Below are 50541 nucleotides of genomic sequence, written 5' to 3'. Positions count from 1 at the left end.
CTCTGGATACATACATCATATCATAAAGGATATTTTCATATTCTCAATTCAATTATGAATATCAAATGCAAGTTCTAATGGCTTTTATTTCAAGTACATAGATGGATTTCAACCCTTTGGAACAAGTATTATATTGATAGATTCAAATACATTCAAGATTTGGGCCAAAGATACATGAAATGAATTGAAGAAGCATAATTTTAGCTTCATCCCTGTTTTAAAACAGAAAATTCCAGCCCATAATCAAGCTCAAAATGAGTGCATAAACTCATGAAAAAGCTCCTCTAATCATTAATAAACAAAGTCCTAATGAAAAGAGGTCATTTTCTTCCATTACAACCACATAAATCTCTTGTTTGCTCATAAAAATGGACAATAACAGCGGGCTGCCATGTTTATGACTGGTTATTTTAGCCCATAACAGCCCATATACCTTCAAAATCCTCACCCTTTGCTTGCCCCAAAGTCACTCAAGTACTTGGGTACAAGTCGGGCTTCATTGGACCAAGAATGAGGTAGACAAAATGAGAGAAGTCGTGCATAAGAGCAAGCTGAATACTTTTCTCTCAGATTTTTCCCTTTTAAAGACTGTTTCAACATGCATTTTCGTCAGACCAAATGGGCAGAGAAGTGGAGCTCTCACCGTGTCTACATTTTCAGCTTCTGGGTCTGTTGATCTTCAGTTTGCATGCTCCAAAGCATGCACCATAGCTTCAGCTTTCTCCAGTTATGCTCAGACTATGCAGCTCGCATTTTGCACCGAAAAATGCGGGCTGCTCCTTGCTCAGTCCCAGGTCACTTTTTGACCTACCCAGGTCACTTGCTAGTCACTTAAGTCTATTACTTCAGGTCCCTGTGAACTTAGTGGACTTCTGGCAACTTTTGGCATTTTTCTTGAGTTCTGACCATATTTTTGCACCTGAATCAATGTGATTTATCCTGCAGACTGTCAATTACTTCCAGTTGACCAAGTTGTAGATTCCCATAGACTTATTTTTCATCAATATACATGGTATAACTGAAAATTATATGCTAAATACAAAAGAACTTATGTAACTAAGTTGGTTATTGGATAACAATGTCTGAATTTTGTATGCAAATTCCTCATATAACTCCCAGTGAAGTTCTTCTATGTTCATAAGAATCCCATGATTTATATTATGAACAGTAAACTCTTTGACAATGTGAAGGTGGGTGCAACATCCTGTGCGTTGTGATTGCAGGACGTAGCAGGATAGAACACAGGAATAGTGTACTATCCTTGGGTGGTAGACATTGGGCCTAGGCGATGAGGACGGTGTAGTGTTCATGGCCATTCGTGCGGTGCGTGCCCCAATTGATTGCCATGGTTTTAAGGTAGAGTGTACGAGGGAATTGTGTGAATGGGTCAGGGTGACAGGTCTAACCATAGGTGTGACAAACTCCGTAGGTCTGTCCTGCCCTTGATGTGCCCTGAACTATTGTGGGGGGTGCTAGGGGGCTAGGGGACTAGGAGCGGAGTCAGCCGACCAAGGGCACTGGACGCACCTAATTTGAGGGCCCCTAGGTGCGGTGCTGTGATCATGGGTGCTTATTATTATTATTATTATTTTGTTCTTTTGTTTTCTTCTCTTTTCTTTTCTTTCCGTCCCTTTTTTTTTTGTCACAGTACAACCATTGCGATATGCGGAGGCTATGAGCCTTTCAATGGGTCGGGACATGTCAAGCCTCAGAGGCTCAGGAATTGGATATGACTGCGATGATTTTGCCCTAGCCTCGTTGTTAGGGGAGCCGTTGTTGCGATATTGGTGCGATTGCGGTGACACCCGTCGTGAGCTCACTGTAGAGCTTGGCCCAAGAAGAGAGTGTAGCCCATGACTATGCTTTGGTTCGTGTGATGCACTCACAAGGGTGATTTTTCACGTTCAACAGCGTGGCTTTGTTGCGGTTCTTTGTGCGGTTGGTGGTCTTGCGGTGGCCTGGCCGTTGAACACGTTTGCATGAAGACCTGTGTCATCCTGCATCCACTTGTCACTTCGTGAGAGTATATGCTTGCTTGCGTTAAGTACATCGAACAAATGCAATCATGTTAAGACATAATTTTTCAGAATGCTATGATGTCTAGTGTGATGCCTATTCCATTGCTTGTTAAGGTCGCATACATTACGATAGGTAAAGGAAGTGTGTACAAGTGGGAATCTTGCCCCTTTACTCATCAAAAGACAAAAAGTTATGGCATGATGACTTGTCAAGCTACTTGTACATCATAGGGGCTTAGTCGATAGGTACTAGGCGGGGTGAGTCCGGTTGGCTAGGCGACTGGGGCGGTGCTGGTGCGGGACTCCCGTGAGGTTGGGCAGGGAACATGTCGGCCGGGACATGAATGGTGTAGTCCCGGGCCGCCACCGTTTTCCAAAATGCCTTTAAACAATTCATTAAATTCTTCCCCGTCCAGACCGCCCTTTCTTTCCGTGAGCACCTGGTGCCCGAGCGTACGTTGGGGGTCTGTCCAATTGGCGTTGCCACATACTGCGCGTTTCTTTGAGTCTCGACTTTCTTGGCCCGGGGATTCTTTCGGCCTTCGTCCGGGACAGTGTCACTTAGGACCTCGTTTCTTCGCATACCTTTTGAGGGTGGGCACATAGCGCATCGGTGGAGGGGCATGTGCCGCATGTTCCCGTCGTCCACGAAGAGCGTCTCTGTAAGTCAGCTGCCCTAGGTTTTCCATTTTTTTCTTGTAGGGGGACCTGCAATATGCAAACCAAGGGTTAGGCCTTGATACTGAATAAGACCGTTCGCATGGACGGAATTATAGTGTGGGTTATCAAACGCATATGACTAGAAGAGGCGGAGTGGGACGTGCTGTGCTCGTTGTAGCGGGGTGGCCCCCGTGATGATGTTGACTTAGCCGCCCGCCATTAGCAGATCTTGGCGCACGCTGAGTTACACGAACTGGTGGTCATGGGTTTGGGCAGGGCTCATCCTTGGAAGGATAGACCGGAAAGGGAAGAAGGTGTATAGAAGGGGTTGCACCCTGTCTACACCATCATAGTTGTTGGTCAAGGCTTCCTATGGCAGTAATGAGGGTTGCATGCCCTTCACTTGGAGGTGGGGATGGTCACACGACTTTTAAATGTGTGATGAGAGGAGGAATTGAGGGGCTTAGCCTGTCACACCCAACTCTTCTCCCTGCTCTTGACTATCATTGCTTGTGTGTGTTGATATTGTCTATACAGGGTCACACGAAAATCATTGTTTATATATATATATTTACAAATCCATGTCACTTCACGAGGATAGAAACCAATTGTAGAACTCGGGATTGTACTGGAGCGTGGCACATGCATCTAGTACTCGTGGTAGCTTACTCAATACCGATAGATATTTTGCCACATCAAGGAGCATGGACCCTTGCCCGAGTCTACTAGCAACATGTAACTCCTCCTCAGTGAGAACCTTATCAAACAGAGAGTTTTCTTGGCTAGGTTCAGCCAAGTCCGTACCTCGAATGGCAGTTAGCACTCGAAGGGAAGTTGGTGCCACATAGGTTGGGTCTCTTTGAGACCGCCATTTGGCTAATCACTCCTCAGAGACTGTCATGATCTGAGCTCCTCGTTTGGCCATTGCAACGCGGCTTTCACAGCAATGCTATTCAAATTGACTTCGGCCCTTTGACAGTCGCTTTAGTTGCTCTATCTCTAAGAGATTTGGTTGGCACAGCGCATCATTGAATGTGACAGTTAAGCGCAGTTCGTCGGCTTCCTCGCCCGAGATGAGTAGCATGCGTTCATGTAGGAGCCTGTTATAGTGCTCGTCAAGATGTTCTTGCTCTTCCCAAGATAAGGGAAATGGCAAGTATTCTCCAAGCTGCTCTTTAGGGAATGCGTGCATGTCTGCCATGACATAGACATGTGCAAACACCTTGAGCTTGGCATCCAACTCAGTTAAGCATTCGGTGACACTTCTATGTTCAACGAGGGCTTGCTCGGTTGCTATCTCATGCAAGGTTCTAGGAGTTTTCCTGGGCTTTAGCATAGCTGGGGGCTCAGGCCTAGATGAGCAGGATCGGTCAACGCTAGGATGTTTGACGCTCTTGGGGTTTCCATGTTTCTCCTAAGGCTTCATTATTGCATCATGGTTTTCCTTGGATGTGACTAGTATAGGTTTGTCACCCTGTTGTGACAGCGTTACATCCACTCTTGACTGGTCAATGCAAGTTTTATTGTCGGTGGATTGAGTGTTGCAAGCAGCCATTGATGGTAACGACTGCTTTGATTTTTCAGAGCACACAGATATGTCATGTTTCACCGTTATTAGGGGAGGCGTAAATGGGTTCATTGGTGGGTGGACTTGATGTTTTATTCATCAACTCTCCAGCGCTCTTTATCTCAATGTTCTTGGGGTCCACAACCACCTGCAATTATTGTTGTTTTTGTTGTTTTCTTCTCTTTTTCTTGGTCAGGGAAGGTGCATCTCTCAACATCTCAGGACCCTGGACTAGGTCATCCGTTGTTATGCTTGGTTGGGCCTTAGCATTTCCTGTCTCTGGGGTGTCCACATGGGTCGTGGTTGTGGCTTGCTGACTAGCCTCGCCAGGTTGTGAGGGTACAACTGTCTCCCTTTTGGAAGAGTCTAGCTCTTCCGCCAATTTCCATGTGTTTAACTCCTCCAGCCTAGGCTTTAGGCGCTTTGGAAGTGCTGGAGTTGTTAATGAAGTTGGTTGCGACACCTCCTCCACAGGTAAACTACTAAGGACACGTTCCGCAAGGGGCATTGTCATGGCCAAGGGCTGTGACTGCTGTGATCCCTGATTTGAAGTACTAGCAGCTAGTTCAGTGGAGTTGCTATTATTGGTGGATTGTGGTGTCCAGTCCTTAGGGCAATTGGAAGTGGTCGTGTCTTTTGTTGCCCTTAAAGCATTCACTTGCGTAGATCGAGTATCAGTTGAGCTAGCCACGGTGGATTGCACAGGCATGTCCTTAGGTTGAGAGCTAAGGGTGGTGTTGTGTCCTACCTCTTGGACATCAGGAAGCTTTGATGGAGATAGAGATTGGGAGTGAACAGCCGCCATTGACGACCGCTATTGTGCTTCCTGTGTTCGTTTGGAAAAAGAGGATGTAGGAGGTCTAGGACTCATAGGTGGGCCTAGCACTGGCTGAATGATTTGCTCGAGGCCATTAGACAATTGTGCCATTTGCTTTGTTGAGTGATCAGCCTTGCCATGAGCAATGTTGTGCCTATGATGCCTGTTATCCTCTTGGAGAATCAAAGGCCCTCTGGGCACAAATGGCTTTTGTGCATGCTCAATGGCTACATATGACATCTGCTTAGTAAGCATGCTAGGCTGAGGTTCTTTCTTTCAAACACTTGTGTCCGGTCTCTCGCCTCAAGGCCTAGAATTTCTCTTAGATTTCCTCTTGTGCTTTGTTGCTTTTGATGCAATCTTGCCTTCAGCTGATAGAGATGGTTTAGCAGGGGATTTTGGTATCCAAATCCATCGGTTACCTGCGTAATACCCTTGAGCACGTAGCAATGCTTTGGATATCCATCGCAACATTGTGCTGACCCTCCATCGATGCCTTCGTCTGTAAGGCTTGGGCTTCTTTTGGGGTCTTCTATGATATTTGTAAGTCCAAATCCCGTCCCTGGCATTGTCTCTTGACTTTCTTGTTCCAAGCATGGCCTCACTCACTGGTTCTCGTTGTTCGACCTGTGCTTGTATCAATTCCTCCAACAAGTCCTTGCTCTCGTTAGTAAGCTTGACTGTTACGTCAGCACCTTCCTTGCCTTTCCCTTGAGGTTCGATGAGGTCACCCTTGCTAAAGGTTGTGACTATCCTCACACCTGGTAGTGTCAAGTGTATCCTCTGAGCTACATAGTCAGTCTCACATTTGGTCGCCCTTTTGAAGGGTCTTCCCAGGAGGATTTCCTTACCATATTTAGCACTATTTGGAGGAACATGGAATAGGATAGGCAAGCTCTCAGTTTCAATTGTTGCAAGGATATTGCACTTCCCTATGAGTGCTTGTGGAGGTCCCCCATAAGGGCTAAGAGTTGCATTAGTCAGTGTCAGCTCTGGTTGGCCTAGTAGGGTCCATGCCTCATAGATCAAGACATTAAAATCTGCTCCTTCATCAATCAGAGCATCGATAGTATGCTCTCCTTTTGTGGTGAGTTTGACCCTAAGATAAGCAGGTGGTACTATGTCTTCATCTTCCGAGTCCTGGCTTGTAAATTTAAGCCTTTTGACAAATGCCCTTGAGTCCCCAATTGCACGACCAGATGCGAATTCTCCACTAACGTCTTGGCTCGTCAATGCAGTGCTATTCAAGGAGCATCTATTGTCAGGACTGCCATATTTAGTCATTCTCGCTATTGTAGCTTGATGTTGTTACTTTCCGCTTTGACTAGATGCAGTCCGAATGCAACACGTATGTGTTTTTGCAGTTTGGCCTTTTTGCCCTTGTTGGCTAGATTGGCCCATTGAGGTTCTAGGGTCTCTGTTTCTCTCGGTTCGGGTATGGGCCTTTGGTTGCCCTTTTGTCAGTGAGAATCCGTGTCCGTGTAGAGCCATTACCACACTAGGGTCTAATTCGGAGGACCTGTCACTGCGCATTTTTTCTCTCCAACCTACTTGGGGGAGGTGCGGAGGGGGTCCCCCCCGGCCCGTAGGGCCGTTACGGTAAATGCCATCCGTGATTTGAAAGACCGTTTACAGCCAAATTTTGAACTACTTGCTCTAAGTTTCAGCCTAGTGATCGATCTATAATATGGTTTCATCTCTATATGGTCTCTCGGTCAGTTTCACTGTGTTCAGGTTAAAATTTGAAAAAATCTAAATTCGGCCCAACAGGTCCGAATTGCAGGGGCTGAGTGCATGATTCGGTCCCCCGTCCGAGGGCCGAGTAGAAGGGGCCGAACGTAATTGGTCCGAATGTCAAACTCGGCCAGTCCGAGCCTAGATGTCCAAGGGCCGAGTTAATGGGCCAAGGGCCGAATTCCAAGTTAGTCCGAGTGCGCAATTCGGACGGGCCAAGCGGTGGGTGTCCGACTGGTAGTGGCCGAATGGTCTGAGGACCAAGTGGTCGAGGGCCGAGTCGAGTGGTCAAGAGGACCGAGTCGAGTGGTCCGAGGACCGATTCTGGGACTCGGCCCAAAATCGCTGTCACTCGGACATGCCGAGCGCGGCGCGTTTTTTCGTCGGTCCTTACGAAATTCGCCATGCCGAGCTTGGAGGCCTTCCCCCTAGTTAAGCAGCTCCAGATCCGACCTGTTCGTGTAGGGGAAGGTGTAGGATTACCTAGGCTGGGCAAATATCTCTCGGATGACAAGATCGAAGCGGATCCACTCACGAAGCTTTCCTCTTCTCTCCTGCTCTCCTGAAATCCTTTTTTTTCCGCCTTTGCCCTGCGTCTTTTTTATTTCCTTTTGCTTTCCTCGTGTTGGGGTTAACATGTTGTAGGCTATGGTTTTGACATGCTTTGGTGATGGTTCAATATGATTGTGTTGTAGGTGTTGTGGACTACAATTTTAACATGCTTTGGAGATGGACCAACATGGTTGTCTTATAGGCTACGGTTTAGAAATTGTAGGGGACTAAGTTTATGCCCCTCATATCTTGCTCCACTATGCATTATGAAGCAGTTGATGTAGCTTGGGAAAGGTTCTAGGATACTTGCACAAGTTCATCAAGTATGGGCTCATCATCATGATTTGATGCATGGATGTTGTTTAAAAAAAAGGGTGTACCTACACTGAGATCATTAAAAAATTGAAGGTTTTCAATAGGGCCAAGTACATGCATGGAGGTTGTCAATGGATGTACCTACATGCAACATCATTAGTATATGAAATGATCCCATGTGCACTTTCTTAAGAGGCACAAACAAGCATTTAAAGCACTTGCCTTCAAGAACCCCACTATAGATTTCCATGATTTTTGTTGCCAAAGTGGAATACACAAGCCACCAAGAAGCATGAATTTCCAACATCTAGAGCTAATTGATGCGATAGAATTGCAACCATCCCAAAAAGCAACTTACACTTGGCACATTCAATAAAGAGCCTCCTATTGGCACAGGGCTTGACTCGATAGGATCTACATGTCCATGAAAGTGAGTTGTGTGGCCCCTTCTTTCAATCTCAGAGTCCTTCATCACATTCGATCTTTTGACCACTCTCGTGTTCGCTTTACTTTCAAGGCCATAATTGCTATACCACAACCAAGGACTACAAGAAGAACAAAAAATAGTAAAGTAGTCCCTCAAAAATCTGCAAACAGTTTGAGTGGAAGTTGCAAAAGTGGAATTTAAAGGGAAATGGATTATAGAAGGAGAAATTAGTGGAAGCTTCTACTTCAAACAAAGAGGTATAGGGAAACAATCACTATGATAGCTTATGAAAATGAAGTAATCCATACAAATGATGAGGAAATAACTAAATTGTTCACAATACATCTGGTAAAAACATTGGGAGCAGAACCTAGGATAGACAAAGAGTGGAAGAAAGCAACAAATGAGTTGAATGGTGTGCTATAATCAAAATTTTAGCAAACCAAGCTCAACTACTTGACAAGCTTGTCTCAATGGAGGAGCTATGTTAGGTGGTACAACGAATTAAGAAGGGGAAATCCCTTGTCTTGGATGACTTACTAGCTGAATTTTCTTCCAACAGTTTTGGGAGATTGTGCTCTAGGGATACATGTGCAACCTAGAATTAGATTCACCACATTGGTTACTTCACATAAGAATAAAAGCAGGGATGGATGAAACTCATAGAAAGGGCTAATAGGTGGTATCCATCCCAATGGAGACCACTGATCATGTTAAACATTGTTTACAAGGTTGTGGTGAAGCCCATAACTAGAGGGATCAAGTTCCAACTTGCATGAGGGTTCAATCCATGCTAATGTGGGTTCTTGCCAAGAAGCAAGATGTAAGACACAATCATGCACTTTGAAATGATAATGGATTATGTGCTAAGTACATGGCAAAAGTGGATGAATGGTATGTAGTGAACATGGATTTCAAAAAGGCCTTTGATGGCATCACATGGCCCTACGCCTCAAAACCTTATCAGTACTTGGTTTTGGTAATGTCTTCTACAACAACAACAAACACATACTCAAGTCCTACACAAAGGCTTCTAGAGCTTGATGCTCTCTCTCCTACTCCATAAACAATAGGCAAGACATCCTACTCTTTTTCCACTTTGTCTCTAACAAAAAAACAAGTGGCCCCTTTGCTTCCCTTCACAAGTAGGCCCTAAGGTTATTCATAAGCTGGCCTTGTGTTTCCACTTTGCAAGCAAGCATCGTGCTTAATCTACCCATGAGCTTCCAAAACTTAAACATCCATGATATTCCAACCAAAACCAAACAAAATTTTCTTGTTAAGACCTCATTTAGAGCCTTCAATGCCTTCCAAAACCTTTCCAATTTAGGTAACAAAGTCCCCCAAATTTTTGATAACTCCTTGACTTGATGTACCTGTCTAATTTGATTTAAGATTGATTAGTGTAGAATTTGTGCCTCTTTTAGTGATGGACAACATGCAATGAGTGATGTTGCCCTTGATTTCCTCGCTTGAAATCCAAGTTGTTGAATTCATACCAAATAAAAATGATTGAGGGCTAAATAGATTAAGCACAATAGAGGATAGGTGGGCAAGATAGAGGGTTTTTTTTTTTCAACAACAAAAGTATTGTTGGGGGTAAAGGCGCCTCTGCCTGGCCACCTGTGTATTACTACACTTACACTACCCATGCCTACACATTGCAAGCAGTAGGCGCCCATCACTGTCACTTCATTCTTTATTCTTTTAGTGACATTTGAATAAAGGGAAGGCCGGTCACACATTGTCACTGTTGGAGTTCCCACATTATGTGTGTCTCTCTCTCTTGCTCTTGCTCCTTCCACCATATCTCTTGCTCCCGCTCCCTCGTTCTTCCACTTCAAAGCTCACCTCCCTTCAACTAGTATTAGAGCCTTCTTCTTCACAAGCTCAAGCTTGGTCCGGCACACTCTCAGCTCACATTTGAATACCTACAACAATCATCTCTTTGTTGGCAGCCATAACCACTCCGTTTGAGCTTCCTATCAGTTGCATTCTTCTTGGGCACTCTTTGAGCCTTCTTAAGCAAGTTGGAGCAGCCCTCACCCTGCTGATGCAGCATCAGGTTGTGTGAAACATGCCCTTTTTTTAGCAACAACTCACGTTTTTCATCTCCTACGGCATATCTTCTTCATTGGGCAGCTATATAAGCACTTATACACTTGGTTTTGATGCTTGGCATTGATCCTTCCACTCTTGGCATTCGATTTGAGTACTAAGCTTTAGTTTTAGACTATTATAACAATCCACAAACTATCATAAAACATGGCAACACTTATCTTTGATGTCTACACTCATTGCCATTGGTTGGATGATGTTAGGTTATGCCCAGTTGATGCTTATATATTCGGGGATGCTATGTCATTGCTTGGAGTTGATTTTAGACTGATTTAACCACTTCATTTACTCTATTTTTGCTAAGGTTTTCTGGTTGGAAATACAGGGCAGCACTCTATTTCATGCTTCTATGGTTAACATTGTTGGTCTTATGATGCTCGGTTATGTTGTTGTGATGTCTACATGTATGGGAATGCTATGCCCGTGTTATGCATTGGATTTGGAGCTGATTTTGGTACTAAAATAGCTTGGTTGACAATGTATTCGCTGCTATATACAGCAAGGCTGAACCTCTTTTAACAGGGATTTTATATGCCTATTGCTCTTGGCCATGATTCGCGGGTGTTCTATATGCACTACTGATGTGTACCATTGATGCTAGTACATTGGTATATTATATGCCCATGATTTGAGGTGTCTTTGAGCTTGATTTGAGGATTGATTTGCTTAGTTTTGATAATGAATATACTGCTTTAATAACCAAGGCTAAAGCCTATTTGGTCAGTGTGTATGCTCTACCTATTGGTCATGGGTGCTTCCCGAGTGACTGATATGACTACACTGATGTATACGGAGGTTGGCACATGTCCTGTATTGCTCTGGAATGCCTTTTGAGCTTTGATCAAGCTCTATCTTGGTTGGCATTTGATTGACACTGGTCTACAATGGCATGCTTTGTGACAATCGTTATGCCTATGGTTTATGCTTGACCCTTCGGTACATGCTTTGATGCATATGTCAGAAATGCATGCTCCTTACATTGACTGTGTTTGATTGCCACTTGGAGCTTTAGTTGGGCATTCATTTGCATACTTTGGAGCTCTTAGATGCTTATTTGGGTTGCTAGAGATTTGACATTGATTGTTACATGATGTACTAGATGTTATAGGTGATGCTTGTCCCATCCCTTGCTCTGGATGCTCTATTGATATACGGTCTTGGCTCCATGATGCCTTAATGTATTCACATGCTATCTTTGAGCTCGATTGCTCGATTGACATCGGTCTTTATGCTAGCAGGAGCTTCATGCTATCTTTGGATATTGCAGAGCAGCTTGCAGTTTATGCAGTTGAGCTTCTTGAGTAGGTGAGACTAGGATCTCTTACATGTCTATGCTCTTAATAGATACTTGTCTACATTGGATGCTTTTGGGCAGATTTGATCCATCTTCTCTTTGGCAGTCATACTTGACTTTGGATCACTATTAGCTCATTGTTTGCTCTCTTTTTCTCAGTGTTGTGATTTATTATAACAAGTTGTTTTATGCAGACTGTGATGTATTTATTGAGCTCAATCATGTCATTTTGATGTACGTTTGATATTATTTGGTGGACAGCTAGTCATTTTAGCAATTCCTCTTATTTTCAGTTTGTTTTGGTAGTGGTTTTGGCTTGTTTACTACTAATTACATTAGGTTGTTTTATGCATAGTTTGCCTCTGTTTGACTCACTATGGTTGGTCATCTCAAAGATACAGCTTTTTCAACATTGCCAAGTTGGATAGCACTAACTATGGCTACTGGAAGTCTCAAATATGGCAGGTTTTGGTGCAAAAATTGCAAATTAAGCCACTAAGAAATAAAGGTATTAAATCCGAGAACATGGATGATGATGACTAGGCTAATTTGGATGCACTATGTGAGTCCACTATCATTTTATCACTCTTTGAAAGAGGTCCACAATAATGTTTTTGAAGATGAAGATCAGAGTGCATGGAATCTATGGGAGAAGATTCATTAACTTTATGCAAGTAGAGCCCTACTTCACAAATGTATTGGCTTAAACACTTGATGGATCTTCGCATGAAGAAGGAAGGGATCCCATTGTCTGCTCACTTTAGCTAGTTTCATTCTATCATGAAGAATATGCTTCAATAGGGTATTAAGTTTCAGGATAATCTGCATCCTTTGTTTCTTCTTGGCACTTTACATGAGTCTTGGGATGTATTTTGCATTACGATCTATACCAACAAACTTAATGGGCTGAAGTTGAAAGATATAGAGAGTGCTCTTTTGACTGAAGAAATTAAGAGGAAAAACAATGATGCTTCCTACAGTTCACGTGCTTTATCCATTAGAAGTGGCAGAAGTGGCAAGAAAGATAATGATCGTCGTGGAAAGGACTCAAAAGTCTCGATCTAAGTCACGTGGACGCAGCAAGTGCCGTGGACGTAAGTCTAATCTTACATGCCATTATTGTGGGGGAAAGCAGGACACATATGGCTGCAATGCCATAAGATGCACGATGACAATGCAAAGAAAAGGGGAAAGAAAAAGTGGAAGAGAAATCCAATTATCGCAACATTATACTTGTAAAGTCCAGCGTAAAGATCGAGGAGATAAATGTCATGCAGCCTGAGGAGTCTGATGGTGACTACATCTTAGTAGCCTCTTCATGTGATACCTCTCAACTAAGCGAGGTTCAATCTATGCATGCACAGTGTTGGCTCTTGGATTCAAGTGCATCTTTTCATATGACCCCCTACCGTGAGTGGTTCCATACCTATCGCAGTGTATCTAGTACTGTGCGCTTAGGTGATGATTGGTCTCTTGCTATTGTTAGCATTGGTAATGTCACTCTACAGTTTCCCTCTAGTAGCACTTTTGTTATGCATAATGTATGTCATGTACCCGGCCTAACTAAAAGCCTTATGTTTGCTGGGCAGCTTGATGATGTAGGTTATTATATATGCTTTTATGATTCTGCATGGAAGATAACTCATGGTAGGCTTGTTCTTGCAAGAGGTGCCAAGTCTTGGAGCCTCTACCCCTTGGCTGTATCTGGTACTATTGACTATATTTTGTCAATGGGTTCTATCCCACATGTATCTCTCTGGCATGCTCGTCTTGGGCATATGTCACTTAAGGGAATAAAAATGCTTAGTGCTTTTGCAATATCTTCCACCTCTCTTTTGACTACTCGCATTTTGAGTCATGTGATATGACAAGCAGATTGGGAATTCGCATAAAAAGTCTAGTATTCCACCCATTGGTGAACCTTTGGCTCTTGTGCATTCAAATGTATGTGGACCCATGCCTTGTCAGTCATTAGGGGGTGCGAAGTACTTTATCACATTTATTGACGATTATTCACGTAAGGTTTGGGCTTATCCCATAAAGTAGAAATCTGATGTCTTTGTAGTCTTTCAGCGTTGGCTTGCTTTAGCAAAGAACTAGCCTAGGCATAGGTTGAAATGCCTAAGGACCAATAATGGGGGTGAGTATGTCTCATATGCCTTTGAACAATTTTGTGATGAGCGGGGTATTAAGTGTCAATTGACCACCCCTTACACCCCTCCCCAAAATGGTATGGCTAAGCGTATGAATAGAACTATCCAGGAGAGGGTCCATAGTATGCTTAGCCAAGCAGGCTTACCACAAAATTTTTGGGCTGAGATAGTCGCATCTCATTAACAGGTCACCTTGCAGTGGTATTGACTACTAGGTTGCAGAGGAGGTATGGACAGGAAAGCCTCTCTCATATGCTCATTCGTGTGTCTTTGGATGTGAGGCCTTCTACCATGTGCCCAAGGACAAACACAATAAACTAGATCCTAAAAGTTTGAAATGTATTTTCCTTGGCTATGGATATGCAAGTGAGATGGGATATTGTCTTTGGGATCCGTAGGCGCGAAAAGTGATCTACAGCCATGATGTTGTGTTCCATGAGGACAAAATGCATATGTAGCTTGAGAAAGTTGTTAAGATATCTAGGGTTATCTTTCAGGAGGAGCCCCCTACTCCCGCACAACCAGCTAGACAGCCTACACCATCAGTCGATCCTCGTGGCCAGGATGTTAGACATAATGTTAGACAGGATGTTGGATAGGCAGCACAGCCTGCATTAAGGTGTTCTACTAGAGATAGACGACCTCCTGAACGTTATGAGCTCTCCATAAATTATGTCTTGGTTACAGATGCAGGAGAGCCTCTTACCTATCATGAGGCTATGCGTAGGTGTGACAATCACTCGGGGGAGAGGGCTATGCAGTCTGAGATTGACTCGTTGCTTACATAAGAATCGTACATGGGATTCGGTTTTCTTCCCTAGTGGCAAGAGGGCTTTGCCTTGCAAGTGGGTGTACAAGTTGAAAAGTACCCCTAGACACCCCATGCCGGCCTACAAGGCCAGATTGGTAGCAAAGGGTTTTAAGCAAGAGCATGGTGTTGACTTTAATGAGGTCTTCTCTCATGTGGTTAAGATGGCCACCCTATGCTTAGTCTTGGCTTTGGATACACAGCTCGACTTAGACTTTTATCAATTGGATGTCAAGACGTCTTTCTTACATGGGGACTTGCATGATGAGATATACATGGAGCAGCCTAAGGGCTTTGCAGAGCCTAGCAGGGAACACCTAGTGTGTAGATTGAGGAAGAGTCTTTATGTAAGGCTTGAAGCAGGCACCTAGGGAATGGTACCACAAATTTGATGCATTCATGCAGTCATAAGGCTACATCTGTAGTGCTATGGATCCATGCTTGTACACGAAGAAAGCCCGTGATGGTTCATTACTAATTTTGGTACTCTATGTGGATGATATGCTTTTAACAGGAAAAGCTCATGATAAGCTAGATGCTCTTAAAGCTCAGCTCAAGAAGAGCTTTGAGATGAAAGATATGGGGCATACGTCTCATATACTTGGTATGTGCATTACGCGTGATAGGTCTTAGGGACTACTCTATATGTCATAGAATGACTATATTCATAAAGTCCTTGAGCACTTCCAAATGTAGGATACGAAGCCTATTGGTTGTCCATTGCCTTTTCATGTGAAGGTATCGCACGCCGATTGTCCGCAGATAGATGAGCAGAGGGCCAAGATGGCTAAGATTCCCTATGAATTCTTAGTGGATAGTCTTATGTATGCCATGATAGCCACGCGTCCAAATATTGCATTTGCAGTTGGTATTGTGGCATGTTATATGGCTACACCTAGCAAGAGGCATTGTGATGACGTGAAGGATATCATGAGGTACTTGAAGGGCACTGCTGATATGTGCATATGTTATGGCAGCCAAGATACAGGAGTCATGGGATACACTAACTGTGACTATGCAGGACATGCAGATAGTAGGAAGTCCACTTCTGGCTATGTGTTCACTTTTGCTGGAGGTGCTGTATCATGGATGTCTAGGGTGCAGAAATGCACGACCCTTTCTACTATAGCGGTTGAGTATGTTGCAACTACCATTGAGGCTTGCAAGGAGGTTTGGTTGGGTCATTTGGTTATTGACCTTGGTATGCAAAAGCTATCCCTACATTGCATTCAGATTCTATGAGTGCTATCTAGTTAGCCAAGAATCTTGGTCTTCCATGTGAAGACGAAACACATTGAGGTGAGGTATCACTTCATTCGTAAGGTCATTGAGGACAGGTCTGTTGACCTTGTCAAGATCTCAACTGACCAGAATCCTACAGCCTTGCTCACACAAAAAGCCTCTCTATAGAGCACTTTGCCTTCCTTAGGAGGTTGATGGGCTTTGGATGAGATGACATCTTTCCTCATCCTGTTGTATCTATTTATATGTTGTGTAGTCTTTTCTTTTTTCTTTTCACTCCTCACTAAGGCAAATTCGCCTTCAAGTGGAAGGTTGTTGGAAGTAAAGGTGCCTCTACCTAACCGCCTATGTATTACTACACTGATAGTACCCGCGCCTGCACATTGCAAGCGGTAGGCGCCTATCATTACCACTTCATTCTGTATTCTTTCACTGACATTTGAATAAAGGGAAGGCCGGTCATACATTGTGACTATTGGAGTTCCCACATTCTCTCTCTCTCTCTCTCTCTCTCTCTCTCTCTCTCTCTCTCTCTCTCTCTCTCTCTCTCTCTCTCTCTCTCTCTCTCTCTCTCTCTCTCTCCTTCCACCATAGCTCTTACTCTCGCTCGCCCTTCCACTTCAGGGCTCACCTCCCTTTAAGTACAATCAAGATATTGTAAAGAGGTTACGAAACCTTTAAAATGGTTTACGCTCCAATGGAATTTGAAAATGTAGGCCCCTTAAACACTAAGACTTTACCTCAACAAGCCATATGGGTATACCCAAAATCACTCAAGTTGTGACCACAAAAGAGCCAGTATCTTGTATGTTCAAAGTTGAGAGAGTTGTGCTTCATGTGCTAGTATCCCAAGAAACACCAACTTTGAAACCTATAAGTAAGAGAGCAGAAACTACAATTATAGCCAGCGCTACATAACTTGACAACCACAAAGGGACTATACTCAAATAGCAATAATTACTCTAGCACCTCTAACAAGTGTCATGTGATTGCAATGACGAGTTAGAATGAAGCTCGATAGCACCCACCGATCAATCTATCAAATATCTAAAGCATTGGGCAAAAAGATTAGCATTTTGATTGCCAATTGTTTTGCTCATCTAGATACCACATTTCAAATGGTTGCTCGAGCATATGAAATATTCAATCTAGAAATTGCTAATGAACAAAAATTGGTTGAGCTTATCTCCCATTAGAACACCACTTGGGAGGATAGTTAACATATCTTTTGCAAAAGTAAAGTTGTTCAAAGAGATTTATTGACAACACTTCCAAGGAGGAGTGCTAAAGCAATATACTTTGTCACAAAATGGATTCTAGTCATGCAAGAAAATAATCTTGCTGAACTGGTTGAGATCTAGTAAAATTATGACTCGGAGTATCCATTCCTCAAAGTACTATATGATGATTTTCTTGACATTGCTTGTAATGGCACCAACATGAAATAGCAACATGCTATCAAAACCTTGCACCACAATTCTCATGGCTCCTTACCATATCATTCAGAATTGGAGCAACATCCTCTATTGTATAACATGCTTTTGGAAGAAAGACTTTATGCACCAAGCCAACTTGAGGCCCATTTTTGTTGGTAAACATAGTGACTAATCTTTGTAAGCTCCCATGCTAGGCATTTAAATTCGGCACACCTATTATCCACACTTTTTTGAATGGTAGGTTCCCTAGAACACCACCTTAAAATCCACTTCTAAATAAAACATGCCTCCTATACATAAGTAATAAAGCTTTTCCTTGAAAACAACTTGACATACACTTGAAACCCCTTGTACAATTGCAATTAAGAAGTTGTTACTATTGATTGGGGGCGGGAGCAACCAAAATGAACGAATCAACCAACACATAAGTTAGAACTTCATTTCGAGTGCATTACTTCTTATTCATATAATTCTCACAACAATTCATTATTGACTATATATAAATGGTAGGATTCTTAACTCCACCTAAGAAAATCATTGACCCTAAGTTGTACGTAGGAACAAAGATAAGATCATCTTTATGGTGTAATAGTGTAAGAAATATAACTTCTAACCCACCACTTGGGGCTTAGGGGATGTTAAATTCTGACTCATCAAAACTTTTGAGGAGATGGTTAATAAGAATGACTTAGCCAAAAAACTAGTCTATAACTTTATGTAAAAAGTGTGCAGCAGACAACTCTTAACCACATGCTTAAACTTGAATTGAGACTATGAGTCCAATTCAAAAACAAGGATAATAGGCTATTGGGTAAGGGGGATAAAAATTTGGAACTATAACACTCGCATCACATTGGTTGGTAGAACTTGCCTTGGGAATCCAACACCCACTTGCTTGTTCTAAGCATCACCACTTAAATCCCATGGAATGTAAGAGCATAGACGATTAAGTAGCTTCTACGTCTATCTCACAAGGCTATGAGTGTGCAGCAAACAACTCACTTAACCACATGCTTAAACTTGAATTGAGACTATGAGTCCAATTCAAAAACAAGGATAATAGGCTATTGGGTAAGGGGGATAAAAAATTGGAACTATAACACTCGCATCACATTCGCTGGTAGAACTTGCCTTGGGAATCCAACACCCACTTGCTTGTTCTAAGCATCACCACTTAAATCCCATGGAATGTAAGAGCATAGACGATTAAGTAGCTTCTATGTCTATCTCACAAGGCAACTTGATCCACGAGGATCAATGTAAGGCTCCTAATTACCCAACTATGGTTGCTAACAACATTCTAGTGGTCGAGTTAAAAAAGCCACTTGTGTGATTAATCAAAACTCAAAGCAGGTACACACTGCACTTGGTTCAATGATAGTGAGAAATGAGGGAGAGTAGTATATTGATCCCTTTGCCCATAAAATGTAGTCTCACATCAACCCCCTAAAATGATGTTGTGTTGGGTTCTAAGACTTGGATCCTAAGAAAGTTAGCATTCAATTCTAAAACTAGCTATTGAGAAGCCACTCGACTAATTGAGTCCAACCAACCATAGAACAACTCTCATTAGGGAAGTCACCCTCCCACTCCCCACACACACACCGAAAACATCATGGATCCTAACTAGGGTCCTAACACACTTATTTTGGACTTTCAAAATTAGCTTCCTTAAGTAATCCTATAGTACAAGTTTGCTATATGCATTTACATCCCCCAAAAATCTTTGCAATTATTTCATTATTGTTGGGGTTGTATAATTTTTTATTGCTAATATTTATGTTGGATCAACCTTGATGCCTTTGTGATCAAATGATGTAACCCAAAAACTTAAGTTGTGTCACACCCCACTTGTACTTTTAATGTTGGATATTTAGCTTGAATTATTGTGACTCGTGTAATACTTACTCAAGGACTTGCAAATGTTCTTTCCATGCGCTTGTGTTTATTAAGATATCATCAAAGTATATCATTAGCACAACTAGATCATGGAACATATTGTTACCATTCATTGAAATGTACATGTTGGATTTGTTAAACCAAAAGGCATTGCTTTATATTGGAACAATCCCATTGGTGTTCAAAATGTTGTCTTTGGTGCATCCTTTTGATTTAATGGTGTTTGCCAATACTCTGAAGCAAGGTCAATGGATGTGAAATACCTTGAGTTGCCTAATTGATCAAGGAGTTGATCCAACTTGGGTAATGGATAACCATATGGTCGCTTTGTTCAAGGGTTAGTAATCCATAGATAATCTATACTGGCCATTATCTTTCTTGACCAAGTGGGGTCAACTACCCAAGGACTCTTTGATGGTTCAAGTACTCCTCTGTCTAACATGTCTTTCACTACTTTATTAATAAATTGTACTTCCCATGGTAAGCTTCTTCTCATTGGCATTTTGATTGGAGGTGTTGGATATGTTGGAATTTGATGACATATTGGTGCATTGATGACAATTTGCTTGTTTGCATTTGGCAGAACTACTTTAACATTCTTAGGATGTCTTCTTGTCTTTGTTGGATAGACAGTTTGTCTAGTTGTACCTATTGAAAATGATTAGTTTTTGGAAGTATTTGTTAATTGGACATTCTCTACTTGTGATTGCTTTGCTTTCAATCTATTATAATATTTCTTCACCCACATGACCATATTTATTGCAATTAAAACATTTTGGTTTTCCTTGTGAATCATGAACTGGCAATAACCTTTTGTTTGCTACATGTGTGTTCTAAACATCTATGTCCATTAGAGTGGGTCCCTCCATTGTGACCTTTGGCTTTCTTTTTATGTCTACTACTTTAGAATCTTCTATTGCTCCTTCAATCCATTATACTGTCTATATTGCTTCATGGAGTGTTTGAGATCCCCAATCCTATGCTCACCTTGCTATATTGGGACATAAGTGTGGCCAGAAGTAGAACAATTTCATTTATTTTGACATTGTTGGGTCAGCCTGTGTGATTATTTGGTTGAACTTGAAGGCAAATTGTGCTATTGTTTCCTCTCGTAATCAGTCACATCTTCTTAATTGTTTCAACACCGATCGTGAGATGCTTTGATTTGCAAAGTGTCCCAATAATTTGTTTTAACATTATCCAATCTACTTTGATGTGCTCAGGTTGTTGTATGTATTATGTTGTAGCCAAACCTTCAAGAAGGGTTCCAATCTCATTTGTCTTCTAGTCATTTGTCCAATTATGATATCTTGCCAAATTATCAAAATGATCTAGCCATGAGATTACATCTTTTGCTGGTAACGTTGTGAAGAGTCGTAGTCAGACTCTTGTATTTATTACATTGGGCGTGGGTAGTTGTTGCTGTTCCAGAAAGGCTGACATCATATGGTTAGTGGCACTCATCTAGTGAAGCATTGAACTTATAATATGCATCATCTGTTCCATGTATCCCGTTGTTTCTGGCCCCTAGTACATCGGTTCATCATTATGTGGTGATCGTGGTCTTGCCAGACTAAGTGGGGATTGCGACACCATCTCCACCAATGAGGGATGCTTAGATTTGGTGGGCTTAAGTAAGGTGAGAGAGAGAGAGAAGGTTAAGTCATACCCTTACAATATGATCCAAATTTGAAGCCTGCTCGACAAAAAAATAAAGGAAAGAAAAGGGGAATTTTCCAAATGGTGAAGCGGGAAACGCTCAGATTCGGAGATCAAAATACGGCTTTTTAAAGGCGCGTTGGAAATTGTTAAGAAATGCGATATGTTTTTAAAAGCAGGTTGGAAATTGTTCAAAAAAATTGTTTTTTTGCTTGAGCGGGAGACGAAACTCCCTCCCTCTCTCTCTCGCTCTCTCTCTCTCCCTCTCTCTCTCTGTGCGTGTGTCTGTGTGTGTCTCTGTGCACGAGTGTGAGTAAGAAATCTTCAGCATTTGACCATCAGTGGCGTGAAGAGTCATGGTTCGCAGAACACTGATGCATGGAACGGCCCAATGCCGCATGTATCCAAGGGGCCTTCCATGAGAATATCATTCTTATATCAAGATGGCACGGTGATCTAGAGTGCTTTCTGTGCGTGCACACACGCCAGAAGACGGAGACCAAATGGGGATACAGGGTCTCCTGCCGTTGCTGAAGTCTACCACCACGCCTGCTCACATCAAGGACTTTGCCGGCAAGGTCGCCGCGGTGGACACTTACAGCTGGCTCCACAAAGGGGCCATCACCTGCAGCAAAGAACTCTGCCATGGCATCCCCACCACCAAGTATGCTCTCTTCATCCACTTCTATTCTTCTCTCCTTGCGCTTCTGTGTATTCGTCTGAGTTAGTGTGTTTTAGTAGTGTTTGTACATTCTGTGTTTTCTGTTTGCAATTGGAGAAGTTTACAATCTGCTTATTATTCTAATTAGCTATGATCTTATGGTATATTATGACTACATTGAAGTGCAAAGTAGCCCTCTTTATGTGCAATGTGATGCCATCTGCAAATGCAATTCTATTGCATTGCTCGGAAAAACGTATTAGCCTGTTAATGCCTGGTTGGTTAGTTATTATCATCCCCATGTTGAGCATGCAGCTAGCCCACGCCCTCTGTATGTGCAATGTGATACTACCTGCAAATGCAATTCTATTGCATTGCGTAGACAAACACAGTTAGTCTGTTAATGCCTGGTTGGCCACTCATTATCATCCCCACCTTGAGACTGCGGCCAGCCTTCCAGATCCTTTTCTTGTAATTGCAAGATCAATGTTGGCAAGGGCCCTTTCAACACATCACCATTCATATGAAAACATGTGCAGCATGGTTTGGATCCTAATCTTTCAAGGTCTTCAACCTGATTGTTTTCTTCCATGTTCCATTCACCTTGAAAGCTGTTATATGTATTCTTCTGCTCTAACAGGAAATATTAATCACTATGTGTACCTAGCATGCCTCGTTTGTCATTGCACACAATGCGTCTAGGTGTTTGTTTTTGCCAAAATAGTACTATTGGCGGAGCCAGCAAGGCCATTCGGAAGCCATCTAAGCAAACATGCTTTGTAGCACATAAGTGGTTGGCGGGTTCGGTCTCCTCCTCATTGGGCCCATAACACGCTCCGAGATTCAAGGAACGAGAGGGTCCTTGAGGAGTGGCAACCGCAAGATGCACCATGGAGGTTACAACAACACCATGCATATTCTATGGAGCTTGTTTGCTCTAACTACTGCTTGATGTCTCATGTTATGCAAGATAGAGAGCCGATCTCTGTGAAGGAGACTTTACAGTCTAACCATTGGCGAAAATCGATGGAAGTTGAGCTGAAGGCTATTGGGAGGAATGGCACCTGGTACCTTGTGCCTTGTCTCTCTCATAAGAAGGTGATTGGTATCAAATGGATCTTCAAGACCAAGTACCATAGTGATGGCTCTTTGGACAAGCACAAGGCTTGCCTTGTTGCTAAAGGTTTTGCTCAACACCCAGGCATTGATTTCCATGATACTTTTGCCTCCACTACTCGTATGGCAACGATTCATGTCATCCTTGCCTTGGCTGGTCATAGGAGGTAGCCCGTTTTGGATGTGAAGTTAGCCTTCTTGGGAACGGTAACTTGAAGGAGGAGATCTATGTAGAGCAACCTTCTAGCTTTGGATCCTCAAATGGAAAGGTTTACAAGTTGAAGAAGGCCTTGTATGGGTTGAACTTTGCATGCTTGGAATGAGAAGATTGACTTGTTCCTCCAAGAGAAGTTAGAATATCAGCACTCTAGGGCTAATCCGTAGCTTTATGTGCACACTTCCAAGGGTGGTTGTGTATTGTTTGTTTTGTATGTTGATGACTTGATTGACCATGCACAGAAGGTCGCAAAGACAAAGACAACCTTACATCAAAAGTTCAAGATGACAGATTTAAGACTTCTTCATTTCTTTTTGAGCCATGAGATTTATCAAACTTAGAGAGGAATTTTCATCTCCAAGCAAAGATATGTACAAGAGCTCTTGGTGACTTTTGAGATGGAGGATTGCATATCCATTATCAATTGATTGGATTGTTGATTTAGCTCCTCAACACACGGGTTGATCTATGTTTTATTGTAGACCTCTCGGTTGGGTTCACAAGTGAACTTAAGCAGGTGCATTGGCAAGTTGCTCAAAGGATACTACGGTTTTTGAGGGGGACCTCCGACCTAGGGATTTACTATTCCACAAGTACAAGTGCTTCTAATCTTGTCCTTTCAAGTTGGAGTAATTCAAATTGGGCTGGTGATGTGGACCACAGGTGGTCTACTACAGGCTATTGTTTTAGCTTGGGTGCAAGTGTTAGCAAGAAGTAGCCCTGTGGTAGCCCTATCTTCGATCGAGGTGAAGTATTGAGCCACATCTTTTACCACATGTGAGATTGTGTGGCTTCGAAGATTGTTGGAGAAGCTTGGCTACCTCAAGACTCATCCTACTATTCTATGGTGCAACGATGAGAGTTGTATTGCCTTGGTATAAAATCCCATATTCCATGCCCAAAAGAAGCACATAGAGATCCAATACCATTTCATTAGGGAGAAGCTTTTGGATGAGACCATAGATGTTGAGTATTGCAAAACAAAGAACAATCTTGCAGATTTGTTTATGAAGACGCTTTTCCAAGCTCTACTTCAACAACGTTTCAGATCTCTCAGCCTTATGTCTCACTCAAGATTTGAGAGGGAATGTTAAAGATTGTCATCCCTTGGATAGGCATTTTTCTCAATTAGGCTGTGTACATATGTACTTTTCCAATTGGATAGTCATTCGAGAGTGTTTTGGGTGTGTGGAGCAGGTTTACCATCTGCCAATGCTATGTCAACAGCCAGATAGGTAGGGTGCAGTCAAATTGCCACGTGGTAGTCCAGTCAGACAACAATATAGTTGACCAATTTTGCAATACAATCGACTACATTTAATAGAGTTGATCTAATAATTTTTTCCTATTTTCAACAAGCTATAAATAGCTTGATACCAACTCACTCTCCTATACTTGCAATTGTAGATTTCAAGACAGATTGCAATAGATTTTGAGGTGTCCAACAACGAGACATTGTTGAGGTCGAGATACATAGACATACAGATTGCACCCGTGTATATATTTGCATTCCTTTGTATTCAACATACTTCATACAATAGATCTTCTCGTTCTGTTGTGTTTCTCTCTCTCTCTCTCTCTCTCTGTGTCTCTTCTCTCTATGTTCGCCTTGCTCTTTCAATCTTGGTTCCACGCTTCTGGATCGCTCCACTCTGACACTTGTTGCCTTTTGCCTTCAGCCATCAACCACACTCATCTCTCCTTGCTAAACCTTAATCAATGGTTGTCGCCCACATTTTGGAGTTGTCGCCACTACCAAGAGGTGCCACCTTGATCATAAAAGGTTGCTATCAACTTGTTAGACTAAGGACCTTTTGTGGGCATCCCTCATCATTATTGCCTTTCGCCTTCAACCATTAGCCACAATCACCTTCCCTTGTTGCCACACTTTCATTAGTAATTGTCACCCACATTTTGGATCTATCACCCACTACTTGGACATGTCACCATGATTGACAAAGGTTGTTGTAGCTTGTTGGAGCTGCCATAGTGCCTTGAGGACCCATCACTAGCTCTTCCAGGCACATCATTATCATCTAGAGGTGCTGCTTGCATTTTCAACACAACAACTTGCATTTCAACTCACAAGTGGAGAATTGCTTATGTTATCATCATGTACATCCAATTGGACAGTGTTTTAGTTTGCATCACCTATGTTTTGTTGCCTAGAGTCTCGTACAACATGTTACTATGTGAAGGACTATGTTCCACTCCACTACTACCCACATTATTGTCATTCTCAATAGATTGCCATTGCTGCATTTTGGGACCTGTCTAAAGGTCGATACACGCTCGGGGTTATTATTGACATCTCCAACAGCTCACACCTCACCTTTGTCCCAATCCTTGAGACACAAAGATTCAAGGCTCCATGATCTCTTGCTTGAGCCCTTGTTCCTTCAACTATCATGATTCATGAAGACTTTTCCTCTCAAGGCTGAGTTTCAAGCATCTCTTTGATGTTATCACAATAGTTGCTTCTACAACATAGCTCTTCCAACTAAGTTGCTTTTGAGTAGACTAATGTATCAAGCTCCTAAAACCACATAGCTCACACCAACTTTGCCTTTGGCATCAACTTCCATGGTTTGAGAGGAGTTGATAGGGAATGGCATTGTCTTATAATATTCAACGTTGACATCCCTTCCTTATACTATCCACCCTTTTGCATTGCATACATCATTGCACTTTGATACATTATTTGCTCTTGTAGAAGGGCACTTAGGCAAGTAAACAATTTCCGACAAGAGTACTATTTAAAAAACTAAAAGCCCCATAAAATTTGGCGACTCAAAAAAAGATACCCATCACCTCTACAACCCTATTAGGTCCTTGGGCAAGCCATCATTACACCCTTAGCCTAATGCCTTGGTCTTTGTTGTGTGGGACCTTTTGGGTCAACGTTAAGCCATCCCTTCACTCTCCTTGGTCTTTTTTTTAAAAGCCTAAGAGAGGGTGTTGAGGCACCAAAACTTGCTTGTAATTTATCTTTCTTTTTTGGCTTTTTTTGACTTGTTAAAACAACCCCTAAAAGGCATTTTTTCTTTTTGAACAAGATATGAGTTTGCTTTAGACTCCAAGAATTTCTATAGAAGGGACTCACTATATACACCACTCATAATCCCTTGTATCCACATTTATCTATCCTTCTAATTGTTATCACCACCTACCAAGTGAACTTCAACTAATGTGTGTTTGCAACCAACTACCATGACTTGATTTGTTGCTGCTCGGAGGCTTCTGTAACCTCCTACAACTACCATAACTTGATCTTCAACCTCATCATCATCATCATGTCCAAACTCCAAGCAACATCATCTCCAGCTGCTGCAATCTATTTTACAGCCAAGCAACTTGATTGTAACCTACATTTTTGACAAGAGCTGCTGCATTTCACATAATCTACACAAACCTGATCATTGTTTTGCTCTTTCAACATGTCATGATCAGTTTTTATCCATTCTACATTACAATTTCAATTGTCTTTTCCCCAATTGGCCCTTGATTGGTGCATGATATCACCATTAACTCTAATTGGCTGCACCTACATCAGATTTGCTGGTACTCTGCACTTGTGTCATTTTCAAACTCATTCATAGTCAACATTTAAATTTTATTTACACATCATATTCTACTCTTCCTCCAATTTTGCATTTTCATTTGAGGGATTGTGTTTTAGTCAAGTTCTACATGCCAAATGACAAGAGGATAAGCTTGTACCATGAGCAAGGCTTCTCATCTTTTTAGCCTACTCTTTTAAAGCCAAGGCCTACCATTTGTACAATCCTTGAACAAACAAGATACTAGTTGAACTTAGAAGGGAGTTGGGACATTGTATTTGATGGGCAAAAATTGTGAACAAACATTGAGCATCCACCGAAGTGCACCATTGTATCTTCTTCTTATCATCCACCCCTACTCCATCTTCTACTATGCCATTTAAGCCATGTCTACATCTAACCCCTAGCTCATCTACAAAGCCTTTTACTTCATGAGTCACAACCACCTCCCAAGGATTCGTTACCTCACTAGTACTAGCAAACCATGTGCAATTCAAGGATCATCTCCCACAATCTAAGCTTTCAACATGGTATAACTAACTAGAATCTCAAGCTTTTTCATTTTTAAGAATTTCAATAAAGAGTTGCCTAGCATTTTCATTAGAAGACTTCAAGCGAATAGGGCTTAGGCCCTTACCAAATTAGTGCTCTATTTTTCGACTCTTTATTGTCCAAATGCCTCTCAATTTCTTTTACAGTTGTGTGTGATTGACCAATGCCAATTTTAGTATTAACATGTGGCATGCAAGTTGTACCAAGTTTCAATGTAAATGATATCAAAGCCAAGTAGCTAAAAAGCTAGCATTGTATTGATAAGTTAGAGGGGGCCATAAGAGCAGCACAAGGAAATGGCAATATGAGCAGTTGGCAGTAGCTCGTTTATAAATGGCAACAATACGCAAAGGAGAATGACCAAACTATCATGATTGCTAGTAAACTTCACTCACACAAATATCTCATAAATAATTATAAAAGAAAACACTTGCAACCAAATACAAGGCTGTGACTAGCAGTTCTTCAATATAAGACTAATAATGAAAAGGTCTTTTTATAGGTTGGAAATCCTTGAATTGTCTTGCCTCTGATTTGCTAGGGCTCTTTATTTGCTGAAGTTGTTGTAAGGTACATCGACGGCGGGGGAGCAATCGGTGAATCTGGTGGCTGGGAACTAAGCTTCTCATCTAAAGAAAAGTCCTCAAGATACACAGGCTTTAGAGAAACAGTCATTGGGGCCCAGCTATCACAGAGATCTCCAAGAACAAGGTGATACTCACCCTCTCTAGGGTTGAAACTTCCATGAATCAAACGTCACGGCTCATGTAGACATCCCGCTTAACAAGATCATACAATCGATAGTCTTGAGATTGTGAGATGTAGTCCACAAACACTTATTATTTGGAAGTTGCTTTAAATTTGTCATGCTATCTTCAGAATGTGAACATAGACATCACACCTAAAAATCTTGAAATAAGAAACATTTGGCTTGGACCTAAAGTACGTCTCATAAGGTGTCATACCAACAATGACGAAAGTAGGAAAACGATTAAGGATGTGAACTGCAGTAGCCCAGAGACACTAAGGTCTTCAGCCTTCGGCTTGATCGGTTCTCCTCAAAGAGTAGCCAATCCTTAAAGTTGGAGAGATTTCAACTTAAGCCTCAAGAAATAGGCCCATGTCATCTTGTTGTAATCATCCACAATGAGCATGAAATACAAGCTCCCTCTAAGGGACTTCGTCCTCATCGGTCCACAAAGATCAGTAGAAACAAGCTCCAAGGGTGTTGAAGACCACCTCAAAGCCGTGTTGGGAATAACATCACGAGTTTGCTTCCCACGGATGCAAGATACACAAGGCTTTTGGTTCACCACAATGTCTGGCAAACCTCTAACAAGCTCTCTCTTAGATGTCTTCTGAAGATGATTATAATAGAGGTGACCAAATCGAGCATGCCAAAGCTCGGACTGAGTTTGTAAGGTAAGAAGAAGAGAAGTCAAGGCAAAAGAAGACCGCAACTTGTAGACTTTATTTTTCTCATAACTTGAAGAGAGAACTTGTCTTGATCCGTGATCAAGAATCTGAAAAGAATCCACATCAAATTCGACCAAAAGGACGAGGGCACAAATCTTGTGCATTGAAAGAAGACGACATCCCAAGGTCGGCACATAAAGTACCTTGGATGTATGGGCACCACCTCGTCCATCTAGAATAAAATGGACGTTGTCTTATCCTTGTATAGGAATAGATGAATTGCCACCAATGAGAATTTGGCCATCCAAAGGTTACAAATGAGCAACACTTGCTGTAGGAGTCGTGTGTCGGGAGGCATCATTGTCAACAATCCACTCCGAGTGTATGGGACCGTCAACGTAGCATCAAAAGCTATTAAGGGCAAATCCTCAATCACCTTTAAACAAAGGATAGTAGTTGATGAGGGAGCAACCACCGTACCGGAATTCTTTGAAGATTTCTTTTTCTCCTTGTCGAGGCAATCTTTCTTCCAGTGACTTGTTTTGCTACAAATGTGACAAGTAGACTCATTGTCTTTGTTCTTCTTAGATTTGTCCTCCTTTTGGTCCTTCCTCTTCTTTTGAGAGGATTGACTAGCCAAGGCCTTAGATTTTGAAGTATTGGTTCCTTTCAGTTCCTCCTCTTGGTCCAAAACCATAGGAACCAACTTTTCCCATCGAAGAGTCTCAAATTGCCCTCAAGCAATCAAGGTGGAATAAAAACCACTCAAGCGGAGTAGTAATTGTGAAAGGAGAGTTATTGCCATGCATTCAGAGGTGATCACCTTCCTTGCATTTTGAACCTACATCTAAAGCTGCCTAAACTTGTTGATATGCTCTCTCATGGAAGATGACTTGTTGACACTCATGGTCCACATTTGCACTTCCAAAGAAACTCGCTTTATGACTACCATCCGATTGTACATTTAATCCAACTCCAGCCATGTCTTCCGAGCCACCATCAAATGCTCTATATGAGAGATAACAACTGTAGTACATGAGAAACAAAAACGAGCGAATGTGAGCATTGAGTTTATCCCAATGTGCTTGAGCCTTTGCCGTTTTCACCCTATCATTGGAAGAGAGTTTGGATTTGTCTCGTGAAGAAGGATGATGGATAGCCTTTGTAACAAGCTTTGCCAAATCATAGGACTCTAGAATGGCAAGCATCATGACCCACTAGATGTGATAGTTCTTGCTATTGAGCTTTTGATTTGATGAAAGAGCTAGTAAAATGGGCACCTTGTGTTAGGTGTAAAGTCTCTTTGTCTCCGTGTAAATAGACTTATGGGTGTGAACACACCCTTAATGTACCCTAACATATAAATACATTCTTTTTATTCTTTGTGTACCATCACATCGGTACACCTATCTCTACGTTCACTCTTCCTCTAACCCTTAGCTCATCTCTATTCTTTAGCTAACGCTTGACCTTGCACGCCATTGCACACTCTCACATCCTTCAAACTGGTATCAGAGCTTTGGTGAAGGTGTGCGCGCTTTTCGAAGTCAAGGTGAGTCAGTTTCAGCTCGTGCGTGCGAAGAAAACAGTAGGTCGTTTTTTAGTAGACAGCTGCGCGCGCATTGAGGTGACTTATTTCAGCAAGGTGTCATCTCCCATAGGTCAGGTTGTCAGTTTTTTGGTCTATGTTAATAGGCAATAGGCAGGCGACAGCTTGCACAAGTCAGACAACTACAAACGACAATTCCTAGGCAGGTGATAGTCAGGTGACAGCAGACGATTGCAGACGACAGGCACGCAATAGCTCACGAGGATAGGCGTAGGCTGATTTGTTAGGCGACAAGCACACGGGATAGGTGGTTGGTCAATGGCTGATGTTTTTGTCACGATATTAGCAATTCACGTCAATTTTTTATTAATTTTGCAAGGAGACCCCTTGCTCATTGACAGTGGTTCGCGTGCTCAAGCACAGTTCGCAAGTTTGCGTAGATTTAGGCACAAAAATTTGGGGCTTTTTCAGATTGAGTATTGCTTATGCAAGATTGAGGCATCTATGCCAGATAATGGAGACATTGTGCGTGTTTGAATTGGGGATTTCGCCAAATTTGTTGAAATTTTGCTTAACCGAGTGAAATTTTTCAATGTTGGATTCATAAAATTTGGGACTTTTGTTGTATTGGCAAAATTTTGGTCAGCTGAGTTAGATTGGCTGACATTGGTGCACAATTGGAATTGAGAAATTTAGGGCTTTTGCAAAATTTGCCTGTTTTATGCTTTCGGGAACATGTATTAATGCAATCGGGGCAGATTGGTCAGTGAAATTTTGGGTTTTTTATTGAAACTTGTGGATTGTGGCAAAGTTAATGTGTGAAATGCACTTTGGGAGTATTTTTGAAGCAATCTTGTTGACATAAGCAAAGTGATTTGAGCATTTTTAAATCTCCTACTTGTGCGATTTTGGAGGAATTGCAGAGAATTCTTGGTGTTTTGGCGTATCATAAGTTGATACAAGCACATATGTATGCAATACACATGTTGGGCAGCTCCCATTGAGTTGATGTATTGCTGATTATTCATGTTGCAATAGTCTTAGTGATCATTTGCAGATCTGGGATTGGTGCAAATGTATTCATGGTGATATTGTTGAAATGGGAGTTATTTGGTAGTGATGTATGCATTTATTGTATGCTGAAATTGTAGTCATACTACTGAAAGTCATTCATTCTACTATTGTACATGTACTTGGATTGAATCTTGCTATTATTTGCTGAAAGATTGGGCTGAAATTAGTTGAATATTTAGCTCATTTTTGTTGATATAAATTTTAACATTGAATTTCTGGTGTATTGTTGAAATGCAAATGCTTCTAGCAACAGTGACACAAAAACCCTCTTTGAAATCAAGAGGTTTGATGGCACTAGCTTTGACTTGTGGAAGGATAGGATGCAAGGCATTTGTTTTTCAAGGATTGTGAAGATGCTCTCTTGGATACTAAGCCTGTGGCTATGACAGATGTGGATTGGGCTAGACTTAATAAGAAGGCCATTACATACATTAAGATGGCAATGTTTGATGATGTACTTACAGGCATAAAGCGTCTTGATACAAGTTATGCTATAAGGAAAAAGCTTAAGGAGACTTATGAAAATACAATTGTTAATCAAGTACATCTTATGCGTAAACTTGTGAACATGGAATTGGATGAGTCTAAGCCAGCATCTGAGCATTTGAGTGCTTTCACAGGGGTTTTGAGTCAGTTGCAAGACTTTGGTTTGACTGCTTTCAATGATAAATTGAAAGCTATTTTCTTATTGATGACTTTGCGTAACAGTTGGAAATCCTTGGTTGTGTTACTTAGCAACAATTGTGCTTTGACTTTTGATGGTGTTAGAGGTTTAATCCTCAATGAAGAAATCAAAAGAAAGTCTAGTAGTGAAAGCAATGGCTCAGCTTACCATGTAAGAGGCAGGTTTGAAAAGAGGGGTAATGCAATCAGTAAAGGGAAAAGTAGAAGCAAAAGCAAGGGCAAACAACAGGATGTCACATGCTATCAGTGTGGTGCAAAGGGCATAAAAAACCCGATTGTTGGTACTTCAAGAAAGGGCAAGAAAGAAAGAAACAACAGGGTAAAAAAAAGAAAGATGATAATAGCTCTTCCTCAAAAGAAGTTGCAAAGGCAAATGTTGCATCCAATGTGGTCATTGAAGAGTTTCTTGACACTGAAGAGATACTTGTTGTAGCCTCATGTAATGATGCAAATATTATGGCAGCAACAGGTGATATGCACATCACCAAAAAGGAGGTAATTGATGCCTTACTTTCAGCTCATGATGGGCTGTCACAATCATGGATAGTGGACAGCGGTGCTTCTTTTCATGTTACCCTCTCTTTGGAGTCATTTTTTGAATATACTGCAGATTGTCTAGGCAAGGTTTACTTGGGCAATAACTATGCATGTGAGATAGAAGGTGTTGGCACCATTCACTTGGCTCTTGAAAATGGCCAAGAGCTGATTTTGTAGGATGTCAGATTTGTACCTGGCATAAAGAAGAGTCTACTATCAGTTGGGCAGCTTGATGTTAAAGGGTACTTTACTATATTTGGTGGTGAATCTTGGAAGGTCCATAAGGGCTCTATGTTGATTGTTAAAGGTAGCAAACGGTGTACTTTATATTACTTGTATTGTAAAACATTACCTGGCAAGTTCTTGGCCGTGGTTGAAGTCCATTCACAGATGGAGCTTTCGCAAAAAAGACTTGGTCATATGAGCTAGAAAGGCCTTCAAGTTCTCTCCTCTTTAGGGAGATTTGATGTAAAAGGCTTTGGTCTCGAATTTTGTAATGATTGCTTATATGAAAAACAAGTGAAGTCTCCTTATTACTTTGGTGTCGTTAAAAAGTCTAATGCTCTTGACCTAGTACACTCTGATGTGTGCACTATGCTTGTTAATTCGTATGGGGGTGCACGGTACTTTGTTACTTTCATTGATGATTTCAGTAGAAAGTCATGGGTGTATGCACTTAAGAGCAAAAAGGAAGTGTTGGATTCTTTTAAAAAATTTCATGCTTTTGTCACCATAGAAAAAGGGCTCAAGTTGAAAGCCATAAGAACAGATAATGGGGGTAAGTATGTCTCAAAAGAATTTAACAAGTTTTGTGAGATTCATGACATTAAGAGGGAGTTGACAGCCCCTTATAATCCTGCATCAAATGGCATGGCTGAAAGATTTAACCGCACACTTTGTGAGAGAGCAGATGCATGCTGTCCATAGCTAATATCTCGCAGCAATTTTAGGGAGAGGCTCTTAAAACTGCAGTTCATGTATGCAATTGCTCTCCCAATTGTGCGTTGGAAAATGGCATTCGTAAAGAGGTTTTTGACAAACCTGCTTCATATGACAATTTGCACGTCTTTGGCTGTGATGCCTTTGTGCATGTACCTGTAGAACAGAGGACCAAACTAGACATGAAATCCATCAAGGACATCTTCATGGGATATGGAGATGAGGGAGAGATGGGTTATAGAGTTTGGCTTCCTCAGGGTAGGAAGATAATATGCAACCGAGATGTAGTATTTAATGGGGCAAAGTTGCTGAAAAATGCTACACATGGTGATCTTGACAAAAAGAAGGTCAGATTTCAGCATGAACAACCAGCCATTCAGCAGCCATTAGCTGAAAATTCTTCCCTTTTGATACTGAAAACAAGCAACAATCCATTGTGCTACAGCCAGAAGATCATGGACAGCAAATAGATGGACAGGATGAAATAGAACAGCAAGAACATGCTGAAAACAGATTACAGCAGCAAGAAAATGTTGAAAATCAGCCACCTGGTGATGGTGTGCACATTTCTCAGGATGTAGGTCCACTGCTTAATAATACAGATCATTGGGTAAGACGGTCTACACGTGTTAGAAGGCAGCCACTAAGGTTTTAGCCATCTTTGGATTGCATTTTGTTGACTGATGAGGGTGAGCCTCTGACATTTAAAGAGGCGCAGTCATGTGAAAGCAAGAGAAAGTGGGAGGTTGCTATGCAAGAAGAGATGAAGTCTCTATATGCAAATAACACATGGGAGCTTGTACCTTTACCCAAGGATAGGAAAGCTATTCCTAATAAATGGGTTTACAAAGTGAAATGTATTGATGGGAAGCCCAAGTATAAGGCACGGTTGGTTGCTAAGGGCTATACGCAAAAGGAAGGCAAAGACTTCCAGGAGGTCTTTTCACCAGTGGTGAAGACGACTATGCTCAATGTTTTGTTTGCTCTCACTGTATCCTTGGATTTAGAGTTGGATCAGATGGATGTGAAGATTGCTTTTCTTCATGGTGACTTGGATGAAGAGTTGTACATGAAACATCCAGAAGGATTTGCTATTCCAGGAAAAGAGCATTTGGTTTGTAAATTGAAATGCAGCTTATATGGACTGAAACAAGCCCCTAGACAATGGTACAAAAAATTTGATACCTTTATGCTTAGCCATGGACTTAAATGCAGTCATGCAGATCATTGCTTATACACTAAAAAGGTTGAAGATGGCAGTCTTATTGTGCTGGTTTTATATGTGGATGATATGCTGATTGTAGGACAACATAAGAGTACTTTGAATGCTCTTAAAAGGCAGCTAAGTTCAGCTTTTTCTATGAAAGATTTGGGGGCAGCTGAACACATTTTGGATATATGCATTAAAAGAGACAAAGGGCAGCATTTGTTGTTTCTCTCATAGGACAAGTACATCAGCAAAGTACTTGACAGGTTTAGTATGGCTGATGCTAAGCCTCTTGGTGTGTCTTTACCTCCACATGCAAAGCTTAGCAAAGTTGATTGCCCTAAGGATGATGCAGTTGCTAGTGCCATTAAGGGTATACCTTATGCATCGGCTTGTGGATCTTTGATGTATACCATGGTTGCAACTCGCCCTGACATTGCTCATGCAGTGGGAGTTGTTAGCAGATTTATGTCTGACCCTGGCAAGCCACATTGGAAAGCAATGAAATGTAACTTTAGATACTTCAAAGGTACACAAGAAAAGTGTATATGCTGTGGAAAGGGTACACTAGAGTTGCAGGGATTTGTGATTCAGACATGGCAGGAGATCTTGACACTAGGAAATCTACCAGTGGGTATGTTTTTACTTTGGTTGGTGGGGCTATCTCTTGGTGTTCAAGATTGTAGAAAATTGTGGCACTAAGTACTACGGAGGCTGAATATATTTCAGCCACAGAAGCTTCTAAGGAAGCTATTTGGCTTAGCCATCTGGTCAAGGATTTTGGTCTTTCTTCATGTACACCAGTGCTTGGTTGTGATAGCCAGAGCGCAGTATGTTTGGCTAAGAATGCCATGTTCCATGCACGTACCAAACACATAGATGTTCGGTATCACTTTATTCGACAAGTCTTGGATGATGGTCTTGTCACATTGACTAAGGTCAAAACCCAAGATAACCCTGTAGATGTTCTCACTAAGTCTCTTACAAAGGCTCAGCATGAGCATTGCATTTGTTTAGTGGGAGTTGGTTAGCTTAAAGGTATCACTTTGGGTCTTTAAGTGGGAGGTTGTTGGGTGTAAAGTCCCTTCGTCTCCGTGTAAATAGACTTACGGGTGTGAACACACCCTTAATGTACCCTAACATATAAATACATTCTTTTTATTCTTTGTGTACCATCACATCGGTACACCTATCTTTGCGTTCACTCTTCCTCTAACCCTCAGCTCATCTTTGTTCTTTAGCTAACGCTTGACCTTGCACGCCATTGTGTACTCTCACACCCTTCACCTTCCGGTCAATAATTTCTTGAAATTGTGTCTCAGCTTCAAAAGACATCTTCACCTACAATGCTTGCACAAAACACAAAAAATAGCCCCCTTTGATTGTGAAAAGATGGTCGGCTAGGACTATGGTTCACTCTTCTCGATCCTTCTTCACCCCCTGGAGGCGATGAAAAGGTAAAATCTGCACTTGAAGGCCAAAAACTCAGCCTTCCTCCTCTTGGAACAACAATAAACAGCAGCAGCTTTATGAACTTTGCTCCTTTCCCCCACGCCCATGCTTGCTTCAGCCTTGTTCCAATGCGTAGCTCTCCTGCTTGCCCTTGAACGCTGGAAATGCAGCCTTGTGTTGCGTTGAAATCTCATCTTCAGAAGGGTTCTTCACTTTGTCAGTTCGTCTTCATTGCTCTGATACCATGTTAGAGTGCAGCGATGCGGAAGCGTGGGACCAAGACAGAGAGAGTAGGGTGAACATAGAGAGAAGAAAGAAAGTGAAAGAGACAGAAGAACAAGATCTGCTGTATGAAGTATGCTGAATATAAAGGAATGCAGATATATACACGGGCACAGTCTGTATGTCTGCATATGTCGACCTTGACAATGTCTCCTTGTTGGACACCTTGAAGTTTGCTGCAATCTGCCTGATCTCTGCCCTGAAATCTGCAATTGCGAGTATAGGAGAGTGAGCTGGTGTCAGGCTATTTATAGTTTTCTTAAAATACGGCAAAACTGTCAGGTCAGCTGCATTAAATGCAGCCAATTGTATTGCAAAACTGGCTGATTGTACTGCAGTCTGATTGGACTGCCACGTGGCAGTCCAACTGCACCCTGCCTATCTGGCTGCTGAGGTGGCATTGCTGACGTAGCACTGGCAGATGGTAAACCTGCTCTGCACACCCAAAACACTCTCAAATGACTACCTGGCTAGAAAAATACATATGTACACAGCCTAACTGAGGAAAATGCCTGTCCAAGGGATGACAATCTCTAACAATAAGGAGGGATGTTTGCACCATGTCCTTATATAGGGGTTTTTTGGGCATTTGTCGTACTTCCTTTTCAAAGGGAAGAAAGTTCTATTAATAACACCTTGGAGAAACCCCCTTTAGATATGGGCGTTTGTCTTATTGTCCTAGATAAAATGCATTTGCCACAAATAATCCTTTTTGGAGTTGTTTTTGTGGAGTAGAATTAGGTTGAAATGCATGATGATTTTCTACTAATTGAGGAATTAACTTACTTGCTCAACATGTGCTCCTTCATTTTGCATTATGCTTGTTATTATCACTTTCCTTGCTAGAGCTATTGGCATCTTTTTTCCCTTTGCCTTCAGCCATCATCATCATCATCCTTGGAGCTTGTGTTTTCTCTCCATCAGTTCACACAATTTGCATGGGAGGTCAAGTGATTGCTGTTACTTCTAGGCATTGGTCTCCACTACTTAGCCCTTCCCTTGCTACTCCAAATGCAAGACTAGTTGAAATTTTCAGGTCTCACCTCAAGGTGGAAGCTCTAAGGTTATGCTTGAAGAAAAAGACCAACAAGTTTGGCCATTTGCCATGACATTAAAGCTGCCCAAGACCAATAGAATCCCAACTCGGATATGCAAAGGAGTATAGGTAGCTTCTAAGGAGGAAGACATGGTCTTCTTAAGGGTGAGGCCTGGGAAGAGCTCACTATCCTTGGAAAGTACAAGAAGCTGTCTGAGAAATTGTGGATCCTATGAGATAATCAAAGTAATGGAGCGTGGTGACAAACCAAAGACATTAGTGCTGCTTCATTTTGTTTGTCTACACCCTTGTGCTGCTGCCCAGACATTAGCAAACTGTTTTATTGTCATTAATTGGTCTTTTTCTCATCAAGCTGCCATGTTCTTCAGGTTTGCTGCTGCTGGCATTTGTTGACAGCTCCCAGGAGTCATCACAACTGCCCTGCTGCATTTTGTTGTTTGGGATCTGCAATGGCTGTTATCATCATCATTTTGCAGCTTGCACCCTCTGAGCTTGAAATAGTTGCGTTTTTCATGTTCCATATTGCTTGCAGGCATCATCTTTGACATCTAATATTGAGGTCTTGGTGGTTGTTGAGCTTCAGGATCATCAAAGAATGGCAGTCCTTCAGCATCCCTCAGCCTGTTTCCTCTAGAAGTAGTGGTGGCTATTGGACAGTCTTGAGCATCTTGTATTCTATGTCTTCTCTTGCCTTATAAATATGGTGTCTGAAGCTAAGAGTTGAATGACCTGTAAGGTAGCACAAACACAATGCCAGCTTGAGATAACTGACCACGTTGGGTTATGTTTGCTCTTGTTGGTTCTGAAGATTTGAAAGGTTAACTCTCATGAGTCACAAAACACAATACTAGGTTGAGATAACTGACCTGATACTGCACCAAGTTATGTGTTCCTGACTTTTCTGAGCATTTGTTTGAAGACATGGAGAACATATTTAATTGCTGAACCTGCTCAATTTGCAATTGGCAGGTTTATTGATTATTGTATGCACAGAATAAACCTTCTACGCCAGCATGGGGTTAAGCCTCTTCTTGTGTTTGATGGTGGACGCCTGCCAATGAAAGAAGAGCAAGAAAAAAAGCGTTCCAGGTTTTGTCTCCTTGCGCTTTGTCTTTACTCAACTGAAAGTTAGCTGCTTGTTTTTGAAGTCCAATGTTGGTTGTTGTTACCTCAGATCTAGAAAAGTCAACTTGGAGAAAGCGCTTGAGCATGAGCAAGGGGGAAATCATGCTGCTGCTTATGATTGCTATCAAAAAGCTGTCGATATCACACCTCAAATAGCATTTCAGCTTATCAAGGTACTATTAAATGGCCTATTTCTCATGAGTATTATGTGGTATAGATTGAAGGAATGAATGTCCCTTGATCAGTTGTCCTTGATGCATTCTTGCTCATGATTTTCTCAGACTTTACAGCACGAGAAGATTGATTATATTGTAGCTCCATATGAGGCTGATGCACAGATGACCTTCTTGTCAATAAATGGTCTTGTGGACATTGTGATAACAGAGGACTCTGACATGATACCATTTGGATGTCTGAAGGTACTGCGTTACCAGTGGCAACTGATCTAGAATCTTCCAATTCTCCATCTGGTTCTATATATGCTTCATTAAATTTTGTTAGGTCTTTGAATACGATTCTTCAATTTGAAGCCTCTCTGGCAAAGGAGCACATGGTTTCATTCCATACTTACATGGTGGGATTTCTATGGTATATCGAACATGGTCTGTTTAAACAGGTTATGTTCAAGATGGACAAATATGGCCAAGGTGTTGAATTTCAGTACGATGACCTTGTGAAAAACAGAGATTTGAACTTTACAAGCTTTACCAAGCAGATGCTAATGGAGATGTGTATTCTGAGTGGTTGTGACTATCTGCCATCATTGCCAGGCATGGGAGTGAAACGCGCACATGGTCTCATTAGGAGATTTAGAAACTATCACAAGGTTGCTACTGATGTTTCTTGAGCTCACTCTTTTACTGTAGCTTAACTGGAACGTTCTTTTTAATTAAAATTTAATGTATTGTTTCATGACTTGCCGTTCTCATACTTTCCTTATGTATTGGCTCAACACTTTTGGGATGGAAAGTTGATCTGCACATCAGTATTATACTTCTATTACATGTTGAATTTCCCTTTCTTCTGCAGGTTATTAAGCACCTCAGGTACAATGGTGTAAGTATCCCACCTTGTTATGAGGACATGTTTACAAAAGCCATTATGACATTCCGCCATCAGTGGGTTTATGACCCAATTCAGGAGGCCATTGTGAACCTCGCTCCATTAGCTACTGATTTCACATCAGATCTAGACTTTTTGGGACCATATCCTCTCTTTCATGTTTTGGCAGTACAACATGATCACTTTCTTTGTGTGAGTATTAGGACCTTACTGGAAAGCCCAATGCAGTAGTACCTACTTCACAGACAAAAGATAGTTGATGGAAATATTTATGTTTCTTTCTCTTTAGACTAAAGAATTAAACAAATCTATTTTTTGAGCTATGTAACATGGTTATAGAAGCTTTAGTGCCACTTCCTTGACTATCCAAACAACTCTCTCAAAGAATTTGGGGCAAGCTATCGCCAAGGGTGAAGTTGATCCAATCACGAGGCGGCCATTTGAGGTGCATTATGTATATAGTCATTATTATTCACCAGTGCAACTTACCTGAATTATGGTTTATTATTAGTGGGAGTGGTTAGACTAATTTTGATGTACTTGACCAGCCAGTTAGCTCTCAAGATCAGGTTATATCAAAGTCGATGCCTCTTAAGGAGAAGAATTCAAATGGGAGCAGGAAGCGGCAACTGGATTTGCCCATTCAGAAGAATCTATTAACACACTATTTTAGTATCCATCTTAGTTAGTTTTGCATTACAGCTTGCTCTTAGCTTCTTAGAGATTATGTGTGTTTCTCTCATAACTTCTGTCGATGATCAGTTTGTGATAAAGAGTGTTCCCTAGCTATTTGGTTGACTGTTTCTCTGCTTTCTCCCCCAGAGATTGAAAGATTCGAGATCCTATAAGATGTTTCATGTCCTTGTATTTATCTCGTGTGATGTTTCTTAGCCTGCTAAAGTGTCAGCTTCAACAGAAGCAAAGCGCCAATTCAAGGCTCCAAGAAATAAGGACTTTCCAGAGGGACTTGTCGGTGAAGTAACCCTTGAAGCAGGAAAAGGCTTTGAAGCATTTAATTTGATGGAGTCTCCAGGTTTTATGGATACAAGGGCCCCAACAAGCTTATCAGAGCATTGCAGGAATGACCTGTCTTTTTTTGCTGAAGAAGATCAAGTCCTTGCATTTCTGAACTCTAAAATGGTTAGACGTGTGATAACTATTCTCAACATGTTCAGAGTCTGTAATTGAGCCACTTATTTTGTTGCCAATTATTCTAAATCTATAAAAAGCTCCTAATTAAGGAGTTTTTAACAATTGTTCTAAAGCAATGTAGAGCTCCTAATTAAAGAGTTTCTAACAACTTTGTTGTTTCCAGAACTCACAGGCAGATGCTGGTTCTACAGATTCACTAAATACAGAAGTTGCAGGTACGACTGACTATTTAGGAGCTCTTGTTGCACAAAGTTTCCATTTTAGCATGTGAAATTTTATCCACATTCTCACACGAGCATTCACGTGAAAAGGGTCTGTAATCAGGTTGTGGATTTGCAACTTCTAGGGAAAGGAGAAGCTGCTATCAAGATTCCTATCAAGGGAACTGTGTTATTAAAAGTGTATACTTTTCCAAAAGTAGATTGTCAAGACAGATTTCAGATCCAGTGGAAAAACACAATGTTCTCCATGATCTTGAGCTGGAAAATTCTGAAAGCAGTAGTCCTATAGGCAGCGATGTATACAGTAACTCACAGGGAGCTAAAATGGATTCTCAGCTAAAGAGTAATAAAGCTGCCAATGTAAGTTCAAACATTTTTAATTCTATTCTTTTCAATGACAGCTAACTAATTTGTTTATTGGTCTCTTTTGACGGTCCAGGCCAGAAGGAGTGCTTGTTCGAACAGTAGGATTGTGAAAAAGTCTGTAGATTGGATCTCTGCTGGGGAAAGTAAGCTTCATATTTTGGCTGATCTTGAACATCATGATGGATCTCTTGATGAAATCATGAATTTGTGCATGTGGTTTTTCTTTTGAGATGCTTAACATGGCCAGACTTTATAACATAAAAGTGTTTTCACACTGAATGTAAAGGTTTTATTGGTTACCAAAGCCTGGTGGGATTTAGTGGATGGAAGTAGGAAGAAACGTGATTGACCTAAAAGAGCAAGTAGTGTAAGGGAAAATGATGGGAGGAAAATAAATAGGAGAAATACAAGAAGCCAAATTGGAATAGACAGCTGTATGGTTTTGTTTGGTGTCTGTTCTTAGAATCCAACAGATCGAGGCTCTAGCTTTCAGCTTGATTGCTGCAGTGTGCATTTTTTCACCAAATCATTTTGCCAGATTGGAATTATCTTGGATGCATACATTTATTTCTTTCCAGTTTAACACGAATTCTGCTAAGGTTAGGTGTGTAAGGATTACGCTGTTTATTTCAGAGTTCTTAAAGCTTTGCATGCCTGCAAATATGGTTCTTGATCTTTTGAAAAGGCTGCATTGTGAATTCTTTTCTGGTGGATGCTGTTTTTAGAGGAGATTTCTTTCTCTTGTGGATGCAGAGAAACACATTCCAGCATTTAGCAGCAAATTGGTAGCAGACAGTATCCAGCCAGGAAACTTCGCATCTGACACTTCACACATTGAGCAATATGCTTCTATTGCTCAAAAGTCCATAGAAAGATTTGTTTCTGCAATAGCTCCTTTCCGGTGTTCAGGACCTGGTGCTCGGGCGAGTGGTTTAAGGAGGCCTATTAAGTCAATTTTGAGTGAAAAAACTTGCAGGTACTGCCTTTTGCACTTGCTGGGATATACTTTAGTATTAAATACCGTCTCCCTCTGATTTCTATTGAAATCAATTGTTTAAGCATACAATGAGATTTCAGTGGTTGGTGGATTGGGTGTGATTTCTGTATGCGTGTGCTTTGCTTAATGGGGTGTTTGCATGCACCTCCATCGGCTTGGGTATACTTAATGGCGTGATTTCTGCAAAAAATGGTATTAACGAGCGCTCATTTGCAATGAGGTCTGTCAATGACTTGGAATTTAGAATCCTGATCTATCTTTTTTTTCAGGTCATCTTCCAAGCTGCAGAAGTCAGCTGAAGATTTGAAGAAGTATGTGTATACCCCATCGAATTGCAGATCTGCATTGAGCCAACACTGAGGCAAAGCTGCATCTGGATTGGTGGGCTCTGCTGCAACAAGATGGGATGATTCTTTGTTCACTGAGTGGGATTGAACTGACGAGAGGATAGAAGATCAAGTGGATATCTTCTATCTATCATTCCTTGTAACCAAAGATGATATTTCCCCTAAAATTGGGTGGGAGTTGAAAGTTAGTGAAATTGATATTCTGGTGGTCCTGATTCGGTTGTCCCATTTTCTCCGGTTCACTATGATTATGGGCTTGTGCAGGAGTGTGCACACAATCTCTCATTCTCACTGAAAAATGAAAGATAAGCTGAGGAAAAAAAATTTGGAGCTAGCAAAGGCCAAGTTATAAGATGGGTAAATGTTTTTGAGGCTATTGGTGGTGATTTTTCCTTGTGTGCAAGAAAATGTGAAAAAAGAAAAGATAAAGACCAGGTATCTTCTCTCTTCAGAACAGACTGATCCCCACAACCATCACCTCAGGATTGCCCTAGTGAGTAATTTTCTATTCAAGATCAGCCCAGTCCCTTGTATCTGGATGAAGAGGTGGTAGTGGAATAATCAGACAAGATCTAAGATCAATGTCAGGACAGCAAAGGCAGGCATAAAGCTTATCCTCAAGATACATACTCCTAGCACCGCTGTAATTGCAAATTACTAGGATGGAATGCAAGAGGAGCAATTTGATGCTGCAAAAGTAGAGTTCTCTCTCCATTGGACAAGCCAGTCTTCTTGCCAAGTACTTTGGTAATGGGTCCAAATCATTCTCTCCATCTCTGAATCTTTTTCGGTGGGCGCATTCTTTTGTCTTTTCACCTATTGGGTTTGGATCTCAAGTCGTTTTTTGAAATTATCACGTAATCCTTCCATCTCGGATGATATATTGAGAAATAATCATCAATTAGTAAGATCTATAGGGTTCTATTTTTGACCATAGAAGATGAAGGAGAGGAGGGATGGACCTACATGGCAGCTTTAAAACCTCTCCTCTTAAAGTACTAAGAAATCATTTTTCCAAGAGGAAGTTCTTTTAATAAATCTCTTAAAACAACATATTCCCAGGCAAATTATAAGTAATGGACCCCCAAACTATAACAAATATGCTAAACTATAAAAGGGAAAGCCTAGTTCCAAGTGAGTAGCCAGTCATATGGTCTTTGAATCACCTTGTTGCATCTCCCATCTCTTTGTAAATATTTTATAGTGGATATATCCTAAACATACCTACATTGATGGTTCAAATAAGCTAAGTACTTATTCTAGGTATTAGCTTCCATCTATCTTAGCCCCTCAATCTACTATGTTTGTGAGAAGTTTGGCATAGCTATTTAGTTCAAGAGTTGACTAGAGTTAATTAATATAGGATTAGCTTTCTTGAACATGCTTATATCCTTCGGTAAGTTCTTGCTTATGATCAATATCTATTATGTTCCTCAATTCGTTACCTTAGTGAGAAGTTTAGCTTAGCTATATTGCTCAAGAGTTGCTTAGAGGGAAGAGAGAATTTACTTTCTTGGACATTCTCATAACCAGATGCAAGGCCTTTGCTTATGGCTAGAGCTATTGTTTTTCATAGTTTTGCCATTGTTTATATCACCAAAAACTATATTTAGTTATCTCCACGTCTCTTGAGTCTTGGAAAAGTCTCGTAAGTATTACCTTTGAATCTCCTCTAGCTCTCATATTTAGTGCATGTCGTGTTGCATTTTAAACTCTTATATTGCATTTGAATCTTTTTAACCTCATATCTAGCACAAGCCATTGGGAACATGTATCTTGATCTTCTATGTTACTTTAGATAGAAATAGTAATCTTTTTGGGTCTATAATCGTTGTCGACATTTGCTATACAAGGGCAAGTATTAAATGAAAATGGAAGAGAATATGAACTAACGAAGTGAAAATAGAGACCAAGAGAGCATGATACAAGCATCGGTTACAAGCTCTCCATGCATAAGTGAGCATCTCTCTTATGTTTGTATTTATGAATTTGTATGAGTTGTTTTTGCTAAAAATCCAATGAAAAGCAACTTTTTTGAATCTTTTGCTTTCTTTGAATGGATGCTGTGCTTTTGTTTGATAAAATCCAAATTTTAATATATTTATATCAAGGTTTATAAAAATAATAATATAGTCTTTTAAGCAATGTATAAGGTTACATTTAAATAAATTATGCATGTATACAATTTCTCCATTCTAAGCCATGCTTCAACATATCATAATTTTGTCTTAATAAAGTATTTAATAATTTATTTTATGCATTAAATTATGCTTTACTTTAATTTATTAATTTGTATAACTTTATTTAATAATTTTCTCACCTTGATACAAGACATTAGTTTCTTAATGTTCATCTATTAGGCACAATGTAACTAGCATCACATGTGTACACATGCAACAAGTCATGAGTTATTTGGCAAACAAAATATGAGAATTCACAACAGTAAATAGATAAAAATTATTTTATTTTTACAGCAATTCTCAAAATGATATTGGTGTAAAAAATGATGGATGATTAGTTATGTGTAGTGTTATCTCATGTGGTGAATTTGCATTATATCAAGGTAATCTGAAACATTAATGTATTATCTTATTCAGTGAATTTGTATATACTTTATGAAAATAAGGTGGCCATGGATTTTCATTAAACTTTGCCTCATGTGAGAATCTATGTATGTCAATAATTAATGTGATTACAAGTGGTATGTAGTTATTAGATAACCATGGATTGGAAATAGTGATGATTTTTAAATCCACTTCTTAATTTTCAATAGAACAATTTTTATATTTATTAAGATATCTATGGTATTGATGAATAATTCTAGTGGTCATCTTGTTAAGTTCAATGGTAACTTCGGGTATTAGGATTTTTGTGTTTTTTTTAAAAATAATGATGGATCTTTTATAATTAGAGTTATTGATAAAGTTTTCTTAAAGGATTTCAACAAATAAATGTGAAATGAATGGTGATTTTGTTAACAGGGAGAAATGCTGAACTTCAATGTATAGCTTGAAACTAAAGTGTACTTTGGATGGTTTTTCAAAAATTTATCTCATCTTTTCAAATATGAAGGCATAATTTGATTCTCACAAATATATCTTTAAACAAAATTTATAAACTAAGTTTTTTATGTTAAAATCTTTTATTTAATATATCTATGTTATCCCATTCGAAGTCCTTTTTTTGTTTTAAAATAAATAAATAAGTTATTTTTAAATATATTTCTCTTTAATGTGAATTAATAGTTTTTTCATTTTCCTAAATAAGAGGGAATGAGCAATATAAATTATTTATCAATTACTATATTAAGTTAATAATATGCCACAATTACTAGTTAAAAAATGCTAAGGGGATCACTCATAAGTATCCAATAATATTTTTATATTTTAATTCAAAAAATATATTTAGCATATAACAAAACCTCAAACTTGTTATTTCTTTTGTTTATTTGAGATTGGCAATCCTTGGCTTGTCATAGATAAACATTTCAAGTGTGAATGGGTTTTCTTGGAGTATCCCTTGATATAGTTTTGTAAAGGTGATTGGTTGAATGTCTTGAGTTCTTGACAGTTTGTCAAACCTTCAATTGTTGAAGATGGTACTAGCATCTTTATTTGTCTAATCTTAACTCTTAGGTACGGCTTACAATGTAAAAAAAAGAATTAGTCCTTTTAACCCTTAAAAAAACAAAAAGAGAGTAGAGTTTGTACATGTATCCCTTAGTGGCAAATATACATCCACAATGATGTTATTGGTGTAGTGTGTTGGAGTGTAATTAAGGCTTGAGTGTTAATGTCTTGGTTCTTTCCAAAAAAAAAAAAAAGAGAGAGAACACAAGGGCTTTATTGTAAACCTTATAAAATCATAGATAGAGGAAAACGTGTTTAGTGATTCAAATTGATTGAGGTATCCTAGCTTAAAAATTTGTCAATCTTAATCAAATTGAAGAGAGCCACTAGTGGAATAAAAATGGGGCCATGGGGTTTAGTAGAATACTCGAAGTTGAGGATTATGAAGGCGTATATGTAGTAGGCCTTGTAAAGGTGGTGTTTGGAGTTGGCATATCCATTTGGGAAGTTGAGGTCATATTGGACTTCACAATTATACAATCCAATATCTTTCAATTAAGTCCTGTAGGTGGCCTTGATTACAATACAATATTTGGGTAGAAGAATTGGCAGAGAAGTATTGGATGTTGAAATGCCCACAAATTCACAAAGGTGTAGGTTGGCTTGGTCATCTATTATAATTAAGCCACCTTTAAAAAAAAAAGTAAATCTAAAAAAGGTTTTTTACAAGTGCAATTGATTATTATTCTAGTTTTTGTTAGGAATAACAATGTAATTTGGCATAATAATAAGATTTTTAGAGGTACTTTGTATGATTGTCTTATGGCAAGGTACTTAAAGCTTTTGTTAATATAGATGAAAGATGTTTATTGATGACAATGTACCATATGATTGTATTTGGTTCTACATGTCAATCTCTATATTTAAAAAAAATATATTTTGCAACATTAATGGATGAGCAACGTAGTCTAAAGACTTTAATTATTTATGCATTATTCATGTATGCAGTAACTTATTCAAGGAATTGTAACCATTTATGCTATCAATCATATTAATCTTGACAAATTGATGTTTGCTTTTACCATATGTAGGCAAAATGAATGTGTCTTTTGAACTATGTATGAGATTTGAAAGTGTTTTTAAAATGCATTAGATAAACAATAATTACAAGTTTTTGAATCTAATTAGATTTGGCGAGAAACTTGTCATATAGCTTAAGATGTACTAATGAAGACTACATAGCAAAACATAAAACCAAAAAGTAGAAAGTTTCTTAGTCAAAGTCTACGATGTGGTAGCTTTCACATTTGTCTAATTTTTTTGATTAAGTGTTTCAAGAAGATATGCACTTTTCCTTGTTTTACTTTACTTTTTTAAATTGTTCATTATGACAAAAAGGTAGATTATGCCAACATGGTTGTAGCTCAAGTGGTTTGAGTGTGTGGGTGTGTACATGGGTGCATGAGTTCAAACCTTGGGTATACCCTTAAAGCATCTTTCAGACATTCCATCCTTTCTCATTAAAAAAACAAAAGATGAATTATAATATTGTGAAAGAGTGTACGTATGAAAATTGTAGATGCCTTGCTAAAGTCAAGCTTGTATTGATGAGACAACTAAATTAGCAAATTACATTAATTCTAATTAGTTTCATGTTGAAGAATAGCAATGAATAATGAGTTATTTAATTACAAATAACCAAGTAATTACATAACTATACATTTATATAACATGCGCGTGCATGCACACATGCGCGCGCGCACACGTGCACACGCACGCACGCACACACTCTGGCATACATGGACTCTTCTTTGTCTTCTATGTTGCATTCCGTCATCAGTCTGATCCTATGCCCTCATTGACACCTTGGGGTCCATTCGGGGACTAATCAATTGTCTTTTATATTAGAGTTCATTTAGTTCAGTGTAGATTTTCTTCTTCCATTCTCTTCTTTCATTGCAACCTTTCTCTCCCATCTCTCTGTGTTCACATTTCCTCTTTATGCACTCTCAGATGGTATCAGAGCCAAAGTAAGGACTTGGAGGTTCTATGAAGAGAAGACCACCCTCAGTTTGTTGTTTGGAGCACATCCATCACAACACACACACAGATTTTGTGCCTTGATCGGGCCTTCTACAAAGTGTGTGGGACATATATGACTCCTTGTAGGCTTTTGAATAGTTATGGACTACCAATTTGACAGGTTTGATGACTCAGATATGCAAGGACCATTCAATATTCCGCCAATACACAATCACATCAAATTTCCCTCACGAAGAGTGACACAAAAAACAGCATTCATTCCCTTATTCTCACTCTAATAGTCTCCAAACAAGATTCTGTCCTTGTGCATGTACATAGACTTCGAATCGCTGTAGAGGTCTGGAGGAAGCTCTCTTCTCTCAACCATCACAAGACCTTTGCCCACCGTATCACCATAGAGAAGAAACTCTGAATGCATTTTACTGACGATTCCCCTTCTATGTAAGACCACATCAACAAAATGGAGAACATGTGGGATAAGCTTGCATCCCTTGCTAGGACAATCTCATCAAAGGACATAGCAATGATTCTCATTACTTAGTTGCCATCTCCCAACTATGATGTCTTCTACACTAGCTTTCTTATCTCCAAGACTCCGGAGATTCTTCTATGGGAAGGGCTAGCTCCACTCGTTTTGAAGCTAGAAGAGTGACTCAAGGAGACTAATACTAGCCTGATAGGTTTCTGGGAACAAGTCAGACCCCGAATGCCTTGTTTTCTTAGGGGATCTAGCCTTACTAAGGCTTTTATTGCAAGTTCAAGAGGGTGCAACACGAGGGACAAGAAGGCCCAAAACAAGAAGAAGAAGAAGCATGTTAATTTCAAGTACTCCTTGGACACCAACACAGATTCAAAGAAGCCTAAATGCCCACATTGTGGGAAAGGTACACATCCCGAGGATAAGAGTTGAAAGAAATACCCTATCCTTTATCTAGGAGTGACGGATGGAGCTAAGACATCTAAGCCCTCCTCCTACTTTCTCATAGACTCTTACACACAAGTCTGTGTTCCTTCATATACATGAGATGGAGTCCTCTTCTTCGTTAGCTACAAAGAGGCCTTGGCTTATCAATAGGGGTGCTTCAAGTCATATGACCCTTGGAGGAGATAGGCTATAGGATCTTTGGTGAGATTTTTTCAATGCCTATTTGCGGTGTTGGCAGCTTGCCATTATTGCCTGTCCGTCCATCAAGCTCCATTTCAGAAGTCCTATATGTTCCACAGTTGGGTTTTCCGCTCTTCTCAATTCATGGTCTTACTAGACTTGGAACCAAGGTTGTCTTCACTGAGCAAACTAGACTTGGTACCCCTCCATCCCTTTCAGAGAGGGATGACATTGGTGATGGAGCTGTGGATTCACTCGCCCCTTATGTTTCAAAGCGGCATCCCCAAGATCGTGAGGGGCTACTTCATTGATGAACTTCATCTGCATTGGAAATCGTGTCCTGCATAATCATCTCTTACTTGAACCACATCGAGGATTTGAGAGGGGATGTTGGCACTCATGTGTCCTGAACAATCATCTCTTGCTTGTGAACCTAACTTTGAGTCAAATGGGGACATTAGGAGGCCTGACTCTCAATCAATCATGTGTTTTGATGGAGGAGGCAGCTCTCTCTAGAGGATGCATTTCTTTTCTATTAGATTTAGGAGAGTTTACACTGCTCGGTTCTTTTCTAGCCCAGTGCATTTCTTTTTCAATGGGTGTCGTTCGTGGACTATGTTCACAATGGACATGTCGCGATTTGACCATGCAGGTTGTATCTAGTGATTTTATTATTATTTTATCCAAATGCAGGCTAGCTAGCATTTTCACCCTTGTTTGAATAGGTTGGCTAATTTTGGACAGTTTTTGCTTTTTATAAGAGGCCTAGTCAGTTGACTAATTATTCACAGCTTCATCCTTTGCAAGTTTCAACACATTGTAACATACAAGGACTCTCCCCCATCTTCTCGAGCCACCTTCATCACCCTGATCTGATGCCCTCACTAATGCCTTGGATTTCATCCACAAGCTGATCTATCCTCTTTTGTATTTAGCTTCCATTCAGGTCACGGCAGATTTTCTTCTTCCATTATCTTCTTTCATTTCAGTCTTTCTCTTCCCTTCTCTCTCTCGGCACTTGTATTTCCTCTTTCATTGCGCACTCTCAAATAGCTAACCATTGTAGAGAAGTAATTATGAAGCTCCAAAAAACAATAGCTACATTGTACATGTGCAATCTTAAAGAGAGACAACATAAGCCCAAAAAGGAACCAAGGAGAAGAAACAAAATAGAAAAGTGACAAGCATGAACCATCAATAATAAATATGGGCCCTAGATCATGGGTCATGCAGTCCAGGACAAAAAGGAACCAAGGAGAAGAAACAAAACAGAAAAGTGACAAGCATGAACCATCAATAATAAATATGGGCCCTAGATCATGGGTCACTGGGTCCAGGCCATGACTCATGAAGCAAGTTACAACCTTGTGAATCATCAATGGAAGCATCATCCTCATCAATATCCTCATGTGAAGGATCTATTATCGGGCCCTGGGTGATGGGGCATGGGGTCTAGGCCATGGCTCATGAAGTAATCCATAGTCTCATGACTCATCAATGGAAGCCTCATCTTCATCGGTATCCTCATGTGAAGCGTCCTCCTTCACATATC

At 40.5% G+C, this 50541-nt stretch overlaps 1 protein-coding gene across 1 annotated transcript; it reads left to right on the top strand.

Moving 5' to 3' along the window:
- The first annotated feature begins 20921 nt into the window (after positions 1–20921).
- On the top strand, positions 20922–43353 carry LOC148030184 (5'-3' exonuclease family protein). Its single transcript, XM_087686457.1, has 14 exons — positions 20922–21363; positions 37972–38091; positions 38177–38300; positions 38409–38546; positions 38744–38953; positions 39157–39333; positions 39563–39634; positions 39738–39861; positions 40091–40329; positions 40505–40556; positions 40666–40922; positions 41002–41071; positions 41682–41904; positions 42195–43353. Exons 1-14 carry the CDS (start codon positions 21203–21205, stop codon positions 42283–42285), a joined length of 2058 nt encoding a protein of 685 aa, XP_087542583.1. The 5' UTR covers positions 20922–21202; the 3' UTR covers positions 42286–43353.
- Positions 43354–50541: the final 7188 nt, after the last annotated feature.

The sequence above is a fragment of the Lygodium microphyllum genome, chromosome 10 (assembly GCF_053477565.2).
Source record: "Lygodium microphyllum isolate KBCC chromosome 10, Lygodium_microphyllum_v1.1.10, whole genome shotgun sequence".
Taxonomy (NCBI): Eukaryota; Viridiplantae; Streptophyta; class Polypodiopsida; order Schizaeales; family Lygodiaceae; genus Lygodium; species Lygodium microphyllum.
The sequence above is the reverse complement of the archived record's forward strand: the minus strand, read 5'-3'. Positions and strand labels throughout refer to the sequence as shown.

What these genes read in the sequence shown, in the direction of transcription:
- LOC148030184 (XM_087686457.1), top strand. Translation starts at nt 21,203, where the DNA reads ATGGGGATACAGGGTCTCCTGCCGTTGCTGAAGTCTACCACCACGCCT. An exon ending in CATGGCATCCCCACCACCAA is followed by an intron (nt 21,364 to 37,971) that starts GTATGCTCTCTT and finishes TGCAATTGGCAG; the next exon opens with GTTTATTGATTATTGTATGC. An exon ending in TAGCATTTCAGCTTATCAAG is followed by an intron (nt 38,301 to 38,408) that starts GTACTATTAAAT and finishes TGATTTTCTCAG; the next exon opens with ACTTTACAGCACGAGAAGAT.